The sequence below is a fragment of the Primulina tabacum genome, chromosome 1, assembly GCF_025594145.1.
Source record: "Primulina tabacum isolate GXHZ01 chromosome 1, ASM2559414v2, whole genome shotgun sequence".
NCBI lineage: Eukaryota > Viridiplantae > Streptophyta > Magnoliopsida > Lamiales > Gesneriaceae > Primulina > Primulina tabacum.
In genome coordinates this window covers 25,776,963-25,849,051 of record NC_134550.1, presented here as the reverse complement: position 1 = coordinate 25,849,051, position 72,089 = coordinate 25,776,963, and the positions used below count along the sequence as shown (strand labels likewise).

Sequence of the window (72,089 nt, the reverse complement as noted above, 5' to 3'; positions counted from 1 at the left end):
TTATTTTAAATGTTTATGACTTAAATGCATATTTTAAATGTTTATGATGTTGAAATGTTTATTTAAAAGATTTATAGATTTTTATATGTTAAAATGTTTCTTTTAAAATGTTTATGGGTTTTATGATTAAACGAAAACGTTAAAAAATATGTTGCATGCTTGGTTTAAAAGAAAAACGTTATATGGATGTCTAATTTTATAAAGTGATGAGAATATGAAGCGTTAAAGGAAGTGAAGTGATTGTGACTAATACGATGATATGTTGGAGATATCGTGAGGGTTATGGTCCCAATGAGAGCCTGACGATCGTATTTCCATTGATACGAATATGATGATATGATAATATGAATGTGGATGTCGTGAGGGGAGAAGGCCTCAGAGGGAGCCCATTTACGGGAGAAGGCCCTAGAGGGAACCCATTTATGGGAAAAGGCCCCCGAGGGAGCCCGTCTATGTGAGAAGGCTCCCGAGGGAGCCCCGACGATCGCATTTCCATATGAGAATATGATAGGCCAAGGCCCAGTTGACCAGTGAGAGTTTTGCTGTGTCTCCGCCGTCCAGTAATGTGGTTACATGTAGATGGATCTATCGCCCAACACATATACGTAGATGAACACGAAAGTCACAATTAACGATCTGAATTCAACGAAAAGAAAAAGGAATACGTATATGTTGAAGATAATATGAATATGAATATGTTGAGGATGACATGAATATGTTTATGAAAATGGATCATGCAAATGTTTTTAAAGTTTATGCATCAGGAGAATGTTTACGAAAATATTCATGTTTGAAGTTTATGCATGTCATGAAAATGATATTTTTACGTAAAAGTATTTTCACTGTTGCTTGTGATTTTATACGTATTATTTGGTATCAAGAATATGATGTGTTGAGTCTTTAGACTCACTAGGTGTGATTGATACAAGTGATTATGATATAATATTAATGGAGGTTTTGATTGTTGACTTTGCTGGACTAAAGGTGAACATAACTCGAGGATCGACGCTAGTTTTCCGCACTAGATATGATTTATAATTTTAAGTTATGTTAAAGATATTTTTACGACGATTTATTTTATGAGTGGTTTTTGAGAGGTTATAGTATGAGCTATACTTTTCAAATAATGTTTTTGGGTTGATAAAATAGTTGGTTGTTTTCTTTTAAATGGTTCCAAAATATTTTATGATTCGGGCGAATGCTATGTGAGATTTGAAAAAAAACATTTCTAGTACTTTTTAAGAAAACGAATAGCAGACGTTTCACTTATATTGTTAAATTTGAATGAAATTATTGATTGAAATGAATGTGTTATTGATGTAGATAGAGATTCTGTACTGAAATCTTCAAGCTACATCAATTGGAAACAAAGAATTGAGGTATGTTGCGACCGAGTAATATACAACAAGTATCTTTATCATATGATATATGTTTGATATATTTGATTGAGAATATGTGTCTATATGCCTTATTTGTTCAGTTGATGTGGCATACATGACATTATGATTGGATTATCAATGTATAAAATAAATATTTTGTTAACACACATTATTTTCTACATACATCGATACATGACATGCACTTTGAGCTGTGATCCTTGGATACCTTGATATAATTGGATTTGATTCTGGGGTTTATGAACACGATGCTATGTTTGGAATTATGTGGCCCTTAAAGCATAGTCATTTGTGGCACCGATGATTGAGATTTGATGGCGCTTTGTTGACGCTATCATACGAGTATCCCTTATTGAGGCCGGTGTGCCAGTTTGAGCATTGATTTGATAGCGATTCGATTGATTCCGATATATGCTCAGTGGATGGGCATTTGACCTGATATCTCCACGACATACATGCATTGCATATCATATATCATTGTGTATATATATGTTATATATATGATGATTGTTCCATACGGAGCTTTGTTCACCCCCGAGGGGGACTGTTGTTGTCTTTGTGTGTGGACAATGACAGGTACTTCAGGTTATCAGTAGACCAGAGATGATACTTCTGGATGGAGTCATGGTTGATTTGAGGTTTAGTGGTATATCCAAGTATATATGTATATGTATCTATATACCGGAGCATGTCCCGAGGATATGAGTTGTTTGTATGTAGTTGGTTTTGATTATGTGTGGGCCTATTTTATGATGTGAGATGAAATACTATTTTTAGTATTCAAATAATATATTTTTGGCTCATTCTAAATAAAATTTAAACTCGTTTTCCGCTGAAATTAATTAACCCTAATCAAATTGCATTGTAATAACAATTAGGAGTTAAGGGCCCCACAAAGATGCACTGAAAACCCCTCCATCGGACTGTCCAAGTAGTTCTCACTTTTCGAGTGTAATAGTATGCGGTTATGGTTGTACATCATTATTCATTTGACCCGGGACAATGTAGAGGCTATACGTACTAGGATGCACTTTGATCCGTTTACCGACTCCATTGATGGTCATTAGATGGCGAGGTTGGGTGTAGTTTTGAAATACGTAGGAGCAAATGCATTGTAATCGGGGATTCACCGTTTACCCATGTGTGAAGTTATCCTATGTGACATGATGAGTTAATAGTGAAAGGAGTATCTGGCCAGAGCAAGAAATGTGCTTTAGGAAAAGGTATTTTCCTAGTTACACATACCATGCCACTATTAGTACTCAAAGACAAATCGCATCTTTATCGAATTCACTTGAGACTCTCGATATACCAATGGTTGCATATTTGATCGGGACATTTTTGTTGAAGGGACCGTACTGTACGCTAATGTAATGCATGGTTACTCGTACAAATTATTAATAATGCGTTTATGTCATTAATTATGTTGTTATTTGATTCATTATGTTTCACGTGTTGATTGAGATATCGATATTAAGACTGAATATTATTTATATATTGTCCATGGTGTATTGAGAATGAATATATGTCTAAATAGTGATAGTAAGATGTGTAGGTAAAATAGTGTAATGAAAGTTTGTATGGAACTGCAGAAAATGAGATGAAAATGTGAGGCTTGGGGCCGAAGAGAGCGGGGGGTGATCGCCGGTACCATCAGTTGCACGGACAATGAGCGGCTCCTGGCAGGCTTCTAGGTGGAGGGAACATGAATGAACCGACCCACACGGGAATGAAAGGGATTCTGAGACTGTTCAATGTAATGGACTGTACAGTTGAAGAGGGCTTAAAAGATTTGATTGGTACTACTCATATCACGAAGGTGAATCTTCTTTTCGGTAGCTCATCACATAAGAACTCCAAAGTTAAGCGTGCTTGACTTGGGGCAATTTTGAGATGGGCGACCTCCTGGGAAGTTTCCCAGGGTGCGTGTGAGTGAGGACATAAGCACGCTGGAAAGACTCGTCTTGATACAGTGAGGACAGTCGTCAAATCTGGGGCGTTACAGAAAATATGACAGTTCTTACGGGTTTTAGCATAATGATTTAGATATTGATCCCAATTGTGTGAAGACACAACCATTAGAAAGCTAAGATATAAGGTTTCAACTTTCATGTTTTGAGTTTTATCCAAATCAATGTGGAAGACAAGGCAAAAGCGCCTCGAAGTGTGTCGTGTGTATCGTCATTCCTACAACGACATATTTTGGTAGATTGATCATAACGTTTTACCCATACCTCCAAATCACATGAAACCAATTGGAGATGCAAGGCAAGACATAGGGATACAAATATCATGTCTACCACTTTTTCGTATTATGAAGGGAAAAGACGTTTCTGGAGCGATCTTTGATGAAACTGTGCGCAGAGGCAGAATGTTTGGGGCCCGAGCAGCAAGATCTTACCGCCCAAGCGCCGGTGGACTAAAAATTCAGCATTTGGGCAGAAAGTTCCGCACTCGAGCTGTAATATCTTACCGCCCGAGCACCACCTTATATATGAGAAGATAAGTTTTGAAGTTCTTGGCATCAACACCAGTTCTTCCTTTCCTTTCACTGCAAGAAACTTGAGAGAAACACAAGGAAACCTCCTCCAGAAGCTCATTTCTTCTTCTTCTTCTTCCTCATTTTGAAGCTAGACTTGCATTCTCCATCACAAGATCATCCTAGGGGTATAAGTTTTCATCTCTTTTGATTGTTATACATGTAGAGGATAATAAAGGAGTGACTTTCACCTAGTATAGACATAGTGATTGGTTTATTGATGTATTTGACAGCATAGGAGCGAGAAACATCGTCTCAACCCACAATTCGTACGCTTGGACTATAAGTTGGCATTTTCTTGAAGTAATACATGAGTAATATTATGTATTTCAAATGCTTCCCATTGATTATTGCTATATGTACATTGTTAGTATGTTTATTGATGAAAACATAGCTCCATATTCCATTGTTATGTATTAAATATGAAAGACATTCATGAATATTGAAGATGGGTGCTATGTCATGAACATGAACATGAAAGAAAAGAAAAATGACTGATTTTTATATAATATATGAGCTTGTTGACATCATGGGCGGTTTTAAGTCCACCAAACCTATTGGCCAATATATGTTAATGGGGCGTGGGGTTGTCAAAGGTGCTCCCTTACGTCCAACACAGTAGTAGCTATATAATAAAACAAGCACAGTAATACATGTCAACTAATGAGGCGCATGTACAAAAATGAACATGAATATATGCTAAGGTATGACATGGTTTAAAGATTTATTGTTGATCACGATTTGATATGTACGTTCTTTCTATGCATATGGATACATATAAGTGCCAACTAATTGAGTTTTATAAACTCATGTAGCTCATGTATTACAGGATCAGGTAATGAAGATACATAGGATGCAAGTTCACCAATGGATTCTTGTGACGTGCCTTACCTCGACAAGAACCTGGACATCTTATTGTATAGCTTCCGCATATGTATTATAATGAATTGTATGACAGGGTTTGAAATAAGTTTCACGACGTTTATGACTATATGTATAATGATACAGTATATGTTGTGTATGAAAATATGATTCTACATATGCATAGATATTGTTGTTTGAGTTTTTGTCTTTTTCAGAATACAAGGACATCATGCCAAAATTTTTATAAACTGTCAAATTGATATCTCTTGTATGAATTACTTTATAATATAGGTATATTATTCAAACCCTATTTTGACTATGAGTATAAGTATCATTAATGAAGGTCGTCTTGATATGTAGAAAATGCGATGATTTCGTAAGGCAATCAACTATCACTCAAATAGCATTAAATCCCTTGACAGTTCTTGGTAATCCCACAACAAAGTCCATAGTGATATTTTTCCATTTCCACTCGGGAATAGGAAGTGGCTTAAGTTTTCTTGCTGGTCTTTGATGCTCTACTTTAACTTGTTGACATGTCAAACACTCGGTCACAAAACGCATAATGTCTCTCTTCATACCCGACCACCAATATAATAACTGCAAATCTTTGTACATCTTCGTGCTTCCCAGATGAATGGAATATGGTGTGTCATGAGCTTCCTTCATAATGAGATCTCTCAAAGAATCATCACTAGGAACCCATAAACGATCTTGATAACAAACTATACCATCCACCTCAAAATATAACTTCCGGCCCTTGGCTTCATCTCTTGCTCTCCATTTCTGCAATTGCTCGTCAATAGACTGTCCCTCACGAATTTTATCCGTCAAAGTCGACTGTACTGATAATGTGGCAATCTTAGGGTCCTCGCCCCTAGCATAAACTGTAAGATCAAACCGCTGTATCTCAGACTGCAACGATTTTTGAAGTGATAATGGAGTGATAACTGCCGCTTTTCGACAATACTGGAGCTACTCGAACTCTCAGATTCTGATTCATCACTGTCAGTCTCTACTCATTTGGATTTACTTTCCTCGGCTTGAAGAACTTTGTGTTTCTTTCTGAATGATTTCTTATCATCCTTGTCTCTTCTCATGTGGTCAAATGATTTTTTTCCCTTTTCAGATGAGCATCGACTATCTTTCTTTGGCTTAGGACAATTAGCAATAAAGTGTCTAGTTTTGCCACAGTTGTAGAAAATATTTGGTTCTTCCTTGGTGTTATTTTTCTGATATTGTCTTTGGAAAGAACCTTGATTTCTTCTCATGAATCTTCAAAATTTTTTGACAAATAATGACATTGCGTCATTACTTAGCTGATCAGCAGTTTTCTCAACTGAACCAGTCGGTTCCAGTTTGACAGCACTAAGAGCAGTTGTAGCTACTGGTATAGAAGGTTCTCCTTCTCTTATTTGCAACTCGAACTCATAGACTTTTAGATCAACAAACAAATCATGTAGTTCGACCTTATTCAGGTCCTTTGATTCTCTCATGGCCATGGTCTTAACATCCCACTCCTTGAGAAGACCTTGGACCACTTTCAGCGCGATTTCTTTGTTGGAATACACATTTCCAAGTGCATTCACTTCATTTAGGGTGCTGCCGACTCTCTCATCATATTCTCATTCTTTGGTCTTCATTTTGATATTATCGAACTTCTGAATAGCAACTGAGAGTTATTTTATTTGGTTTGCTCATTGCCTTCGCAAAGTTGAATTAACTTCTCCAAGATTTCTTTTGCAGTCTTGCACATCTTTATCTTGCTGAAATTAATTTTATCCAGTCACATTGTCCAAATTGGCTTTTCTCTTGTTTTCTGCAGTCCATTATTCTCTAGGCTTTTCAATGCGATGTGGTGCACCATTAGTTATGGCAACAATAGTGTTTGATTTCAGTATTTTCATGGGTCCGTCAGTGATAACATACCACATATCATCATCTTGTGCAGCTAGATGAGCCTGCATTCTAATATTTCAATTGTCAAATTTTTCTCTGGAGAACATTGGAATTTTGTTGAATGATAATCAGTTTTGTAGGTAGTAATATTCAGGAACAAGATTAAACTGCTCTGATACCACTTGTTAGGATCGATTGTGAGTGAAGAATTGTTTAGAAAGGGGGGGGGGTGTTAATATACAATTAACAGTTTTCATAACTTCTTCGAATAATGAATCAGTTTAGTGATAAACTGAATTAAGGAATCTTGTTTGTCAATATTAATCAATTAACTAATGAAAGTCCAGAAATAAACTGAATGATAGATAGAATAAAAACTGAAATTAGGGGACACAAGATTTGTGGATGTTCGGAGATTTCAAACACTCCTACGTCACCCCTTCTATCTCGAAGATAGGATATTTACTAAAAGACTTTGATCTATACACTGATTTGTACAAACCCATTTCAGTTTTGGACTTAACAATGCTAAACTGAAAATCTTAGTTTTAATACAATTTATCAATACTCAACTGATACGTAACTACTTAGCACAACTGATCTCTACAAAATCAAAAAATATACTAATGAATGTTTGTGCTTTTAAACTCGAAGTACAGCCTTGAATGCTATGAATATTTATATTAAGCATGAGCTTTTGAGAGATTTAGAACTCAAATAATATGCACAGAGTTTGGTGATAACTTGATTGCTCGATTTCTGGATTCTTTGATTTCTTATTACCGATTACACTTGCTCAGCTGATCTTCTCAGCTATTTATAGGCTTTGTTTCCAACAGTAACAATAAATCCATTTGAAACTTTATATCCGTTCTATAGCCACGTCAACATTCTTCTGATAATCGTACACTTTAGATTTTCTGATATGCGGAGTTCCCACTATGCGTTTCAGTCTTCTTTTGTACAATTTTCAGTTGATAGATACGTTCCTTAACTTATGACGTGTCAAACTGATTTATCAGTTGACAAAGCTGATAGGATTAACTGATTGCTCTCAACTGATTGTGGTTTAAATGATCAGTTCCAGCTGATCATCCAGTTGACTACAAGGTTCAGTTAGCTTGATTCAGTTGCCTTAGATACGCACTAATCTTCAGTTCGGGCAACTGTCAGTTTATTGTTTGTTTTAGTTCAGTTACACTCACTCTTCTTGATTAGTTGCTCATCCTTTTCACGCTCAGTTTGTCAAACTTTGAAATTAAGTTTCCAATATATTTAGTCAAGAATTTTCAAATAATTTAGTCAAGCATTTTATTTTGTATTTCATTTCGAAAGGTTATTACTTATTTAAGAAAAAAATTTATTTTTCGCAAATTTTACATAGTTTTAAAGTACGGTACATTACAGTTGGTCTCAGAGCGGTGTTCTTGTAATGAGTTATGCCTACTACCGGTTGCGAGAAGCTCACAAAGTCACGCCTCAAGTCTGTAAGTTTTAAAGTTTTAAAATTCTTTCATGTAGTAAGCATCAAGGTCACGATTTCAATATGTACATGTTTAAGTTCAATTTACATTCATCTTATGATATGGGTATTATGTTCTTTCATGTTGTTTACGTGTTGGGTAAATTTTGGAACAGTATGCCTCCTAAACGTATGATAGCACGTGGAGCAGGTGAAGATGATAGAGGGGCTCGGGATGGGGAGTGGGCCACTCCTCCTCGTTCACCGCCAGATATGCAGGCACATATGCTTGCAGGGATGACACAATTCTTTGCACAGTTTGCGGGGAACAATGATAGAGTAGATATGGGAGCGAGGCCCAGGCCAGAGGCGGTGTATGAGAGATTCAGGAGGATGGATCCAAAGGAGTTCTCGGGGACTACTGACCCGATAATAGTTGAGAGATAGATTAAGTCCATCGAAGTGATATTCACTTTTATGGAGCTGCATGATGCAGACAAAGTCAGATGTGCCACTTTTCTGCTGATAGGGGACGCTAGATTTTGGTGAGAGAGCGTGTCTGTGTCATTAAATTTGCAGACCCTGACTTGGACTAGTTTTAAGGACGTCTTCTATTCGAAGTACTTCAATGAGGAAGTACGCTCCCGCGTGACCACAGACTTTATGACTTTGAGACAGGGAGACAACATCGTAGCAGAGTTTGTAAGGAAATTTGAGAGGGGGTGTCACTTCATGCCCCTAATTGCGAATGATGTTCGGGAGAAGCTGAGGCATTTCATTGATGGATTACGTCCAATCTTACGTCGTGATGTTAGAGTTGTTGGTCCTACCACTTATGTTATTGCCACGTCGAGAGCCTTGGCGACAGAGCAGGACCAGAGGGATATCGAGAATAACAGGCAGGGCAAGAGACACTATCAGACACCCCAGCAACATCACTCACAACAACAGCAGTTTAAGAGACCTTTCCAGGGACAGCAGGGAAAGAGGTCGTTTCAAGGACCGTCGAAAGGCAAAGGTCCTATTCCGCAAAAGAAGGCTTCTCAGAAGCCTGGTGAGTATCCAGCGTGCCCGAAGTTCAACCATCATCATATGGGACAGTGTTTGTGGGGTTCAGACAAATGCTTCAAGTGTGGAGCCAGTGATCATATGCTGAAGGACTACCCGCAGTGGAGGCAGCCGACCCAGGGGCGAGTGTTCGCCATGTATGCTGAGGAGGAGAACCCAGACACAAATCTACTGACTGTTAACCTATTTAATTCAACACCGTATTATTTTTGTCATTCATGCTTCGATTTTTAATTGGATATATTAGTATATTGTTGTAGTATTTCGGAGACTTTGAATAGAGATTTCCAACTATGCATGATGTTAAGACTAGTATTTTGGGGTATAAATTTATGTGTTGTGCTAACGTCCCTAAGGAAATATCTTCATAAAGAGAGTAGCCACGAAGGCCTTGTTAGATTCTGGAACCACTCACACTTTTATCTCAGAGATGTTCCTTAATTATTTGGATGTCAAGTCAATTGGACTCGACGTGAGCTATTCCATGACGGTCCCATCCGGGGAGGATTTATCAGCTACTAGCGTGGTCAGAGATATTGATCTTGAACTACAGGGCCACTTATTTTACTCTGCTTTGATTGTATTTCCAATGCCACAGTTTGATATTATCTTGGGGATGGACTGGCTGATGAAAAACAGAGTTCTAATTGAATTTCAGATAAGATCATTGTTGGTAAGACCGTTGGGCATGGATCAATTTGTTTTTGAGCCGGACAAGTGGAGGAGTTTCCCTCACATGATCTCTTGCATGTAGGCATGGAGACTTATACATAAGGGGTGTCAGAAATTCTTGGCCAGTATTATTTCAACACCTGACGCACCTACCCCGTCGATATCTGATGTACCTGTTGTCAGAGACTTTCCTGATGTTTTCCCCGACGACATCACAGGACTTCAACCAGATAGAGATGTGGAGTTCGCCATTGACCTTGTGCCAGGCACCATGACAATATCTTAGGCACCGTACCGTTTGGCTCCAGTAGAGATGTTAGAACTCAAACAGCAAATTTAGGAGCTCCTAGACAAAGAATTCATCCGCCCTAGTTTCTCACAATGGGACGCACCAATGCTCTTCGTAAAGAAGAAAGATGGAAGCATGAGGTTGTGTATCGATTAACGAGAATTGAAAAAGGTAACGATCAAGAACAAGTACTCATTACAAAGGATCGATGACTTATTTGATCAGTTGCAAGGAGCTATAGTATTATCTAAGATAGATCTACGTTCTGGGTATCATCAACTGAACTTAAAGGATGCAGATGTTCATAAGACAGCCTTCAGAACTATATATGAGCACTACGAGTTCTTAGTGATGCTATTTGGACTGGCGAATGCTCCAGAGATTTTTATAGACCTATTGAATCGAGTATTTCAGCCCTACCTAGATCAGTTCATCATAGTATTCATTGATGACATTCTTATATACTCGAAGAGCCATGAGGAACACAGTCATCATTTGTGTATAGTGTTGTAAGTCTTGCATAGTCACAAGTTGTTTGTAAAATTCAGTAAGTGTGAATTCTGGTTGGAGAAAGTAGAATTTTCGGGACATATCATATCTAGCAGTGACATTGAGGTGGATGAAGCTAAAGTGACAGCAGTAAAAGAATGGGTTGAGCCGAAGAACGCGTCAGAGATCCGTAGTTTCCTAGGCTTGGCAGGCTACTACAGGAGATTTATTCAGGGATTTTCCTTGATTGCAGTGCCACTCACTTCATCGACTAAGAAAAATGCTAAATTTTTGTGGAGTGAAGAATTTCAGAAGAGCTTTGTTGCGTGTTTTCTTGAATGCTCTTAAGCGCACGACGTCAAGTTATAGTAAAATGTAACTTTGAGCACAAGTATCGATCCCACGAGGAATGTGTATAAAAATGTATATCAGTTCTTGTAATTAAAATAGTCTCAACTTTATTTAGAATAATCAATTAAAAGGTTGGTTTGCTTAATCGAATTAATTGAAAACAAATGATTAATCTAATCACTGAATTGAGAATTAACAATGAGAGAAAATATCTAGAAAAATGATTTCACCAAGTTTCCACGACAATTATTCCCAGTTAAATTTATATTCCTGAATTCCAATTATTTAATGACTAAGAACACTTAATTATTTTATTCCCCCTTTTTCAAGTGACGAATAACTGTATCAATCAAACTTCGATTCAATTATTGCTAATAAAATCTTAGTTTCATTGATATATGCAAACAATGTTCTGACCTAAGCATTGCTAAAGTTATACGCCTTCCGAACGCTATAAACATTCAACGATGTGTTTCTAATGATCTATAATCCTAGTCCCTCTCCCGAGTTATAGAATTAATCAAACAACACACAATTTATGGCCAATAAATTGCAGTGAAATAAACACAGATAACACAATTAAACAAGAGCGAAATTCAATCAAATAAACTAATGCGTCAAATCATCGTATCCACAAAGTTACGTCATTCTCTAGACTAGAAAATTAGTTCATAATGAATTCTAAATAAAAACAACACATATTCGAAGGTCTAGACATCAAAATACAAGAAAATATAAAAGCGAGATAATAGATGACAAATCCGAAGTGTCGTCTCCATCCCAAGATCAGTTGTTCTTCATATTCGTGATTGTTCTTCACACTCTGGATCTTCTTCTCGTGTCTGCGCCTCTCTCCCGTGTGTTTTTCTCTCTAAAATGGCGTTTCTCTCGTCTGGTTCTTTCCCAAGGCGGCCTCCTCTTTCTGACCTAACTCGCGCAATTTATAAAATTCGGGACGCACGGCGCGCGCGGTTGCGTGTGATGTCACACGGTGGCGCGCGAGCTTCTGCTTGATGGCTCGTGTTTGCACGCGCGCGGTTGCGCGGCCACGCGCGCGCCTCTGGTCTTCATGCTGTATCTATGCGCGCGTGGCTGCACGTGAAGTGGCGCGGCCGGGCGCGCCATTCCGTCCGACGGTGCATGGCTCTGTTTTCTTGCATTTCTTGGCTCCGTGTGCATTTTTCCTCTATTCCTGCAATGACAATCAAAACAAGCCAAAACGTATAATTCCGTTCGAAACTAACATAATTCAATATGGATTCTTATATAAATTAAGTGCAAATCTTGCACTTATCAAGCTTCGATACTTTGAAGCAAGATCGTATCTAAGCTCGGTTTAGGCGCAGTTTTGATGTAGCATGGACGGGTTATAGCATATGCCTCCAGACAGTTGAAATTGCATGAGAAGAACTACCCGACTCATGATCTCGAGTTAGCTGTCGTTGTCTTTGCATTGAAGATATGGAGACATTATTTATACGGTGATAAATGCCAGATATTTACTTATCACAAGACTCTCAAGTACTTCTTCACGCAGAAAGAGCTGAACATGATACAAAGATGATGGCTGGTGTTAGTAAAAGACAACGATTGTCAAATTAGCTACCATCCAAGAAAAGCTAATTTTGTGGCAGATGCTTTGAGCAGGAAAGTAGCAGTCGTAGCACAACTATCAGCACAAAGATATCTTCAGTCAGAGATTCGGAGGTTTTTCCTAGAAGTTTATCATAAGGACAGAGCTTCCAAGTTCTCTAATCTGAAAGTCCAATCTTCTTTGCTAGACCGAATCCGTAGAGGTCAGTGTTCAGATGAACAGTTACAGAAATGAAGATTGAAGGGTGAAGCCAAGGGCAGTTTACTCTACGCAGTGTCCGATGGTATTGTAAGGTACAGAGGAAGGATCTGAGTGCCTAGTGTTGAATCGATCAGAGGGGATATTTTGACAGAGGCACATACATCTCCATATTCCATCCATTCAGGGGGTACCAAGATGTACAAGGACTTACAGATGTTGTATTGGTGGTCAGGGATGAAGCGGGTCATTCGCCGATTTGTATCCGAATATCTCACTTTTCAGGAAGTTAAAGCACAGCATCAGAGGCTAGCAGGGATGCTTAAGCCGCTCCCAATTCCCGAGTGGAAATGAAAGAATATCACCATGGATTTCGTTTGTTGGACTGCCGAGGTCAGTCAGAGGATCTAATGCCATTTGAGTTATAGTGGAGTGACTTACTAAATCGGCACACTTCTTACCGATGAAAACGACTTTCTCAATGACTCAATATGCGGAGCTCTATATCTGGGAGATAGTTCGATTGCACGGGATCCTAGTTTCTATTGTGTTTGACAGGGACCCGAGATTCACATCGTCCTTTTGGAAGAGTTTACATGCAGCTATAGGGACGAAATTGCTATTTAGTACGACATTCCACTCTCAGACAGATGGCCAGTCTGAGAGAGTGGTTCAGATACTGGAAGATTTTTTGCGAGCATGTGTGATCGATTTCCATGGGAATCGGGAATCGAAACTACCCCTAGTGGAGTTTACCTACAACAACAGTTTTCAATCATCTATAGGTATGGCCCCCTACGAAGCACTATACAGAAGGAAGTGTAGATCGCCGATTCATTGGGATGGAGTCGGTGAAAGATCAGAACTTGGCCCAGAGATTGTTCAGCAGGCTGCAGACATAGTGGTCAAGATCCGAGACAGGATAAAGACCGCTCAGAGTTGCCAAAACAGTTATGCTGACAAGAGAAGAAGGGATTTCAAATTTGCCGTAAGAGATCACGTATTTGTGAAGATAGCACCTATGAAGGATGTTATGAGGTTTGGGAAGAGAGGCAACCTGAGTCCGAGATTCATAGGACCATTCGAAATTCTTGACAGATTTGGGACACTTTCTTATCGTGTAGCTCTACCGCCGAATTTGGCCGGAGTACACAATGTGTTCTATGTTTCGATGCTTAGGAAGTATATGGCAAATCCTTCGCATGTTTTGAGTTTTGAACTATTGCAGCTTGCTCAAGATTTGTCATATGAAGAAAGACCTGTCCGAATTCTAGACAGACAGGAGCGGAGACTTCGGAACAAAGTGACCAAGCTGGTCAAAGTCCAGTGGCTGAATCAATCTGTGGAGGAGGCCACTTGGGAGGCCGAAGCAGATATGTGAAGTCGCTACCCGGAGTTGTTTGGTAAGATTTAATTTCAAGGATGAAATTTATTTAAGTGGGGGAGGAATTGTAGAGCCCAAAATCAGTACACGTACATGCATTTATTAAATTGTTAAATTATTTATTTAGTTTTAAAAATGATTTTTATCGATGCATGATTTATGATTTGCATTATTTTGAATTATTACATGTTTATTTGATGCACGTTAAAAAAGTTTCTTGAGTTTTATGCTTCAGGCGAATATTCGATGCGGGATCACGAAAAGAGACTTGTGACGATTTAGGCGATTAATGAAAAATGTAGTATTTTATTTCAAGTCAATATGACATGATCGATTAGGGGGATTATCGTTGAGCTACAATAGCTCGGTTCTTCAAATATTGAAAACCGATGAATTAAATCGAGTTTTGTTTTCAAACAAAGCGGAAGACACTAGAAATAATCTTTCGTAAAAACCAATTAAACATTTTGTAAAGCATTTAAAATATATGCAAGTTGAATGAGTAAAAATATTTTGGTTGAAGCATTTTATCAAACACTTGGTATACAATATTTTGGTATTTGAAGAACACATAAAATGCTTCAACATACATCCTTAAAATCAGTGAAAATGAACAGTAGTGCAATAAACAAATAGACACGAATTTGTTTATGGATGTTCGAAGACTGCAAATGCTCATACGTCACCCCTTCTTTCCCTTGGTAATGATTCACTAGAAGAATTTGATTTATACAACTCTTTGTACAAACCCACTCTGGAAGGGCGGCACCCAACTAGAACTCCTAGCACTCAAGATTATAAGGTGCTATTATAAGAAGCACCTCACAATCAGCATATTTTTTAATGTCTCATATGCAAAGATTTAAAACACAATGTTTTACGTCTTTGTGTAAAGAATCACTCATCTAATATTTGAAGTTCAACTCTCTTGTATATGTGTGAGTGATTGTGTGTGAAGAATTTATCCTTTACAGTGTACATATCAAATGTATCCTCACACAAGGGCTTGTGCTCTCAACTGATTTTTTCATGCTAACTGCCCATGCTTTGAATCCTCTTCAAAAGATCTTGTTTGATCTTCAAGATGTTGTATTTATAAGCCCCAACAATGATATATACGTTAGACACAAGAATATGACAGTTTTGTAAAGTTTCTGTACTGTTTCTGAAATTCCAATGGTCAAACTCGTCTTTCTGGACATTTTCCAGACTGGTCAACTCTGGTCAACTCAACTCGTTGTTCAGTTCAACTGATCAGCAGCTGGTTCAGTTCAGTTCAGTTGACTTCTGAAAATTATTTGTAGATCAACGTTTTAAGTTTCCAACGCATACTGAATCACTTCATTTTGATAATCGAGCTGATAGATATGATGAAAATTCCGCAACTGTTCAAACCCAACTGATTGTTGTTTTCGTGTAATCAGTTCGGTAATTCAGCAATTCGTTAGACCTTGATAACATCCGAATTTGCCCAACTGACGTGAAATACGAGTTGTTCAAATTGAATTTTCTGATCAGTCAAGTTGGCGGATTGTCATTTGGATCATCTAGTTTAGAGACATCATCAACCGAACTTTGCAAGAAATTTAGTTTGTGCAGAATTCAGTTTCAGTTTGCTTATTGTTTTAATAACTTCACACTTGAGTAAATATGTTAGAAACACAACAACAAGTTTTGTTAACATTAAAATCAAGATTGCGAACATGAAATGTTCCAACACAATAAAATTGGTATTATAAATGATTTATAAAATTTTAAGCATTTTAAAGCCTAATTTAATTTATTAGAGGTTTTTAAGATTTTAAAATTTTAAAAATACTAATTTGAATTTGAGTATTTTAAACTTGATAATTTGGTACTTAATTATTTTATTAAATCTTTGAGTGAGATTAAAAAATTATATTAGTATTATTTTAACATTAATTATTTAACTAAGCCTTTTTTTAGCCCCTAATCAACACACACACCCATCGGCACACACACTTTGTATTTTCTTTTTTTGAGAGGAAAACTAGGGTCTAAGCTTTTCTTTCAGCAGCCACCACCCCAGACTCTTCCTTGCAAATTTCGGTAGATTCACGTTCTTTTTCTAGCAAGAAACGTGCCACAATTAATCACGAATCAGTTCTCGCATCTCCTCGCTTTGATATTCGTTGTATCGTGAGTATAAATAATCAAGGCATGTATAATCTTTCATTTTTTCGCATCGATCTTGTCATAGTAAATATTTGGATGCATATTGTGTGTAAAAATCCGTAAATGTTATGCGAAGTTTGAGCGATGATGTTTGGAATGATTTTGTAACAACTTTTAAATCTCAAAAACTGAATCTGCTGTCATTTCGAATCCTGCAAATTTTCGATTGGTTTTCTGGAAAATCTTTCGACATATAAAATGCAGTACGTTTGATATCTTCGAATTCACAGTAAATTCGTAATTTTCGGACAAGAGGCGAGTGAGTTATGATTATTCTCGAGTGACTACTCAAATTATAATGCTATAAAAAATGTGTTCTTCATGTTTTCTTGAGGTTTATTGGTTGCAGGCTTCATTGGAAACCAGGTATGTCGTGTGTTGTGATCAGACGCTAATTAGTGTTTTTTTTTGGGTCGGTAAGGGTTTGGTTACAATAGAAGTTGTAGAGAAGCGAATTATGTCGAATTTTGGGTTTGGGTCGTGCAGGGTTAGCGCCGGAGCGCTGTATTTGGAGTGCAGCAGCGCCTGTGTTTCGCACTGTTAGCGCATCAGCACTGTACTGGGAGCGCCGCAGCGCCAGTTTTTCGCACGGGTAGCACCGTTGCGGTGGGATGTAGCACCTAGGCGCTTAACTAGCACTGTAGCGCTACACTTCATGTGCCTAGACGCTGGTCCAGGATTTTGAGGAGCTTAAGTTTAAGTGTTATTGCCTCGTTTTGGTATTAATACGTCGTTCTGACCAAGCTTGGGGAGGGTTAGATTAGTTGTTACGAAGCTTGAATAGGAATCATTGAATTATGGTTTAAGCGGGGTCTGTGTTTTCCATTTGTTGGGAAATTTTCATACTTAATATCAAGATTGTTTGGGGGTTCGGTGTCATAGTTTAGTATGATGATTAAATATGGTCAAGTCCCGTGTGGTCTAGAAAGTCATAAGTTATTTAAATTACTTCGGTATTGAGTACGATTGGTAAGGTTAAGTTATAATATTTAAGTTTTATGAATAATGTGTTATTATGTGCAGCAGTAGCCCAAGCGTGATCTAACAAAGTCCTCAACTCTATGTAAGTATGTTCGACGTGCAAAAAAAAAAGTAACTGTTTTATGTTTTTTTAGATATGCGAATTGTCTTGTGACTAATTATGTTACGGGTTTGGAAGTCGGAGAACGTGTCTGAGGACCTCTCCACCCCAGTAAAGCTTGACCAAGTTTTGATCAGGATTGGGAAGCGATAAAGCATTACCAGGGACCAATCAACCCGATAAAGCATGATCGGGGATCTTATGTATGTGGGAGTGGACGTCCGGTCGAAAGGTTGTGATGATCTCTGCCAGCCCAGTACTTTGGTTTAGTCTGATCAGGTGCATTATGTTATGGGTCACTTGCTTTGAATCATATCTCAACGCAAAATTATGATGAGTATGCATGTTTACGTATGTATATTGCAAGCACATTTATGAAAAATATTATAAAATGAAGGCACATCTATGTTAACGTAAGTATGTTCAGAGTTTAAGTATGTATGTGCTACTTTAAAATGCATGTGGTTTTATTATGTATTACTTGCTATTCTCAGCTTATACATGTTGAGTCTTTAGACTCGCTAGACTTGATCGATGCAGGTGAGTACGAGTACGAAGAGACAAGAGGTGGGGACCAGTGAGTTGGCTCGGACTGTGCGGAGGCCTAACCCGAGGACCGCTTAAGTTTTCAAGAATTTTATGCATGTTAAATTCATTTACTCTGATTTTAATGAAATTACTTCATGTTGTTTAAACAAGTACTTTTGCAAGCCCGTTTTGATTGTGACATTGATGACACAGAAATGGTTTGTACTCGTTTATATTTCAAATATTTAGTCACGCATTTTCAAATATTTAGTCAAGCATTTTATTTATATTGCATTTTGAAATATTTTTACTTATTTGAGAAAAAAATTTATTTCCCGCAAATTTTACGTAGTTTTAAAGTTCGGTACGTTACATGCGCAATCTACGAAATTTGTGAATCGTTCGTGTTAACATGAGGGGAAGTTTATGTGACTGTACTCTTTTTCCCTCACTATGATTTTTATCCCAATGAGTTTTTCCTAGTGAGGGTTTTAACGGGACAGTATAAAACATGTAATGAAGATAATTATTATATTACGATCATCATCACAAGGAGGAGTGTTGAAAATAAAGAGTTGTGTTGAAAATAAAGAGTTGTGTTGAAAATAAAGAGTTGAAATTATTGAATATTGAAAATAAGAGCTGTAAATATTGAAAATTAGTGTGTGATGATGTATGTAATAATGTATTTATTTTTTTATTATTTCCAAAGAAATTCTATAATTACGTCTCTCAATTTGCGAAGAAAAACACTACTGAATAGATACAATTTTATAAAGTGTATAGTTTAATATATTTTTTGAATTTGATATTTTTACTTTTTACTGTAAATTTTTATTTTTAACAATAATTACTTATGATATTTCTTATTTTAAAACCTTTTTTGAGTAGTCTTTTTCTTCTTACTTGAATCCCCAGATTGGATAGTCGACGCCGTTCACTCTCTCGCACGCAGAGAGCTCCTTGAATCCAGTTTTGTTTCTGAATTTCGACTGGGAAGGTTGTAGTATTTCATCGATTTGAGCCCATGAATAAGCAAAACGTGCTAGGGAATAATGATATAGACGATGTCCGCTAGATTTGCTCTTTAACGGAATCTGAACTGGTAAATTCAATTGTGTTTTCTAGTTTCGTGATTTTTTTCCCTCTGTTGGTGCATAATCTTCTCTTATGAGGATTTAATGAGAGGCTATGCGGTTTGAATTTCGTTGTTTTTGTTCATCAGGATTTATTGATGGGTTTAAAGAACTTGGTCCATCTTCGTGCGAAGAAGATCAGTCATGAGGATTTAGCGGAGAAATTCGACCTAACGATGCTTAGAACACTCAGTATGGTCTCTTGTTAATCCTATGTGTTTGAATATTAAATTCATATAGAAAAATCGGACCTTTTTATTTATGTCACTTATTATTTATTTTAATTGCAGTATGCTTTTAATATCATCAATATCATTTTTCAGAAACTCTTATCATATGCAAAAACTTATAATGAAGATAAGTGGATTTTCTTCAGGATGTACTTTCAAAATTTTCATTAGCTGTTGAATATATCTTGTTTACGTAGTTATCAAAAGGCCATGAGGCTTGCGCCTGACCTCAAGACATTGCGAGGACATTGTAGGGCCAACCTTCGGGCATGGAGCACGCATCTTGGTGCGACATCTTAAGCCATATTTTAGGTTCACCTCGAATGGAAGAATTGTGTAGTTCTAGTGAAATATATCAAATGTTATATTTTGTATCGAGTAATCTATTTCAAACATCTAAATTTAAAATCTTATCGCTAGTACACATCACTTTGACAAAGCACGCGCCGCAACTGCGACTGAACCCTGGGTTGCTCTTTTGAGCTCACAAACTCAGTTTATGCCCTACTGGTCTGAGACTTTCGGTAATTTGTAATTTTAAAAGGGTGAATATTATGCACCTAAGGACTGAATGATAGCGCTTTATGCTAATTATTCATTGGGCAAAGATGAAAGATGTGATAGAACTTTTATATTCCCCGTTGTCCTGTCCGAAATCTGAACCTGGATTCTTGTGCATTACACACTTGTATGTTTTTAATGATAAATATGCTTATATTGGAATATTTACAGGTTTCTATTTCATGGAAAATTTGGAAGGGCGGCTTAAGGATTTACTGGGCCTTACAGGTTTTGGTTCTAATATATTGAATCATAATATCAGTGATGATTTTGGTAGTATGACTATCGAGGAGTTATATCCATTCATCAGTTATGATAAGAGGAAAAGAATTGCTGATATGTAAGTAATTTTTCTCAGCATAATGTCATGTTGAACAATATCGTAATACCAAGTTCACCAGTTCCTAAAAACTCGTTTTCATGTTCTAAGAAACAGCTCGAGTTATTTGTCAAGCAATGAAGATTGGGGTTACAGTTATTCATGTTAAGGCTCTATCTTGTTTTCTGGATGTTAGAAATTTTGGTTCTCTCTCATTGTAGATTCACATGCTTGTGAGCCTTGTGGTGTATAATTAAAGGTTTCGTAAATATCTTGTTCTGCACTGCTCGGTTTGTTGTTCAAGATTCATTGAACATGCACTCATGTTATATTTTATGGTTGACATTGTTGTAAACGTACACATCATTTGAACAGATTGTTGGTAAATTCATTTCAACACTTGTCCTTGAATGAAACTAGGGTTGTAAGTTAAGTTGAGACAACTCATGAGCCTACGAAGACAAGCCAATTCTCAAGCACGCAAATTTAAGCATGAGCTTATTTCTTTTGGATTCTATGAACTAGAGCTCAGCTCAGTATTTTCCGATTATCTCAAGCTAACCAGTGAAATTTCACAAGCTCAACTCGAGCTTGTGTCAAGCTGGTGTCATTCTCACCTCCTGTGTCAGGAAAATTTGGTGATTGACTGACTCTCCCTGAAAATGTTTTTAAAAGTATGACCTCCTTGTTTATATCTTTTTACCATGAGAAAAGTCATAAAATATAAAAAAAAATATTGCTTTGAGGTTTGATTTCAAGCTATATGGAACGACTTTTGGGGGATAGAGATTTAGGAATATCTAAACTTACCATAACATCGGTAAATTCTGAAATAATTAGTGTTTTCCATGAAATTGAAGTTTTCAGAATCGGCGTCGTGCACCATAGGTCCCTCTTAGGTACAGAAATTTTTTGCTCGTGATATTCTTGGTGGAAGGTGGAAAAAGCAGATTATAAATCTTTCTTAATCTCTGGAATATGAGCAAGTTTATCGTACTTTTTTATTTGATAGCATAGCCTAATGATACTCATCATATAATCACTCTTCAAATTTACCTCGTCTGTTAAATTTTATCCAATGATTTGCTTGTGTACGAATATTATTTGACATTTGACTCGTTGACATTTTACATTTCATTGATAATAATTAGAACTTTTTCTCATCCAGATGCTAATCCATTGCTTTTCTCTATAGGTTTCCTCAGGACATGTCTGCAAATCAAAAGCAGAAGACCGGCAACTGAAGGTTCACTTAGACTTCGTAGAGTTGTCACACCTAACCATCCCTTAAAACCAAGAATATCCAGTTTCCGCTCACTCTAAGAATTTAGTGCAGCAGATGCTGAAATTGTATCACTGCTCGGGCAAATTTTAATTTTTTGTTGCTTATTAAGCTTTTTGTTGATGGACAAAAGACTTGTAGTCCATAATCTATACAAAAGACGAGGAAAAAGTACTCCTGTGATTTCCTTTGTCACTGCACATTATATTATTTACTTACAGGCGTTTGTTTGCTATTTTTTCACTTATTCATATGTCCAAAATTTGATATGATAAATTGTACTTCAACCAGTTACCAAGTGTCGATAATCATATACGGAAATGAAATTGTGAAACATGCTGATACTGGTGAAGACACTGTAGTATATGGGACTTGAGGGCATATACGCGAAAACTATCTACACTGAAGGGCCTTCACCACCTATACAGCTTTGGCTCCGATAAGGTATGTCCAAGACTAACAAAGTGTGGTCTCGTAATTTTATTTATTGACTAATTAACGACTTCCACCATCTTTAAAGCTTGATGGACACTGCTCTTGGATCCTTGAACTTGTCCATATTAGTTAAAAGGAATGTGTCCCATCTTCGCCTGGTATATGTGCAATTACGTGACCCCTGATCGATGTTAAGAATATGATTCTATTCAATTTGTTACAAATGGGTCCCGATAGGCCTAGTTCCTCCTTGTTCGTGCATATACTCCAAGAAACAAGCAAGAATTGTAGTTCAAAATATATGGAAAACAGGACAGATAGCTATGTGTAAAACCAGCAAATCAGTATAGTGAATCAAAACAATAGTATAATGCTTAATTAAATCAAACCGAGGCCTGTAGCTTGTACAGTTTCCTTAAAACAGATTCGCCCCCTCTGTTATGTGCTCCGAGGATTCAGCGGACGTCTGTTTCCCAGGATTCAACGGGCAAACCAGCAGAGTTGCAGCACAAAGCACTATGCTAGCGAACTAAAGCAGTACCTGAACTTTATCAGTGAACGGAGCAGAAGCAGAACAAGCAGAACAAGCAGAAGTATTGTAGCAGAACAGCAGCAGTACTGTAGCAGAAGTACAGTAGTAGAACAGAAGTACTGTAGCAGAAGAGCAGCAGTACTGTAGCAGAAGAAGTAGAAGAACTGTAGTAGTAGGAGTAAGTGGATTTTTTGTTCTCTTTTTCTGGCCTTGGCACATCTCCTATTTATACATACCGAAACAAGCCATACGAAAGGCCAAAGGTTGTCATAAAGATGCCTTTAAGATGGTAGATGAAGCACCAACAGTTGGGGAGATGAAGCACCAACAGTCATGCCATGCGAAAGGTCTCAAGGGCATGTGAAAGGTCTCAACCGAAAAAAAAAATAATTAACAAAAGATGGCATAGACTGCTAGGCGATTTTTTGCCTTGATCGGTCCGACATTCGGTGCACCCAGGTCGCGCTCGAATGCTTGCACACAAGTCAAGCCTTTTTCCACTGCAAATCGGGCCCATGATTTGCACCTCCCTTGAGTCTGTGTGCGCGAGAGAGAGCCTCTTGACCAATCATTGTTACACCTCCATAAAGTGTAACACAATATAAACTTATCTATACCACTTCAATTTTTCAATGTGGGACAAACCCACCTTTCCAAATTTTCATTCACTCACATTAAAAGCCCATAAGCCTAAAAGCCCACCTTTAATTCAACAATCCCCCACATGAATGGGAATTTAAATTTATACGAAAGGATTCCACTGATAAAGTTCAACGGTTGAGTCTTGCATAGGATAGGTAGGTGTTACCCTTTGAACCTTCCTTTGTGAAAGCATATTAATTCACCGGTTGACAGTAGACGTGATGTCTTTGAACTGCACATCCGTTTGTGTGAATTGTGATATACTTCACACAAGACTCTCCCTGATACTATTAAGTTCTCATGATCGTGTTCTTTTTGGCCATGAACACACGCCTAGTTCTGCAAAAGGGTCTAGAATTGAGCCCTGCAATTCCTTCAAAGCGGCCCCACTTCTCTCTCACATAGGTGATTCTATATTGCTTCTTATTAGAATCATTAAAAGCCGTAAGCTTATCCTCAATATTCACTGTTTCATAATAGGAATGGACTAGGGATAACCCCCACAGTGCTTCTCCAAATTAGTGCAATTAGGTTGTCCCATTGAACCTAGTTCTTGGGATCTCTAGTCAGCGTAGGTTGGGTTTTTCTTCGCACCAATTTATTCTATAGGCTTGAGCCCCATTCCCCTTGACGATTTCGCAACTAACTCTCTGTTTAACCCCTTAGTCAGTGGATCCGATATATTATCCTTTGACTTTACATAGTCAACATAGATAACCCCAGTTGAGAGTAGTTGTCTAATGGTATCATGTCTACGACGTATATGCCTAGACTTACCATTATACATTTTATTTTGTGCCCTTCCAATCGCAGATTGGCTATCACAATGCATGCATATGGCCGGCACTGGTTTTTCCCATCCTGGAACATCTTCTAAGAAGTGACGCAGCCATTCAGCCTCTTCAGCACACTTGTCAAGAGCTATAAACTCATATTCCATTGTGGATCTGGCTATTACAGTTTGTTTAGAAGATTTCCACGCAATTGCTGCACCTCCTAAAGTGAATACAAATCCACTTGTAGATTTTGAGTTTTTCATATCAGATATCCAATTTGCATCGCTGTATCCCTCAATAACAGCAGGATATCTGCTATAGTGCAGCCCATGATCACGAGTGTACCTTAAGTATATTAGCAATCTGATAATTGCTTTCCAGTGTTCAACTCCTGGATTACTCGTGAATCTACTCAATTTGCTCACTGCATAAGCTATGTCTGATCTTGTACAACTCATTAAGTACATCAGACTTCCAATGACTCGAGAGTATTCTAATTGAGACATACTTTCACCTCGATTCTTTGATAGATGCTGACTGGTATCTATCGGAGTTTTAGCCAATGCAGAGTCATCATTATTGAATTTCTCATGTATTTTGTCAACATAGTGTGACTGACTTAGGACTAGCCCTTCTGATGTTCTATGGATTTTAATTCCAAGGATTACATCGGCTAAGCTCAAATCTTTCATGTTAAATCTTGAGTTCAATAACTCTTTGGTGGATTTGATCATCTTATCATTACTACCAATGATAAGTATGTCATCTACGTAAAGACATAAAATGACATATACATTTTCAGTGTTTTTTTATGTATATACATTTGTCACATTCACTGAATTTAAATCTACTTTCCATCATGGTTTTATCAAATTTTTTGTGCCACTGCTTTGGTGCTTGTTTTAAGCCATATAGAGACTTCACCAGTTTACAAACCTTATTTTCTTGCACAGTCGCAGAAAATCCCTCAGGTTGTTCCATGTAAATTTCCTCTTCTAAATCTCCATTTAGAAAAGATGTCTTTACATCCAATTGGTGTACTTCAAGATTCCGCAAGGCGACAATCGAAAGTATCACACGAATAGAGGTTATTCTCGATACAGAAGAATATGTGTCAAAGTAATCAAGCCCTTCTCGTTGATGGTAACCTTTAATTACCAATCTGGCTTTATACTTATCTATGGTTCCATCTGATTTCATTTCCTTTTGAAAACTCATTTACAGCCTAGTGGTTTGCTTCCCGGAGGAAGATTTACTAATTCCCACGTCTGGTTTTGTAAAATGGATTCCATTTCGGAATTGATAGCCTCTTTCCATAGAGGTCCCTCAGATGAACTGATTGCTTCCTTGAAGCTTTGAGGTTCACTTTCCATCATGAAAGTGATGAAATCCGGACAAAAGGATTTCTCAGTCCTAGCTCTCTTGCTACGTCTAGGTTCAATGTCTTGATCAAGCTCTTGTTCTTCATCAATTGTTTCATATAATCTTTTGGATGAACTTGGTTCTTCCTTAGATTTGCCTGGAAACATGTGTTCAAAGAACGAAGCATTTCTTGATTCCATTATCGTATTCTTGTGACTATCAGGTATTTGAGATTCGTGTACAAGAAAACGATAAGCGCTACTGTTTTGAGCATATCCAATGAAAATGCAATTAACAGTTTTTGGACCTATCTTTACTTTCTTTGGAGTGGGTACTGCTACCTTAGCAAGACACCCCCACACTCGCAAGTATTGGTAGGAAGGACTTCTACCTTTCCATAACTCGTATGGACTTTTATCTTGTTTCTTTCGAGGCACCTTATTTAAAAGGTAGTTTGCTGTTAGAACATTTTTCCCTTACAAGTTCTGTGGTAAACCAGAACTTAATAACAACGCATTCATCATTTCTTTCAATGTGCGATTCTTTCTCTCTGCAATGCCATTTTGCTGAGGAGAATAAGGTGCAGTTCTTTCGTGTTTGATATCGTGTTGAGCACAAAACTCAGCAAATGGTGATTTATATTCACCTCCACGATCACTTCTTAGCACCTTAATTTATTGGTAAGTTGGTTTTCAACTTCACTCTTATATTGGATAAATTTGTCAATAGCTTCATCCTTACTTTTGAGGAGATACACATAACAAAATTTTGTGCTATCGTCAACAAAAGTGATGAAGTATTTATTTCCACCACGAGTTTGCACACCTTTTAGATCACATATATCACTGTGAATTAGATCGAGTGGTTCACTATTTCTTTCAATAGTTCGAAAAGATGATCTTGTTAGTTTTGCCTCAACACAAGTTTCACATTTGTGTTGTTTATCAATTTGGAATGCAGGAATGCTTTTCATGTTAATTAGTCTACGAATTGTATCGTAATTAACGTGTCCAAGTCTACCATGCCATAAACATGAAGACTCAAGCAAGTAAGCAAAAGTATTAACTTTATTCATCACAGGTTAAACAGACATAACATTGAGTTTGAATAACACATTACAAACATAACATTTGCCAACAAACATTCCACTTTTCGACAAAACCACCTTATCTGACTCGAATATAATGCGGAAATCATGCTTGTTCAGAAGCGACCCTGACACCAAGTTCTTGCGGATGTCAGGCACATGCAGCACATTGTTCAAAGTCAGTTCTTTTCCAGATGTCATCTTTAGGACAACTTTCCCTTGACCCTTGATCTCGGAAGTGGCGGAATTTCCCATGAATAGTATTTCACCATTCGTAGATTCCTCAAGAGTAGCAAACATCTCTTTGTCGGAGCAAACATGGCGAGTGGCACCAGTGTCTATCCACCACTTCCTTGGGTTAGAACCCACCAGATTAACTTCTGATATTACAGCACTGAGATTCATGTTCGAAACCTCTTGAGATATGTTCTCCACCATATTCACCTCTCGGTTTCTCTTTGGCTTCTTACATTCAGATGCCTTTTGACCCATGCTATCACTGTTATAGCATTTTCCAGAGAACTTCTTCTTTGAAACGCCTCCTTTGGGTCTGAGGTTCAACTTTTTGTTGGAAGGAGAGAAGTTTATCTTTTTCGAGCCTTGACCATGCTCGACTACATTTGCCTTAGCGGAAACAGGAGAAAACAGTCGTCTTTCCGAACTCTTGTTGTCTTCCTCGATGCGAAGTCTAACAATGAGCTCTTCAACGTTCATCTCCTTTCGCTTGTGTTTCAAGTAGTTTTTGAAATCCTTTCAAGCTGGTGGTACCTTCTCAACTATAGCAGCCACTTGGAAAGATTCGCTCAACATCATCCCCTCGGCGTGAATATCGTGAAGAATCACTTGAATTTCTTGAACTTGACTGATAACCGGCTTAGAATCCACCATTTTAAAATCGAGAAAGCGGCCTACAAGAAACTTCTTGGCCCTGGCATCCTCGGTTTTGTAGTTTCTGTCAAGGGATTCCCATAGTTCTTTGGCTGTCTTCTTTTCGCAGTACACATTGTACAGCGAGTCTGCCAATCCATTCAGCACATAATTTCGGCATAGGAAATCAAAATGATTCCAAGCCTCCAATGCACTGACGGATTCAACATCTCCCTCGCCCTCTTTCAGGTTAGGAGCATCCTCGAATAGGAATCTAGCCAGGTTCAATGTTGTCAAATAAAACAACATTTTCTGTTGCCACCTCTTGAAATCCACACCAGTGAACTTCTCAGGCTTTTCACCATGGCTGGCAGGGACAGTAACCGAAGCAGCACGTGGGACAACTTGAGCAGGCACAGTAGGGACAACATGACCAGTTTCCCTTTGCACGCTGGATCAGTAGCCATATCTGAACTTTAACCACGTAATGAGTATATCTATTTTAAGTTTGTTGTTCAAAATATATGGAAAACAGGACAGATAGCTATGTGTAAAACCAGAAAATCAGTATAGTGAATCAAAACAGTAGTATAATGCTTAATTAAATCAAACCGAGGCCTGTAGCTTGTACAATTTCTTTAAAACAGATTCGCTCCCCTCCGGTATATGCTCCGAGGATTCAGCGGACGTCTGTTTCCCAGGATACAACGGGCAAATCAGCAGAGTTGCAGCACAAAGCACTATGCTAGCGAACTAAAGCAGTACCTGAACTTTATCAGTGAATGGAGCATAACCAGAACAAGCAGTAGTACTGTAGCAGAACAGCAGCAGTACTGTAGCAGAAGTATTGTAGCAGAACAGAAGTACTGTAGCAGAAAAAGCAGAAGAACTGTCGTAGTAGGAGAAAGTGGATTTTTCGGTCTCCTTTTCTGGCCTTGGCACATCTCCTATTTATACATATCTAAACAAGACATACGAAAGGCCAAAGGTTGTCATAAAGATGCCTTTGAGATGGTAGATGAAGCACCAACATTTGGGGAGATGAAGCATCAACAATCATGCCATGCGAAAGGTCTCAAGGGCATGTAAAAGGTCTCAACCGAAAAAAAAAAAATTAACAAAAGATGGCATAGACTGCTAGGCGATTTTTTGCCTTGATCGGTCCGACTTTGGCGCACCCAGGTCGCGCTCGAACGCTTGCACACAAGTCAAGCCTTTTTTCACTGCAAATCGAGCCCATGATTTGCACCCTCTACGTCTGTGTGCGCGAGAGAGAACCTCTTGACCAATCATTGTTACACCTCCATAAAGTGTAACACAATATAAATTTATCTATACCACTTCAATTTTTCAATGTGGGACAAACCCACATTTTCAAATTTCCATTCACTCACATGGAAAGCTCATAAGCCTAAAAGCCCACTTTTAATCCAACAAGAATTAGTCAAAAGGTAGTCGATGGAGAAATCGAGTGAAAAGAGGAAGAAAAGGGACCTTAAAGGTTCGTAAACTCGTCATTTAGAGAATTTGGAGAACCCACATCGTGCATCATCTTTGAGGCAGACTCTGGCCCATTCAAAGCTGTAATCTAATGGATGCAATGTGTCTGCTCTCTGTGGTTGATAATTTTATTGTGAAGGACCTAAAACTCCTTTCTTGAAAATTTGCGGAAAAATTAAAAATTTTCTTTTTAAAAGAACTTAAATGGCCTCATTCATAGAATCACTGGTGAATCAAGTCCAATATTTCAAAATATTGCAGCGGAAGAAAATCAAAGTTTTGCCAACAACAACGATTTAAAAATATCCAACAACTAATAAAAATTGTTTGCGAAGAAAATAACAACTGCTGCACTGAGGTCCTCGGGTGCCACTACTGCCAACCCAAGCTGGCTCACTGGTCCCCGCCCTCGGCCCTGGCCTCATCAGTACCTACAACAATCAAGTCTTGTGAGCCTAAAGACTCAGCATGCATAAATCGCATCTAACGAGTAAAAAATCTGAATTTAAAATATGCATGGGATAAAATATCATGTCATGAGGCATGCTGAAAATATTCTGTACTGAGCAATTATAATACGTGCATAACTGAACTGAAAATCACTGTAAAAATATTTGCTCCTTGGAGCCTGTACTGAAATAACTGATAAAATTTTCTGTTGAGATTATGTTTTACGCCTGTGGCCACTGCACTAAGCTGAACTGATCGGTAACTGGCTACCGGGGAGGCTGAAACTGAACTGAGCTGGCCGGTCACTGGCGACCGGGTGGTACCATACTGAACTGATCGGTCACTGGCGACCGTAAAAAATAACACTCCCACATAGTGAATGAACCACAAGCCATATCGCATAAATCTCAAAAATAATCATTTTCTATTTAATGCACGTAAAATAATTAACTGGCGTAATGAAAATTCCTGTAATTTTACCAACTGGATTGGATTGGATCGTCCCCCAGGCTCGCTGCAACCTAACTGTGCCATGAAAAATATGCAATAGTTTAAACATGACCAACTATGCAATTTACGTTCAAAAGATGCGACTATGACGCCTAATGACTTCGCATTTAATCATGACTCCGAGCCAACCTGAACCGACACTGAACTGACGTATAGTCATGATTAAAATACGCTGAAAAATCATAAAATAATGTTCCTAAAATGATAGGGTCGAAATCTAGGTGGAATGGAGGCCAAAACACGAAACGCTCTTTCGAGAGTCAATTTGGCACATTGCACCGTAAATTCTCGTACGACCTCAAAAATGATCCAAATGATGAACGGTCAAAAACATGACCTTCCTAACTCAATGAGGCACTGTCCAGTCCAAGGCCATGGGCTAAAAGCCAACCAAGAACTCAAACGACGCTTCTGAACAGCAGCATACTTGCTGTCAAAAAAATACAGCAGCTGCGCACTACAAGACTTGCATTGGTTTCGAGACTATCGGCCATTAGGGGCATGAACCACTGACCAGAGACTCTTACCAACATCCCAAGGAATGATTTGAACCATGGCTAAGGGCCCTAGGCCAGCCACAATCCGCATCACACCAAATCTTAACCGAAGGGTCCAACCGAGAGCAACGTGTATGCGTGTGTAGTGTTTATGCTATGATCGATGTCTTGCGTCGTTCCAGTGGCCATTTGATTGACCATGGCACGATCTAGACATCTAGGAGCATGATATGAACCGTGGCTAAGGGCCATAGGCCAACCAAGATCCACACCAAGCCACAAAAGAAACGAACCATATGCTGAAAAATGGAAGGGCCGAATGGGGAAAGGGGCTGTTCTTGTTGATTATTTAAAAACCGATGAGCCATGGACCAAGCCACCAAAATGGCGACTTAGTCACGTCTTAGACATGCTAGGGAAGTGATCCAACCATGGCTATAGGCCCTTGGGGCAGCCAAGATCAGATCCTTCCTCCTTGACATCCAAACTGAATTTTCGAATCACATTTCTGCACTTATGGGGAACTTGCTGTCATTTCGGTTTTCCAGCAAGCATGGGGCTGGTTTGGATGGACCAACATGGTCCTAATGCATCCTACTACATGTATACAAGCCGCCTTGGGAGCCTGGAGTCGATCCAATACCTGAAACTCACAAACCAAAAGAAATCGTGAAGCTTGCCATGAAGAGCCGAAATTCTGCATGTGTGTTCCCAAAATATTTTGACATGTATCTCGGTTTTTGCTTGCTAAAACATGATCATGTACTGAAAAATAAATGATAATATGACTTGATTGAGGTTTGAAAGAAATCTAGACATGCCTGGTTTCGTTTCGAAAGAAAACGAAAAGAAGAGACGAGACGGCGCGGAGGAGACGGAGTGGCTTGCTTCTCTACCTTTCTTGGCTCTCGATTTTTCTCCCTTTCTCCCTAGCTGTTATTCACGTTTTTTCTACTGAAAAGGGGTCTTATTTTCGGTGGAGGTGGAGGGGGAGTGATGGTTATGAAGGTGAGGAGAAGGGTGCACAAAAATAGGATCATATCAAGACCAAGTCTTCATGCATTTGAATTTTGAATTTTGAATTGCTATCAAATGATCTCTTGGGTGGTTCTAGACTATAGTGGCCGATTTTATCATGCCAAACAAGGGTTAGGATAGTGGTCTAGTATTAATTAATTAAGGTGGAAAAATAGCTAAAAGAATTAGCATGCTAATCAACCAAGAATGGGTCAAAGGTGAGTTGGCAAGTCCTAGTTTGTTCTTCTAGGGGTGTGGCCGAAAATGCATGATAAATGGTAGGGGGAAAATTGATTATCTAGTCAACTAATAATCCTTGAAAGCCTTACTAATCCTTTAATTAATTTAGTGAACTAACCCCTTAATTAAGTAACTTAAATGAGCTCATTTCTTAATCACCTCCAATAAATTAAATTAAAATCCTCAACTAACTTAAATAATTCCTTAAACTTCTTTTTAACTTAAATGAACTTACTTGCTAGCTAAATTAACTTCTGGAAATATTTCTCGAATCTTAAATTCTATCTCAAAACTCTAACTCCGGTCCGGCCTCACTGAAAATGCTGAAATGCTAAAAATCATATTACTGAACTGAAATAATAAATAATTAACTTCAAATAAATGCATTTAAAATAATCATGCAATGAAGTCAATTAAATTTAAAAAAATCTAGAATTATGCATGGCTTATACGTCTACTGATTTACGGGTTCTACAATCCTTCCCCCCTTAAAATAAATTTCGTCCTCGAAATTAGAACTCACCGAATAACTCAGGGTATCGACTTCTCATCTCCGGCTCAGACTCCCACGTAGCTTCCTCCTCTGAATGGTTGAGCCATTTGACTTTGACTCGCTTAACCAACTTGTTCCGAAGTTTCTTCTCCTGTCTGTCTAAGATCTGCACGGGTCTCTCCTCATAAGATAAGTTCGGAGTAAGCTGCAACGGCTCGAAATTCAGCACATGCGAAGGATTTGCCATATACTTCCTCAGCATGGAGACGTGAAAGACATTGTGTACTCCGGCCAGATTTGACGGAAGAGCCACACGATACGCTAGCGTCCCAACTCTGTCGAGGATCTCAAACGGTCCAATGAATCTCGGACTGAGCTTCCCTTTCTTGCCAAATCTCATGACACCCTTCATAGGTGCCACTTTCACGAAGACATGATCGCCCACTGCAAACTCTAACTCTCTCCTCCGCTGATCGGCATAACTCTTCTGTCGGCTCTGAGCAGTCCTCATCCTATCACGGATCTTGACTACTACATCTGCTGCCTGCTGAACAATCTCTGGACCCAACTCTGCTCTCTCTCCTACTTCATCCCAATGAACAGGAGATCTACACTTGCGACCATACAGCGCTTCATACGGAGCCATACCTATAGACGACTGGAAACTGTTGTTATAGGTGAACTCTACCAATGGTAAGTTCGACTCCCAACTCCCAGAGAAATCAATGACACAAGCACGGAGAAGATCCTCTAAGATCTGAATAACTCGCTCCGACTGTCCATCTGTCTGCGGATGGAAAGCTGTGCTAAACAGCAACTTCGTACCCAAAGTCGAATGCAAACTCTTCCAAAACGAGGAAGTGAATCTGGGATCTCTGTCGGATACGATAGAAACTGGAATACCATGGAGTCGGACTATCTCTCGGATATACAGCTCTGCATACTGAACCATGGTGAAAGTCGTCTTAATAGGCAAGAAGTGCGCTGATTTGATAAGACGATCTACAATCACCCAAATAGCATTCGATCCTCTGGCTGACCTCGGCAATCCGGTCACAAAGTCCATGGTAACATTCTCCCACTTCCACTCGGGAATAGGGAGAGGCTTGAGCAAACCTGCTGGTCTCTGATGCTCGGCCTTCACTAACTGGCAAGTCAGGCACTCGGATACAAAACGCCTGATGTCCTTCTTCATTCCTGGCCACCAATACAATAGCTGCAGATCTTTGTACATCTTCGTACTCCCAGGGTGAATGGAGTACGGGGACGTATGGGCCTCTGATAAGATGTCTGCTCGGATAGAATCACTGCTGGGAACCCATATCCTATCTCGGTATCTCACAATACCGTCGCTGACTGAATACAAAACACTGCCCTTAGCTTCATCTCTCTTCTTCCACTGTGCCAACTGCTCATCTGCTGCCTGACCGCTGCGAATACGGTCAATAAGAGAGGACTGGATAGTCAAGGATAGATAAACGAGGAACTCTACCTCGAGGGTAAGTCTCAAGATCAAACCTCTGCATCTCGATCTGAAGAGGTTTCTGAATCGTCAAATGAGCCATCACTGCGACTTTCCTGCTCAAAGCATCCGCAACTACATTAGCTTTACCCGGGTGGTAGCTAATGTCACAATCGTAGTCTTTCACAAGCTCCAACCAACGTCTCTGACGCATGTTCAGCTCCTTCTGCGTAAAGAAATACTTGAGGCTCTTATGGTCGGTAAAGATCTGGCACTTCTCTCCATACAGATAGTGCCTCCAAATCTTCAAAGCAAAAACTACGGCCGCTAACTCCAGATCATGGGTGGGGTAGTTCTTCTCGTGGATTTTCAGCTGTCGAGAAGCATACGCTATCACTCTCCCATGCTGCATCAAAACTGCACCTAAACCAAGCTTCGAAGCATCGGTATAAAGAACAAACTCGCCAGATCCTGACGGTACAGCCAAAACGGGTGCTGAGATAAGAGCTTGCTTCAAAGTATCGAAGCTCTTCTGACACTCCTCGCTCCACACAAACTTTACATTTTTCTTGGTCAGTGCTGTGAGTGGAACGGCTATAGAGGAGAATCCCTGGATGAATTTCCTGTAATATCCTGCTAGCCCAAGAAAACTGCGGATCTCTGATGCATTCTGAGGCACAACCCAATCTCTGACTGCTACAACTTTCGCCGGGTCTACCTCAATGCCACTGCTAGAAACAATGTGGCCCAAGAACGCCACCTTCTCTAACCAGAATTCGCACTTACTGAACTTTGCGAATAGTTTATGTTTCTGCAATGTCTGCAACACTGTGGTCAGATGCCTGCTGTGCTCCTCCCGACTCTTGGAGTAGACGAGAATGTATCTATGAACACTATCACAAACTGGTCGAGGTACGGCTGAAATACGCGATTCATGAGATCCATGAAGATCGCTGGTGCATTCGTCAGACCGAACGGCATCACTAGGAACTCGTAGTGGCCATAACGAGTCCTGAAAGCTGTCTTCGAGACATCAGCATCTCTCACCCTCAACTGGTGATAACCAGAACGCAGATCTATCTTGGAGAAAATCGAAGCTCCCTGCAACTGGTCAAACAGATCCTCAATCCTCGGCAGTGGGTATTTATTCTTCACTGTAACCCTGTTCAACTCCCTGTAGTCAATGCAAAGCCTCATCGAGCCATCCTTCTTTTTCACAAATAAGACCGGCGCGCCCCATGGAGAAAAGCTCGGGCGAATGAACTCCTTGTCGAGAAGTTCCTGAATCTGCTTCTTAAGCTCTGCCATCTCTGTCGGTGCTAGTCGGTATGGCGCTTTGGATATCGGAGTCGTACCTGGCATAAGCTCAATGGAAAACTCCACCTCTCTCTCTGGTGGCATACCAGAGACGTCTTCGGGAAAAACGTCTAAGAAATCTCTAACAATCGGAACATCTGAGGCTGACAGGCTGGGTTCCTCGGGGACAGATAAAAGGGTTGCTAGAAATGCCCGACACCCTCTATGCATGAGCTTCCTAGCCTGAACATAAGGAATAATGCGCGGTAAGGAAAAGTACCTGTCCGGCTCAAATAAGAACTGCTCCATTCCAGGCGGTCGGACAAGAACGGATCTCCTGCTGGAAGTCTATCAACACTCTGTTCCTCAATAGCCAGTCCATCCCTAGGATGATGTCGAATTCCGGCATCGGTAGCACAATCAGATCCGCATAAACAAGATTACCGTGCAGCTCAAGGTCTATATCTCGGATAACATTGGTGGCTGCCATCTCCTCGCCTGACGGCAACACTACTGAAAAGGCTGTATCTAGCCCAATGGTCTGGATCTTGAGAAAGTTTGCAAAGACCTCCGAAATAAATGAGTGAGTGGCCCCTGAATCTATCAAGGCCTTGGTAGCGGAACCAGATATAAAAATTCTCCCTGAAAGAGCGGAGCTCTAAGTTGAATCCCACTACAAGATCTAAACTTATAGACACGCAAAGGTCTAGGTTCCTCTAGCTTAATTTCCCCGAAATAAATCTGAGTAGAGCATGCAATCCTATAACAGTTCTAAGTTCAAAATCTAAATCCCGATTCCCAAAATGCGGAAATTCAAATAATAACTTAAAGTTTAAAGGTACCTGTCAACAACATAGTCTCCGGGTTGGCTTCCGCGGCATGGAGAGCAAAAACTCTGCCTTGGGTAGGCAGATTCCTCTGAGGGCACTGCAGCAACATGTGGTCTGGACTGCCACACTTAAAACACTTTCCTGAGCCAGCCATACATGCTCCAGGATGGCGACGTGAGCACCTGGGACAGACTGGGTGCTCCTGAGTCCTCGGGGCTGGGCGTCCCCGCTGCTGCTGCTGCTGCTGGCCTCTGTTCCTGGGCGGTCCATGAAAAGGCCTCTTATTCTGCTGCTGATGCTGAAGAGGAGGAGGGCGGTGCGGTGCCTGGACTGGGCGCTTGCCCTGGCGATCTCTCTCGATATCCCGCAGATCCTGCTCTGCGGCTAAGGCCTTGGAGACGGCAACCTCATAAGTAGCAGGGTCAGATACCCTAACATCCCGGCGCAAGATCGGCCGTAAACCCACCAGGAAGTGCATCAGCTTGGCTCTGGCATCATTCGCGATCAGGGGCACAAAGTGACAGCCCCTCTCGAACTTACGGATGAACTCCGTAACCGTCATATCCCCCTGTCTCAGGCTCATGAACTCGGTGGTCAGCCTGGTGCGAACCTCCTCAGCAAAATACTTGGAGTAGAAAACCTCCGTAAAGCGGGTCCAAGAAAGTGTAGCCAATGTCAGGGCTACCGAAGCTCCTTCCCACCATAAGCGGGCGTCTCCAGTGAACAAGTAGGTGGCACATCGGACTCGATCTGCATCTCCCAGCTCCATAAAATCGAAGATAACCTCGAGGGATTTGATCCATCCCTCGGCAACCATGGGGTCAGATGCCCCAGAGAATTCCTTCGGGCGCATCTTCATGAATCGCTCATACACTGCCTCGGGCCCTGTCGGCTTGGCTGCGGCTGCGGCTACGGCTGCGGCATTGCCCCCCGCAAACTGTGCGAAGAACTGTGTCATCCCAGCTAACATCTGGGCACTCATGTCCGGTGGGGGCGGTGGAGGAGGTGGTAGGTCTCCCTCCGGTCTATGCTCCTCTCTGTCCTCTCGGCGAGGCTCCACCTCTCTGTTGCGCTCTAAAATGCGTCTAGGGGGCATACTGTTCCAACATAACCCATACGTAACTAACATGCATAATTCCATACTTTATTTTAAATGAACTCTGAAATACTGAAAATCTGGAAGCATGCTGACAAAATAATTCATGCTATAACTGAAATGCTGAATAAAATGCTGAACTGAAAAACTTACAGACCAAAGGCGTGGCTTCGTGAGCTTCTCGCGGTCAGTAGTAGTGAAACCCTATACAGAACCACCGCTCTGATACCACTACATTCAAAAAATGAGAGTTGAAACTCAAGTTCAATAATTTGAAAAATAAATCACTTTAAATGGTGTAATTCAACCAAATTTTTTTTAAAAAAATTTTTATTTGTAAAATATTAATTAATTTATCTTTTAAAAAATTATTTTTTCTGTTTTTAAAAAATTATTTATTTATTTAAATATGTGCTGGTTTTGTTTTCGAAAAAAATGTTTATGTGTATCCATCAACTTATTTTTAATTTTATTATTACTAGTAATATGAGTAATAAAAAATAATAATAGATGAAATATGAAACTTTTGAATTTTCGTACGCAAAATTTTTTAATTTGTACTTTTTTTTAGCTTTTTGAACAAAATTTTTTATTTATTTAAATAAATTTTGATTTATTTTTCAAAAAAAAGTTATGTATGTATGTCGATCTACTTATTTTTTACTTTTTAAAATTTATGAATTTGAGCTCCAATTTCCATTTTTTATATATAAACTAATTTGAAAAATAAATCACTTTTTAATTTTTTTCATAAGCAAAAATTTTGAAAATGTGCAAAATTTTTGAAAGATAAATTTAAAAAAAAATTAAAAAAAAGATTTTTCTAAAAAAATCGTTGATTGTCTCAAATTCATTAATTTTAAAAAATAAAAAATAAGTAGGTCGTCATACATTCAAAACTTCCTTTATTTTTTTAAAACCAAATGAAGATATACTTAAATAAATAAAAGATTTTGTTTTATAAATAAAAAGACTACAAATTCAAAAATAATGGGTACGAAAATTCATGAATTTCATACTCAAACTATTATTATTATTATTGTTTTTATTAATCATATTATTAGTAATGATAAAATAAAAAACAAGTAGATGATTACACATATACATTTTTCCTAAAAACTAAAAAAACACATATTTAAATAAATAATTTTAAAAAAAAACAAAAAAAAATCAATTTTTTAAAGATAAATTAATTAATATTTTACAAATAAATAGCTTTTTAAACAAAAATTGATTAACTTAATCACAATTTAAAGTTATCTGTTTTTCAAATTATTGAACTTGAGTTTCAACTCTCACGCTGCTGCTTGGTATAAAATATACATATTATTAAATTTTGTTGTTATTTTATATTTTTTGTATATAAAAAAATATATGAATTTTTTTTGAACATATAAAAATTTATTTTTTATATGAATTTAAAATTTAATAAATTTATAATAATAAATTAATAATTTTTTTTATTATAATAATAAATTAATAAAATTTTTTATTATAATAATAAATTAATTAGATAAGATCGCACACATGGAGGTTATTGGTTTCCAGCCTATATACCATTTTCAACTCGTATTGAGCTAAGAAAAGGAAGAATTTAAATCTCAGAATAAAATGAATATAAGATTCATATTTGGAACTTTTACAAAACATAAAAGGATTTATAAAAGATATACCAAATAAATTAAACAACAGAGGATTTTACCGAGGTCCACCTTCAGAATCATAAATTCATAAAAAATCACCCATGAACGCCTTGAACGCCATCTCTCGGCTAAGCAGGCTAAAGGGCTACAACATGAATTTATTTTTCCTGGTTAAACTCGAACCTTGTGTTTACCATTTCCTGGTTCATCTCTTTACCTTATGTTCTAACCAAAGACTCTTATATTACATTAAATTCCAAAAATTTAAATAGGTCTTTTATTATCTCAATCTGATCTCAAGAACAAATAAATATAGATCATGTCATAGTAAGGTAATAATTTAGCACGAATACTTTAGCCTGTCATTCAGGCTAAACTTATGAAAAATAAAAATTTAAAACAGTAAATAAAAACAGAAAATAAAAACAGTAAGAACTTACAAAGTTGTTATCAGAACTTCAAACTTTTATTGATAATACTTCAGAAGGGTTTTTACAAGAGAGAATAGAGGGGAGCAAACTCAACCGTGTCCTTCTAAAGACATAGAATGAACCTATTTATAGATAGAAGAGCCGGACATCAAACCCCGGATTTCATCTTAAAATAAAAACGTAAATGCTTTATTAAAGCAAATAGTAACATGGTTACAAAATTCAAAAAGTAAAAGTGATATGCCACCCACTTTTTGTCACGATATGCCATGATGAGAGGTGATATTCCACCAACTGCAGATTCTTCTTCTGATGATCTTAATCATCTTTAATATTGTCTTTTAAAGAATTTTTCAAATTCTCAAAAATGTCATCTATCTGAGAAAATTGAGGAATATCATCCTCAGGGTCTTGAGCATCCCTGCATCTTCATTAGATGAATAAATTGATTTTCACTAGATTCGGTCGCCATAGATTTATCTGATTTGGAATCAGAACCTCCAATATTCTGGAAAAGATCTTTTTTCATTTCTTCAATATAGATCTCAATCATTTTTTCTTTTGAATATATTTCAGAATATTTCTGAGTAAGAATCTTGAAAGGACTCATAGAGGCTTTCTCCTTCTCTTGTTAATTATTAATTTCTTGCTGATATAAAGAAATTTTTTCTTCCATTTGATGAAGAGTTTCATAACCATATGGTTTTCCAGTTTCGGGATCATCTCTCAATAATTTGTACCAGAATTTTGTAGAACTGACCCTCCATATGCAAGGGATACCTTCATCAGTGTAACCGAATTCTGGCTGCCATTTCCAGATCCATGGGATACCAAATTCCATGAAAAATAGACATACAGTCTTACCATCGATCCAATGTTCAGAAAATGATTTTTTAATACTTGGAGAAACATTTAACCAAGTATTCATTGGTTTTATAAAAACCTCTGGCAAAATCTTTGAGGATGGACCAAATATCTTCCACCATATTAAAAACCAATTTGGAACTGGATAGTGAAAAACATTTTTCACAAATCTTTAAAAACCAAGTATGTTTTCTTTTTTCATTTTCATAAAACAAGGTTTTATTAAAACTTTCAATATAATCCCAAAAATTGAATTTAAAACTCATTTTATGATTTTCAGAATAAAATTTTTTTTCAACTAATGGAGATATACCTCATTCTTCAATAGATATAATCTTCTTGATGATAAACTTTGAGAAGTTATAACTTCCTTTCTGCTGAGTATTACTGAAAAAGTGAGTTATGTCAACACGTTTTGTAGATATCAGAAGATTTTCATAAAATCCTCTTTGCTTGTAGGAACCATATACATATGATGTATTGGTTAGATATCTTTCCATGATAGTCCATGGAGTTTTTTCTCATTGGGTATCTTTTTCTTCTATAAGAAGAATCAATTCTCGATGTTTTGTCTCTGTATATAGAGCTGAATCATTATCATCATCTTTTATGATATTAGCATATGATGCTGAAGATTGAGAATCTGTATTACTTCTCTTTTGTTTCAAGAATTCTTGAAATTCATTGTATAACTCATTATTTTGCTCAGTATTACTGGCTGATGAACTGGATAAGTTTTGGGCTATAAGCCTCTGTTTTCCATGCTGTGCAATGATATTAGGGGGTTTTCCCCTACCTCCTCGCCCTCTATAAGAGGACTCTCCTCTTCCTCGGGAATACATATCTGTAGATGAAAACATTAGGATAAATATTCTCGAGTTAAGAAATCTGGCAAGTGATTATCTTCACCTTTCTTATAAATGATTTCAAAATCAAAAGGAGCTAAATGAGCCTGCCATCTTGCAAACATTTGTTTAGAAACATCATGTTTAAAATCTTTATTAAACATAAATTTTGCAGATTTGCAATCAATTTTTATAATAAACTTTTGATTATATAAATCATCTTGAAATTTTAAAATACATCTGACAATAGCTAAGATTTCTTTTGCTACTGTGGAATAATTTTTCTGGGCATTATTCCATTTACCAGAATAAAATCTAATAAGATATTCTTGTTTATTTTGGGGATCTTTTTGTTTTAAGATTCCTCCAAAACCTATATCTGATGCATCTGTTTCCACAATTTTATCCCATTGGGGATTAGCAAGCATAAGACAAGGAAGGTTTTTAACCTTTTCCTTAATATTTTAAACAGCTATTGTATGTCTTTCAGACCAAGGTAAAGGATTTTTCTTTAATCTATCATATAAGATAGCAGAATCTTTAGTAAGATCTTTAATATAAGGAAAAATATAATTTAAACTTCCTAAAAATCTTTGTAACTGAGTTTTATCAGTTATAATATCAGGAAATTTTGAACCAAATTCTATACTTCTCTGTATAGGAATTATTTTTCCTTTCTCAATCATATGACCAAGAAATCTAATATTAGTTTGAAATAAAATCATTTTAGATTTTGAGATAACAAGTCCATTTTGAATAACAATATTTTTAAACATATCTAAATGTTTAAAATGTATTTCAATATCATTAGAAAATACTAAGATATCATCAATATAAACAATTATAAAATTGCTGTAATTATAAAAAAATATCATTCATAATTGGTTGAAATTCAGAAGGGGCATTTTTAAGGCCAAATGGCATTACTGTCCATTCATAATGTCTTATTGGAACATTAAAAGCAGTTTAATATCTATCAGATTCTTTTACCTGAATCTGCCAAAATCCTGATTTTAAATCAAATTTTGAAAATATGATAGCATTAACAAGTCTATATAATAAATCTTTTTTATTAGGAATAGGATGCCTAATCCATTTTAGAACCTTATTAAGTGGTTTATAATTTATGACTAATCTAGGAACTCCTCTTTCCTGTTCAGAATGTTTATTAACATAAAAAGCAGTACATGACCAAGGAGATTGAGAAGACTTTATCAAACCTTTTTCTAATAAAGAATGAATTTCATTCTTACATAATTCTAAATATTCAGAATTCATTTGACAAGGACGAGCCTTGGTTGGAATATTCTTCTCATCAAAATTCTCTTCATATGGGATAGAGATAATATGCTTCTTTCTATTCCAAAAAGCATTTGGAAGATCATTACATATTTCTAATGAGAACTTATTATAAATAAGTTTGATTTTCTCCTGTAATTTAGGATTCTGTAATTTATCATCTATAGTTAATATATTAACTTCTTCTTTTAAAGAATTAATCTGAAAAGTTTTCCTATCAATCTTTTCTTGTAATTCATTAAGAATTCTATGAACAGGTTTAGTTATGAACTTAAAGGAAATATGATTACCTTGAAAAGTTCCTATAATACATGTTTTATCAACATAAGTTAAAGGATAAATTTGATAAATGAAAGGAAGACCAAGTATAAGTTGGCTAGAAATATCTTTTGCTAATAAAAAACTGGTTTGAATACAGTTTTTATCTTTGCAAATATAAACTTTTGGTAATTTATAATTTATTTCTAATGGTTCTCCTCCTGCATGAGAGAGAGAATGAGTAGTTTTATAAAAATATTTCGTAGGAATTAATCCTTCCTGTATAACATTTAAATCTTCACCACTATCAATCATAGCAATGAAATTCTTTTTATAAGAATTTTCAATTAATATAGTTATATTGGTATACCATTTTTGAGATATAATCATGCTTAAAACAGATAAATATTTTTTATCTGGATCAGGAAAAGAAATATCTTGTAGATTATCAAAACTATCAGAATTATTAACTGAATTATTATTATTAATTTCAATGATTGAAACACGATAATTTAAACTATTATTATTGTGTTGTAAAATTTTTACTTGTTCTTTAAGATTATCAATCTCTTTAACTAAATCATGTATAGTAACTGGATTTTGTTTACTATATTTCTGTTGTAGAAGATTTTTAACTTCTTTCATAGAGTAAGCTTGTTCTTGTTTAACAAGAATATTGTTATTATTATTACTACTGGTTGATGCAGTATTCTCCATTTGATCAATAATTGTGGATTTTAATATTGGATCCTTAATCATTTTAAGGAATTCTAAAATATTATTGTTAGTTAACACATTAATGTTTAAATCATTGAATTGAGACATTAATTTATAAAATTCATCATTTTTATCTTCTATATGATTTATACAAGATTTTCCTTGTATACAATTATTATATTCATTATCAGAAATATCTGATTCACTATCTATTATTTCTTCTGAAATATAAGATTCTGAAGAATTCTTAGTTTCACTGTCAGAATTATTATTTGAATCCATTATTATTTTAAATAATGCTTCTTTTAGATTATCATCTATATCTAAATTATTAATTTTATTTTTAGCCCAACATTGATTAGCATAATGACCTGTCTTTTTACATTTTCTACAAATTATTAATTTGTTTTTGTTTTTATAATTTTCTTCTCTCCGTAAATCACGGTTTTCTTTTCTTTTCTTCTTTTTATCTCTTTGCCTATCAGACAAATGTCTTTTCTTTCTATAAAGTTTTTCATCTTTTTCTTTAATTTTCTTCTTACCTTTATTAGGTAAGTCCATACCAAATTGATCAAAAAATTTACCTAATTGTTTTTTCTCAAGTAAATTCTGTCTTTTAATTTGATTATTTAATTTTAATTCATTACAGAGAGCTAAACCCTCTTTAATGCAAGTATTAATTAAATTTTCATAAGTATAATTATCATATGGAATATTAATCTCATCTTTTCTTAATACTTTTCTAATTCTTTCAGCAAATAGAAAAGGTAAACCATCTATAAATTTAGCTTTCCAGAAACTATTATTACAATCTCGTATCTCATATATACGAGATAAAAATGTATCTTTATACCATCTAAAATCAGTAAGTGTTTTACATTTTAGATTACTTAATAAAGTACGAATCTTTTCACTAACTTATAGATCATTTTAGATTCTATCTTAGGAATAGTCCATTTATTCAATAAATCTAAATTATCAGGTAAATCATATTCTTCATTCAAACTGTTTTGAACAGTTTCTTTAAAACCGAAAATATTCATTTGAATAAAAAGTGCTAAATTATTATCCAGACTATTTCCATGGCTCTGATACCATCTGAGGCTTGGGATCAAAATGAGGAATCTGATACGTGGCGTTGTTACACCAAACTTTTCCTTAGTGGCTTTCGCACACATGGAGGTTATTGGTTTCCAGCCTATATACCATTTTCAACTCGTATTGAGCTAAGAAAAGGAAGAATTTAAATCTCAGAATAAAATGAATATAAGATTCATATTTGGAACTTTTACAAAACATAAAAGGATTTATAAAAGATATACCAAAGAAATTAAACAACAGAGGATTTTACCGAGGTCCACCTCAGAATCATAAATTCATAAAAAATCACCCATGAACGCCTTAAACGCCATCTCTCGGCTAAGCAGGCTAAAGGGCTACAACATGAATTTATTTTTCCTGGTTAAACTCGAACCTTGTGTTTACCATTTCCTGGTCCATCTCTTTACCTTATGTTCTAACCAAAGACTCTTATATTACATTAAATTCCAAAAATTTAAATAGGTCTTTTATTATCTCAATCTGATCTCAAGAACAAATAAATATAGATCATGTCATAGTAAGGTAATAATTTAGCACGAATACTTTAGCCTGTCATTCAGGCTAAACTTATGAAAAATAAAAATTTAAAACAGTAAATAAAAACAGAAAATAAAAACAGTAAGAACTTACAAAGTTGTTATCAGAACTTCAAACTTTTATTGATAATACTTCAGAAGGTATTTACAAGAGAGAATAGAGGGGAGCAAACTCAACCGTGTTCTTCTAAAGACACTAGAATGAACTTATTTATAGATAGAAGAGCCGGACATCAAACCCCGGATTCCATCTTAAAATAAAAACAGTAAATGCTTTATTAAAGCAAATAGTAACATGGTTACGAAATTAAAAAAATAAAAGTGATAATTAATTACGTAAGGTGGATTGCAGCATTTGATAATGCAAGAAAATCTTCGTAAAGTTCCATTTGATGAATGGTGTAGATGTTTTGGGAGTATTGCTAAATTATGGAATAATACGAGGGCCACATTGTAATTTTCCAAACTAAATGACGCTGGAATAGGGCAAAAGCCGTCAGCGTATATATAAAGTAAAAAACATCTCTTGCACTTGGTCCTATTCCGCTCTTCTCCATTCTTCGTTTCCGTTCCCGCATCCCCCGGCGAGCCGAGCGGAGGTAAAACCGCTTCTCCAATTGTTTTCAATTCGTTGTGATTGTTATTTCTTGAGGTTGTGATTGTTATTTTTTGAGGATCCATCGAAATTTTCGTTGTTGGGTGACTGTAATATTTTTTTTTTTGTATTTAGAATTAGAATTTTTTGATGAATTTAGTAGGCGTTTTATATTTTTCTAGTACTCGAATTTCTTTGGATCTGTGTTTGGATACTGAGAGAACTTGACGTTAATTATTGAGAAGGAAAAGCTCTGTATGCGGTTAGCTTATTTAGATCTGAATGCGTTTGTTGATGTTTATGTTGTGTAGATCTGATTTCTATGACGCATAATATTGGATGTAGATGTATGGAAATGATTGTGATATGCGGTTAGTCTTTCTTGTTGACGCTGATTTTGTTCGCTGAGATCTATCTTGTTACTTATTGGTACACAATTTATTTTGAATGCGGTATTTTATTTTTATCTGGATTATATCTTTTGCATTAGCTCCATCTCTGTTTTCTCTGCTCATGTGTAAACTTGAGTTGGGATCTTTTATCTTTTGGTTTTACCTTTTAATACATAATTTAGAAGTTAGATTTTGGGGGTTCTGTTTAATGTTTGATTTTTTGTTATTGGCTATAACTGTTTCTCGATTCAAAAGGCCTTTTATAAGTACAAGTTTGTTCATGAATGCTCAGATTCATATGTAAAGTGAACCTATGGAATGTGCTGCCAAATGTGGGCATTCAATTTTGTTAAAATAATTTTGGCTGCAATACTCTATCAAGGAAGTCTTGGTCTTGCAATGTCAACTCATGACAATATTTTAGTTGTTGGTTATTGTGATTAATCTTGTCGACTTGTTTATTTGACTCGATTTGTCCACGTTCTCCCTTCTCTAGTTTCTTTAGCATTTGACATTTTTTTTTGTTCATGTATATTAGTTACTATTTTAATCTTTACCCAATGCATAATTAGCATAAAGTGCTATCATTCAGTCCTTAGGTGCATAATATTCACCCTTTTCAAATTACAAATTACCGAAAGTCTCAAACCAGTACGGTATAAACTGAGTTTGCGAGCTCAAAAGAGCAACCCAATTCTTTTAATAACACAAATTCATTTAACACATGCATTAGCATCTAGGTATAATAAATAATATATATATATATATATATATATATAAAGTGTGAATGTTCCACAAAACCAAGGTTTCAGTCACGGTGCGTGCCTTGTCAAAGTGATGGGCATTAACGATAAGATTTTAAATTTAGATGCTTGAAATAGATTACTCTATATAAAATATAACAGTTGATCTATTTCACTAGGACTACACAATTCTTCCATTCGAGGTGAGCTTAAAATATGGCTTAAGATGTCGCACCCAGACACAATGTCTTCGCAATGTCTTGAAGTCAGGCGCAAGCCTCATGACCTTTTGATAACTACTTAATAAACAAGATATATTCGACGATAAAAAGTGTGAATGTTCCACGAAACCAAGGTTTCAGTCGCATTTGCGGCGTGTGCCTTGTCAAAGTGATGAGCACTAACAATAAGATTTTAAATTTAGATGTTAGAAATAGATTACTCTATACAAAATATAACAGTTGATCTATTTCACTTAACTACAAAATTCTTCCATTCGAGGTGAGCCTAAAATATGGCTTAAGATGTCGCACCAAGACACAATGTCCTCGCAATGTCTTGAGGTCAGGCGCAAGCCTCATGGCCTTTTGCTAACTACGTAATAAACAAGATATATTTGACTGCTCATGGGAATTCTGAAAGTATAACATCTGAAGAAAATCCACTTATCTTAATGGTAAGTTTTTGCATATAATAAGAGGTTTTGAAAAATGATATTGATGATATTAAAAGCATACAGACATTAAAATAAATAATAAGTGACAAAAAATAAAAAGGTCCGATTTTTCTATATAAATTAGAAATTCAAACACAAGGTTTAACAAGAGAGCATACTGAGGGTTCGAAGCATCTTTAGGTCGAATTTCTCCGCTAAACCATCATGATCGATCTTCTTCGCGCGAAGATGGACCAAATTCTTTAAACCCATCAATAAATCATGATGAACAAAAACAGCGAAATTCAAATCGCATAGCTTCTCATCAAATTCTCACAAGAGAAGGTTATGCACCAATAGAGGAAAAAAATTACGAAACTAGAAAACACAATCGAATTTACTATTTCAGATTCCGTTAAAGAGCAAAGCCAGCGGACATCGTCTATATCATTATTCCCTAGCACGCTTTGCTTGTCCATTGGCTCAAATCGATGAACTACTACAACCTTCCAGTCGAAATTCAGAAACAAAACTGGATTCAAGGAGCTCTCTGCTTGCGAGAGAGTGAAACGGCGCCGACTATCTCACCTGGGGATTCAAGTAGGAAGAGAAAGACTCCTCAAAAAAAGGTTTTAAAATAAGAAATACCAGACGTAAATAATTATAATCATAAATATAAATGTAAAACTAATACAACTGTAATAATTGTTCGCGGAATGTTTGTTAATAGAATAGAACTTTTGTGAGACGATTTCACGAATTTCGAATTTTTATTTGTGAGATGGATCAATCCAACCGATATTCACAATAAAAAGTAATATTCTTAGCATAAAAACTAATATTTTTTCATGGATGGCCCAAATAAGATCTTCGACCCACGAAATTGATCTGTGAGACCGTCTCACCGAAATTTTTGTGTTGTTAATAATGGATTATTTTAAGTATGGCAATATCCCCAAAAAAAATTTATAATTTTGGTTTTTTATATTTGTTTTTTCGTGATTTTTTAATATATTTTTTAATTTTTTGTAATTTAAATTATATATTATCAGAAATAATAAATATGACAATGCATATATTAACATCTTATATATAAAAATTAACTAAGATGGTAAAAGAAATCAAGATGGTTGAGCCAAGCCAAAAAAAATATTAGTTTAATCTATAGATAAATTGTTTTTAAACCCCAACTCCTGTCATGGAGAAAATATTTTTGTATTATCTTATTCACAAAAATGTACTCTCATGGCTGACATATTTTTTCAGGGATGAAATTAGGTATAAAATATTGCAACACTTACTATACATGTTTTAGTATTAATTTAAGAAATTTTAGGCACACAAATATTAAACGATGTATGATTTATATATTTATGGTATCAATTTTCTAAAATTGTGTACAAAATCATAATTAACAATTTTAGTTTAGATAAATGAAATGTGTTTTATGTAAAATATTTTGTTACAAAAAACACCCGTTTTTATATCAGTTTTAAAATAGTTGGTATATATGAATTTTCGATACCATCTATTTTAAAATTCAATTATTTGTATCTATTTTTCATATCGAAGAGCATATGTGAGCTCGAAAAGTGCGAAAAATTTTCTCGTGGATTACGGAATTCTGACATTATCCCTGATAGCGACTGACCTCAAGTAGTACTTTAACTGAAATATGAAGTTAAAACATATTTAAATAAAATATATTTTTTTACATGTAAAATAGTAATATCATATATTATCTTTACTTAAAAACACTATTATATCATGCACTATGTCTTCATATACAATTAAAAATATTATACCATATATTTTCTAATCCGATTAGGAATCAAAATCCAAGGATAACTCGTGATCATATTCAAATTATACTTTTGTGACGAGTTCAATACAACCAAGTTTCAAATTTAGAACTTGAAAATGGAAACTGTTTGAGCTAAAATAATTAATTATGGAAACCCAATTTAATTACAAGCCCAATTAAATTATATAGACCCATCAAATATAGCATATCAATTCACAAGGCGCTGAAAAAAGAGAAGATCGTGGGAGGAGAGATGGAGATCGTGGAAGGAAAAGCGGAAGAACATGGATCATGGGGGAGTGGAGGAGAACCGCATAGTTGCTAGGAAGAAAAGGAGGCAATCGGCTACCGAGAAAAAACACACAACTCTCTACACAGAATCTGCAAAATCTGCTAATTTTCAGTCTTCAAGCATTAGTTTCCAAGCTTTCCAGTAGTTGTTCTAGCATTCTAGGTTTTCTCGTTTTAGATTTCAGCAGTAATTTATTATATTTTTCATGTTTTGATGAATTCCTACAGTTTTTTAAATTCAAAATTATGTTAGGGATTTATTTCTATCAATTTCCAATAGTTTTCTTCATTTTGGCATTGCATTCGTTCTAGGAGACTAGAACTGATAGTCGAATTTAGAATTCACGTCGCTTGAATATTTAGAAGTTAGATTTTATTGTTTTTCACACAAATCGATGCAACTTCGCAACTGGCACGCCAGCAAATATCAATATTGTGCAAACAGAAAAATTCCCTAAATTTGTATCACAACATGAAATCAATTTATAATCTTATTTTAAGTTTGATCATTACATTAAATTCTTTAATGATATATTCAATCTCTTTAATTTAACTAATCTCATTGATAATTCACAATCGATGACGTGTGATCCTCAACGATGCAATTGCATCGTAGTCGCAGAATCATTAACATTCTTGATTTTTGAAATTTTTTTTTACATATTTGGTCATTGGGACATACCTTCTTATGTTTTCGTTTATAAAGTAAATAAATGAATTATAATGGTCAAATGGCCCTCATTTTGATAGAAACTATCGATCACAATCGAAACCAAAACATAAATAATATAACACCAACAAAAAATCAACTACGACTGCAATACAGTTTTTCTCCCATTACATATATATCCAGATTGACTATGGGTGTACTGATATTATTGGTGAGTCCAGACCTCTATGATCTCAACAACTATATGTTCGCAGTAGCGGTGGGGCGGCGGCGTCAATAATTATAGTTGTAGCAGTGGTGGTAGCATATCATGTGTAGTGTCCAAGAACCAGTACATGTAAATCTCATGCATGATTAAATTTGTTAACTTATCTAATTAATTTAAAATGATTTAAATGATGCATGTAAGATATGCAAATTATTTTTATGTGTATATATGCCATTGTTTATGCAAAATTAAATATTTTCTTGAGTTTGATTCTTTCATGTGAATATTTGATGCTTGGTCGGAGATAGAAGACATGAGACGATTAAGACGATAAAATTTAGATGTTATATTTTATTTTAAATTAAGAAATTATTTATTTTTAATTATTTATGAAATATAGCATTTTAAGGTCAAATTTAATTTATTAGATGAATTTAAAATATTTAAAGCATTTTACTTGTAATTTTTACTTAATTTCATCCCTGAAAAAATATGTCAGCCATGAGAGTATATTTTTGTGAATAAGATAATACAAAAATATTTTCTCCATGACATGAGACCTATAGATTAAACTAATATTTTTTTTGGCTTGGCTCAACCATCTTGATTTTTTTTACCATCTTAGTCAATTTTTATATATAAGATGTTAATATATGCATTGTCATATTTAGTATTTCTGATAATATATAATTTAAATTACAAAAAATTAAAAAATATATTAAAAAATCACGAAAAAACAAATATAAAAAACCAATATTATAAATTTTTTTGGGGGATATTGCCATACTTAAAATAATCCATTATTAACAACACAAAAACTTCTGAGAGACGGTCTTACGGATCAATTTCGTGGGTCGAATATCTTATTTGGGTCATCCATGAAAAATATTAGTTTTTATGCTAAGAGTATTACTTTTTATTTATTGTGAATATCGGTTGGATTGATCCATCTCACAAATAAAAATTCGAAATTCGTGAGATCGTCTCACAAAAGTTCTATTCTATTAACAAACATTCTGCGAACAGTTTTTACAGTTGTATTAGTTTTATATTTATATTTATGATTATAATTATTTACGTCTGATATTTCTTATTTAAAATCCTTTTTTGAGGAGTCTGTCTTCCTACTTGAATTCCCAGGTGAGATAGTTGCCGCCGTTTCATTCTCTCGAAAGCAGAGAGCTCCTTGAATCCAGTTTGTTTCTGAATTTCGACTATTAAGGTTGTAGTAGTTCATCGATTTGAGCCAATGGACAAGCAAAGTGTGCTAGGGAATAATGATATAGACGATGTTCGCTGGCTTTGCTCTTTAACGGAATCTGAACTGGTAAAAAATTCAATTGTGTTTTCTAGTTTCGTGATTTTTTCCCTCTATTGGTGCATAATCTTCTCTTGTGAGGATTTGATGAGAAGCTATGAGGTTTGAATTTCGTTGTTTTTGTTCATCAGGATTTATTGGTGGGTTTAAAGAATTTGGTCCATCTTCGCGCGAAGAAGATCGGTCATGAGGATTTAACGGAGAAATTCGACCTAAAGATGCTTCGAACCCTCAGTATGCTCTCTTGTTAAACCTTTGTGTTTGAATTTCTAATTTATATAGAAAAATCGGACTTTTTTATTTTTTATGTCACTTATTATTTATTTTAATGTCTGTATGCTTTTAATATCATCAATATCATTTTTCAGAACCTCTTATTATATTCAAAAACTTATCATTAAGATAAGTGGATTTTCTTCAGATGTTATACTTTCAGAATTCCCATGAGCAGTCGAATATATCTTGCTTATTACGTAGTTAGCAAAAGGCCATGAGGCTTGCGCCTGACCTCAAGACATTGTGAGGACATTGTGTCTTGGTGCGACATTTTAAGCCATATTTTAGGCCAAGGTTGTAAATGGCGGGAGGCGGTGGCAGGGCGGTCGGTGACCGTCTACCGCCTCGGCCACCTGGGCACTAGGCGGTTGAATTTTTTTAAATAATATTTTTTATAGATAATCATATATAATTATGAAATATAATCACAAATAGTCATCATTTTTATGTAAGATGTGTAATTAAATTAAATAATTTTAAGTACAAAAAAGCTTCATACAATATAATATCATCTACAGTATGTACAAATAAATATATACATTCAAAATAACAAGATAATTAATAAAGATTCATCATCATATTAATGATATTATACTAACAAAGTAATATAATTATTACTTTTACCAAAAAACTAAATTTAAATTTCAAAGCTTCAATCTATTATCCATCATTAGAACAAGTACTAAACATAACTAATCTTCCAAATCATCTACATATGCACCATCTACTACATCTACATATGCCATAAGTAATCTTCCAAATAATCTACATATGCACCATCTACTATATCTACATATGCGGGCGGCGGGCGACAAACAGTGTGTGGTGGGCTTAGTGGTTGAGACTTGAGAGTGAAAACCAAAAGAAAAAAAAAAGTTGGGTGTGCTAGGGTTTTGAGATTTAAAATTAGTTGGCTTTGACTAGGTTTTTGAAATTGTTGACTACAACTTAAAAATCTTGACTCCCGTCTTGGCCGTCTCGCCCGCTTGCTAACCGCCTCGACCCGCCTCCCCAACGCGGTATAGCTTTGGCCGCCTAAAACACCCGCCGCACCACCTAGGCGGCCGCCTCGACCGCCATTTAGAACACAATTTAGGCTCACCTCGAATGGAAGAATTTTGTAGTTCTAGTGAAATAGATCAACTGTTATATTTTGTATAGAGTAATCTATTTCTAACATCTAAATTTAAAATCTTCTCGTTAGTGCTCATCACTTTGATAAGGCACGCGCCGCAACTGCGACTGAAGCCTTGGTTTCGTGGAACATTCACACTTTATATATATATAAATATATATATATATATATATATATTATTTATTATGCCTAGATGCTAATGCATGTGTTATATGAATTTGTGTTATTAAAAGAATTGTGTTGCTCTTTTGAGCTCGCAAACTCAGTTTATACCCTACTGGTCTGAGACTTTCGGTAATTTGTAATTGGAAAATGGTGAATATTATGCACCTAAGGACTGAATGATAGCACTTTATGCTAATTATTCATTGGGTAAAGAACTAAAGATGAAAGATGTGATAAAACTTCTATATTCCCCGTTGTCCTGCCCAAAATCTGAACCTGGATTCTTGTGCATTACAGACTTGTATGTTTTAATAATATATATGTAACCATATTAGTAGTCTTTCTTGTCTAGAAGTACTTTCGCCCTATATATTTTGGCTACGATTTTTGTATACCTTTTTCTTTGATTGATTTATTTTATTTATTTTTCTTTTATGTCTGGTAACACTTCATTGATCGACTTCTGCTTATATTTGGAATATTTACAGGTTTCTATTTCATGGAAAATTTGGAAGGGCGGCTTAAGGATTTACTGGGCCCTACAGGTTTTGGTTCTAATATATTGAATCATAATATCAGTGATGATTTTGGTAGTATGACCATCGAGGAGTTATATCCATTCATCAGTTATGATAAGAGGAAAAGAATTGCTGATATGTAAGTTATTTTTCTGAGGAGCATTCAGCATAATGTCATGTCGAACAATGTCGTAATACCAAGGTCACCAGTTCCTAAAAACTCGTTTTCATGTTCTAAGAAACAGCTCGAGTTATTTGTCAAGCAATGAAGATTGGGGTTACAGTTATTCATGTTAAGGCTCTATCTTGTTTTCTGAATGTTAGAAATTTTGGTTCTCTCTCATTGTAGATTCACATGCTTGTGAGCCTTGTGGTGTGTAATTAAAGGTTTCGTAAATATCTTGTTCTGCATTGCTTGGTTTGTTGGTCAAGATTCATTGAACATGTACTCATGTTATATTTGATGGTTGACATTGTTGTAAACGTACACATCATTTGAACAGATTGTTGGTAATTTCATTTCAATACTTGACCTTGAATGAAACTAGGGTTGTAAGTTAAGTTGAGACAACTCATGAGCCTACGAAGACAAGCCAATTCTCAAGCACGCAAATTTAAGCATGAGCTTATTTCTTTTGGATTCTATGAACTAGAGCTCAGCTCAGTATTTTCCGATTATCTCAAGCTAACCAGTGAAATTTCACAAGCTCAACTCGAGCTTGTGTCAAGCTGGTGTCATTCTCAGCTCCTGTGTCAGGAAAATTTGGTGATTGACCGACTCTCCCTGAAAATGTTTTTAAAAGTACGACCTCCTTGTTTGTATATTTTTACCATGAGAAAAGTCATAAAATATAAAAAAATTACTGCTTTGAGGTTTGATTTCAAGCTATATCGAACGACTTTTGGGGGATAGAGATTTAGGAATATCTAAATTTACCATAACTTCGGTAAATTCTGAAATAATTAGTGTGTTCCATGAAAGTGAAAAAGTTTTTAGAATCGGCATCGTGCTCCCTGGGTCCCTCTGAGGTACAGAAATTTTTTGCTTGTGATATTCTTGGTGGAAGGTGGAAAAAGTGGATTATAAATCTTTCTTAATCTCTGGGATACGAGCAAGTTTATAGTACTTTTTTATTTGATAGCTCAGCCTAATGATACTCATCCTATAATCACTGTTCAAATTTACCTCGTCTGTTAAATTTTATCCAATGATTTGCTTGTGTACGAATATTATTTGACATTCGACTCGTTGACGTTTACATTTCATTGATAATAATCAGAACTTTTTCTCATCCTGATGCTAATCCATTGCGTTTCTGTATAGGTTTCCTCAGGACATGTCTGCAAATCAAAAGCAGAAGACCGGGAACTGAAGGTTCGCTTAGACTTCGTAGAGTTGTCACACCTAACTAGCCATTAAAACCAAGGATATCCAGTTTCTGCTCTAAGAATTTAGTGCTGCAGATGATGATATTGTATCACTGCTCGGGCAAATGTTAATTTTTTGTTGCTTGTTAAGCTTTTTGTTGATCGACAAAAGACTTGTAGAACCATATTCTATACAAAAGACAAGGAAAAAGAACTCCTGTGATTTCCTTTGTCACTGCACATTATATTATTTAGTTACAGGCATTTGTTTGTTATTTTTTCACTTATTCATATGTCCAAAATTTGATATGATAAATTGTACTTCAATCAGTTACCAAGTGTCGAGAATCGTATACGGAAATGAAATTGTGAAACATGCTGATACTGGTGAAGACACTGTAGTATATGGGACTTAAGGGCATATACGCGAAAACTATCTACACTGGAGGGCCTTCACCACCTATACAGCTTTGGCTCCAATAAGGTATGTCCAAGACTAACAAAGTGTTGATCTCATAATCTTTATTTATTGACTAAACACTGCTCTTGGATCCTTGAACTTGCCCATATTAGTTAAAAGGAATCTGTCCCATCTTCGCCAGGTATATGTGCAATTATGTGACCCCTGATCGATATTAAGAATATGATTCTATCCAATTTGTTACAAATGGGTCCCAATAGGCCTAGTTCCTCCTTGTTCATGCATATACTCCAAGAAAGAGGCAAGAATTAGTCAAAAGGTAGTCAATGGAGAGATTGAGTGAAAAGAAGAATGAAGAAAAGGGACCTTAAAGGTTCATAAACTCGTCATTTAGAGAATTTGGAGAACCCACATTGTGCATCATCTTTGAGGCAGACTCTGGCCCATTCAAAGCTGTAATTTAATGGATGCAATGTATCTGCTCAGTGGTGCTCTCTGTGGTTGATAATTTTATAGAGTAAAATGCATTATGATCCCTTTTCAATCTTTCATAGACTTAACTATCACATTAGCAAGGACTTATGAGGTATGTGGAGAACGAATATAAGCAAACCTACATAATTCAATTAAAATAATGTATATATGTAAGTATCTATTTAACTGAAATCATAAAAAGTGTTAAAAATATTACATATTTGAGTGATAAATAGAATATATACCTCAAAATACGACCTTGCAAAGTCCAATTATCATCTATGAAATGGGCAGTCAAAGCCAAAAATCCTTTCTTCTGATTAGATGCGGTCCACATGTCGGTGGTTAAAGCAATTCTGCCTTTATTAGATTCCAATAAACTCAATACTTTTGTCTTTTCATAGTCATACATTTTCAATATATCACTCTTGATGGTATTGCGACTTGGAACCTTGAACAAAGGCTGAAGACTTGCTAAAAGTTTATGAAATCTATGATGCTCCACTATTGCCGATGGATACTCATGTAAAATTATTATTTCAGCAAGAATTGACCTTGATGTTTCTTGATCAAATTGAAAGCCTTTAATAGCAAAATCCCTCTTGTTTTGCTCTTTAATCACCAGTTTCTGCCTTATATCACTAACAGTTCTTCTTGGACAAATTTTGAAATGTTCATGTAAATGTGTTGTCCCATATTTGCTTTGACCAAAAAGAGATTTTTTGCAGTAGTTGCAAATTGCCTTATCCATTCCATTAATTTTCAAAATGATTCCACACATCAGAAGTTAACTTTCTCTTTCTTGTTTCACTAGGAGAGGCATCATCAAAAGATGCTGTATTTTGTGGAACATGTGGAACCTCGTGATTTATTTCAGATAGTGGTACTTCATTTTATGTTATATGATCTGTTGAGTCCATTTAATATACCTGAAAGTGGTGAAGTAATGTATGTTAAAAAAAGACAAAATAAAATAAAATAGAGAAAATAACAATGTCTTTTTAGTTCAAACTTAAGAGGAATGAGAATAAATATTAGAAACATCTTAGCCCTTTCTCATATTTGGACGCAAGTTTTTACTAAGATCAAGAAGTTAAAAGTAAACATCATAAAAAAAAGTAAATAATGACAAATACCTTGAGGATACACTCTTTTGTCACTTGTTGAAAATTTAGATTCACCTTCTTTTCATCCAAACACAAGACAAGTAAATCAAAAGGACAAAAAAGAGACATAATAAAAATAGCTACAATTAATAATTCACCAAAAGAATTAAGGCATGGAATGCATAAAAAAATTCATAGAAAAATACCAAATTAGATTAAATTGATTACTGACAAATCCCAACATAAATTATTCACAATTATGTTGCAGCAAGAATTAGTAAACCCCTCAATCAAAGCAAATTAATCAATAAACTTGGCAAAGATACAATTATTCAAATAATCAAAATCCAAAACCTAGAAAACTATAATTTTAAATTATAGTTATATCATAATATATTTTGCTATTTTCTTCTTTCAGACATTTGAAATGACAAGTGGTTTCACATTCTACTGTAACTTTTTATGGATTGTTGGATTTCCATCTCTCAATCATATCTAACCTTAACGAAGAAATCTTGAGAAAAATAGCCCAAGTTAAAAAAAAACCAAAACCAATATAAAAAACAAAGTCACGTACATTCCAAACACCCAAAATTAATTGGTTAAAAACCCTAAAATGAATTGGGAAATATGCAAACAAAAAAGGAATACAATGAACCATAATCAAGAAATAAAGTATTTTTCAATTTTTGAACTCAAACATGGAATAAACTTACCAGTGGAGAAGATGAAAAATTGAATGAAAAATAGAAGAGTGGTAAAACATTGAAACGTAAAAGTGAAAGTGAAAGGGAAGAGAAAAGAAAAAGTACCGATTTACTTGGATGTGAGAAGATGAATATTTAATATAAATAAATATAATAAATATATATATATATATATATATATATATTAATTTAAACGGGTATATTCGGGTCGGGTGTGGTCGGATTATATCAAACACGCCTCCATACCCGAACTCGAAAATCCCCATACCCGATTACCCAATTATTTAATCGGGTCTAAAAATCCCTCCATACCCTCTTCTATTCGGGTCGGGTATTGGATCCTCCAACAGGTTCGGAGGAAATTGCCATCCCTAGGCCTCCACCAGAGAGATCGGAATGGGAGAAGGAAATTGATTCTCTCTTTGGTGATCTTGAAATGGGTCTTCGGGAATATAAAATTGGCTGATGGCATTTATGCTAAACTATTAATCATGCCCATATGGGTTGATATTCATTTATTAGTCTTCTGCTGCAACATAATTGTGAATAATATGATTTACTAATTCTTGCTGCAACATAACAGTGGAGCATCATGGATTTCATAAACTTTTAGCAAGTCTTCAGCCTTTGTTCAAGGTTCCAAGTCACAATACCATCAAGAGTGATATACTGAAAATGTATGATTATGAAAAGACAAAAGTATTGAGTTTATTGGAATCTAATAAAGGCATAATTGCTTTAACCACCGACATGTGCACTGCATCTAATCAGAGGAAAAGATTTTTGGCTTTGACTGCCCATTTCATAGATGATAATTGGACTTTGTAAGGTCGTATTTTGAGGTATATATTCTATTTATCACTCAAATATGTAATATTTTTAACACTTTTTATGATTTCAGTTAAATAGATACTTACATATATACATTATTTTAATTGAATTATGTAGGTTTGCTTATGTTCGTTCTCCACATACCTCAGAAGTCCTTGCTAATGTGATAGTTAAGTCTATGATGGATTGGAATATTGATAGGAAAATATACACCATTTCTGTTGATAATTGTTCCACTAATGATTCTTTTACGAACTATGTGATGCATAAGTTTGATCATTCTACACTTATGCTGCAAGGGTCTTTACTTCATATGCATTGTGCTGCTCATATTTTGAATTTAGTTGTCCAAGATGGTTTGGATATTATTGCACCTAGTGTTGAGAAAATTCGTGAAAGTGTCACATATTAAAGAGCATCTCCTAAAAGAGAGCAAAAGTTTGATGATGTGGCACGGATTGTAGTACGCAATATGAATGCTAAAAAATTGATGTTGGATTGTAAAACCCGTTGGAACTCAACATATGTGATGCTCATGACTGTTATATCTTTAAAAGATGTGTTTGCTCGTCTGAGATTTCATGATCCATCATATAAATTTTTCCCAACAGATGATGAGTGGTTGTTAGCGGAAGATGTTTCTAAAATGTTGCAAGTGTTTTATTCTGTGACTGAAGTATTTTCTGGAAGAAAATATCCCACAACTAATATCTTTTTTCCCAAGGTTTGTGAAATTAAAGCTTCATTGCTCAAGTGGACCACATCTCCTAACAAGGTAATTTCTTCCATGATTGAAAGGATGCTTTCCAAATTTGAGAAGTATTGGTGTGATATTCATGGAGTTATGGGAATAGCTACTATTTTAGATCCAAGATATAAGACAAAGTTGGTTGAGTATTGTTTCAAAAGAACACATGGAGAGATTGGTTTTAAAGAACCTGTTAGAAAGATTAAAAAGATGTGTTATGAGCATGCTTCATCCAAAAACCATAGAAGCATTGATGTGCACTCAAAGTTGGTTATTGAATGAGAAACAAGGTAATATAAATTGCATTTTTAGTTTTTATTGTTTTTGAACAAAAATATTATTAATTTACAATATACAGTAATGATTTTTTTCTTTGGATTTTGTATGTACAAGTTCATAAGAAACGAAAGCATATTACTCTTCAGTTGAATATGATGAGGACACTATTGGTGTTGATGTTGTAAGTTTTTAATACAATTTAGTTAAATTTGACATCGAAAATAAACTGTTGAGTCAATTATTTATGTTGTTCTTCATCATTTTGCAGGACACTACAATGTCAAGTGATGAAGACATGTACGATTAGTTCGGAGATAAATCGATCTAGTTTGATTTTGGGTTGATAAAGTTTACATATGATTAAACTAGGGGTAGCCCATAGATGATTAATCAATTGAATTATGAATTTTTGGATATGATGTAAATTCTACTATATTTTTGTTGAATTGCGTATTTTTGTTCAACTAATATAAACTATTTTTAATAATTTGTTATTTTTTTCTATAAAGTTTATTTTGTAAATTTTTATCATTAATAATTTTTCTTATTGTTCATTTAAATAAATATTTAAATTTGAAAAAATTCTAGGGTATTTGGGTAGGGTATGAGTATCCGATAATCCGATGGGTATGGGGATGAAGATGAAATTCAATACTCGATGGGTATGGGATGGATATGAGGATGAATTTAATAAATGGATATGAGGATGGATGTATGAAATTCGATCCATATCCTACCCATTGACATCTCTAATTCACACGAATGTCTCACTTCAAAAAAGATAATATGAAAGAAAATATGAGGTCCATCAGTTTTTTTTAAAAATTTGCAGTGAGATGTTTGTACGAACATCTTATACAAACATACCATAATATAATTCTCAGTGTAGCAGACTCGCTCCTTATCCCCCAATACCTACACAAATTGCACCAAGAGCTATTGTCTTTACTTTAAAAACCAGATTTTATATTTTGAAGGACCCTACTTCTCTTAATTGAAGGTCTGTTTTGGTGATTGCTATTTATCAACTGTTAATAATTGGCGAGGCCAAGAACATTAATACGTCCACTCCAGAAAAAAAAACAAAAAGAGCCGATGAAGAAACTATAATCACAGAGAAACTTTCACTGAAAATATTATCGACATTTCCAGGCAGGAATCTAATTAATAATTGGAGTGAACTTTCTATTTCTTAAAAATTTAGATTTTCTTCACTCTGTTGTATAAATTTAATGTGAAATGTGGAGTTAATGATGCAGTTTGAGTCCTTATTTTTTTATTTAAAATTTTTGGAATATGAGTGAGACTGTTTGCGAATTTGATTCGCATCATGTTATAACTATTAGAAGACAAAGACATAGTTAGCTTCTGTCTGTTGTGCAATCAACGTATATGTCACCAAACATCAAGTCTTGCTGAATAAATCCAAGTCATTACGCGTTTAATCAGACATCTGATTGCAATTAAATGCAAGACAATCCAAGAAAATAAGATGAAAAAAATTGATTATAAACTTTATTAATAACACTTTTTAATTCCACCATGTGTCAACGATGGACACAAATTACAAACGAGTATAATTCTTGACTTCTGGATTTGAGTTATACAGATTAAACTCAGAAAAAAATGGGAAAAAATCTTGTAATCTTCAACTGTTTTTATGCGGCAATTGTGGGTAAACCTCAAAATTGGGATGTGAGGGAGCAAAGTGCGCAGGGGGAAGTCCCTGGCTTGCTACATCTTGAATCTTTAGTGCTTCAAATGGTGCCTTTGCTTTCTGCAAAATATACAGTGGAAGTCCTTGCATGGCCTGCATGATATCTATGTCTGAATGGAAGTCATTTGCTGTGCTTGCTGCCGTGAGCTTCATCGACAGGGACTGAATCGCGAGATTCGAAAAAATTGTATCAAGATTTGAATCTTTTGACTAAGATGGAAAAAAAAAATTTGTTCAAAAATTGTTCATGGATCAATTCAATTACTCACCTCTACCTGATTCTGTAGAGACTGAACATAGTTGATAATCTCATCCAACATCACTGCCATTCCCATTGTCTGCTCAGTGGGTTGATTTATATTAATAAGGTTAGAAAATTATCAAAATAATTGAAGAAAATTCTCCAGAGAACTATTTAAACTGAGAGATTCATCACCTTATAACATCCTGGAACAATGTCTTGCAGACATCTTAATCTCTCGTTGATTTTTTCTCTTCTGACCTGGTACAGATTTTAAACTTAATTTGTTGTGTTCTTAAATTGTTTGGAGAGGAAAAGTTATTAAAAGAACTATAGGAAACTACTCACCCTTTCTGCTAAACTGTGGCTATCAGTAGCTAGGCCCCTTTTGGCTCTAACGCGTAACACTTCCCTTGGCTTTTCATTTTCCCCTTCATTTTCAGTGCTTTTCATTTTCTTCCCTTTTCTTGAATTCTTAAAACATAAGGAAAAATTTAATTAAATAACACACTCTAGACGTAATCAAGAATTTGAATTCATGTGGAGGTAAGAAACATAATCAAGAATTACTAGAAAGCTTACATTTTTCGCTAATTTTCCATTTGCAGACACTTGAGGGGATGAATTTGCGACTGTTGCTTTCCTTTTCTTTTCTCTACGATCGTTCTCGTTCGAGATAGTTTGATTAGCAGTAGCTGTGTTCACCACCACAGGGCTATCATCTTTCATATATAATCCTGGGAAAGTTTCCAATTTCCCGGTGCAATCTGCTAGACGTGGTAAATAATTATGATTGGGATAACCAATCAAGCTCTGAATGTTCAAGGCAAAGGATTCTTGATGGCCTGTGAAGGAAAATATAATTTTCATATTAAATTGATTTATCTAATATTATATTTTTCTTGTTGATTTGATTGAGTATAATATTTAATTATGATTTTGCCTTTCTAGATAATTATGTTAAAATTTTATTGTGATATAATATCTTCCATATTTTAATTTTATCTTGATAAGATTATGTGGAATATTGTGTTTTACTTTTCTAGATATTATGTTTATGATAAAGATTTTATAGATATAATATTTATGATAATGATTTACATGATATAATATTATTGATTTTGTTTCTAATATAATTCTTGTATATCATATCTTATAGATTTCCTTGAAGATAAATCATAGAAGAGGAGACATTTATAAATAAGAGATGGAGATTCAAAAGCTTAGGGGGAGAGAGAGAGAGACGAAGAAAAATTCAGAGAGTTTTAGTGGAAGAGATTTTTCGTGGAAGAGATTTTCGCGGAGATAGTTTTTCGTGGAGGTGATTTTCTTGGGAGCTTAAAAGAAAGAATTTTCGTGGGAAAAATTCAGAGAGTTTGTGCGTAGAATTTTCGTGGAGTCGAAGTGTTTTTTCGTGGGAAGTTTTCGTGAAGACTTTTCACGTGAGAAGATTTTCTTGGAGTTTTTAGTGAGAGTTTTTCTTGCGGCTTCTTCCTCCCGGTCAATATTCACTTCTGTGTGCATGTCCAAAAATTTAGAGAAAACCCTTATTCGAGAAACGTGCTGTGAAGAGGGTGATAGAGTGTTGCTGTGAATGTTGAGAAATCTGCGGACAACATCTGGGAAGAAGTTGACCGAAGATTGCTTCTCGTGGATCTACTGTTTGGCAACACGTTTTTGCTTTCTTGTTTTAGTTTTATTCTGGTTGTTTCTTTAGAAAGCATTTGTTTTCTCAACTTGTTGAGGAAATTGATTTTTGTCATAATCACTAGTGTTAGGTTTTTGTAAACGATTGAGTTTTCTAGTGATTAATTTTTGCCATAAGGCACCGCACAAGTATTTATACTTGTGCATATTTAATCTCGTCCATCTGTTTATTTAAAGTGAATTTGTGTTACAAAATATAATATTCCGCTGCATGTTATCCGAGATGTTGTAACATCTGGCACAACATCTAATTCTGGTAAAACACGAATTTACTATTTTAAATCATATTTTGATATTCTTATTATTTCGATCATCTGTCGGACGAAATAATCCTTACAAGTGGTATCAGAGCCTACTCTTGATATACTAAGTGCTGATTCTGGTTTTTGTTTTGTTTGACAGAAATATTTAATGGAGACATCACTTGCAAACGGAGCACTTTGACCACCAGCTCCTAAATCTCATGTCCAACAACAGTTTAGACCAAGAAATGAAGAAAAACGCTGGTTGCAAGTAAATCCTTTAGGTGTTGCCCTAGGTGTTGCCACACCTGGCCGCAACATCTGCAAAAATTCAGTATGTTTGAAATCCACAACTTCTGAAAATTTGAGTGGAGATGATGAATCAGAAGCTGATTATGAAGAACTCACTCTTGAAAGTGTGCAAAAGCTTTATGAAGAGCTGTTTGAAGATTGGACCAAAAGAAACAAGTTGAACTCAAGTCTCATGAAGGAGAACATTGAACTAAAAGCCGTAGTTGCCAAACTTGAAGTAATTTTGAGCAAAAAGGATTTGAAACTTGGTAAGACCAAAGAAGAACTTCAAAAGGCAACTGAAACCTTGTCCAAGTTTAATTCAAGCACATCCAAGCTTGAATCCATACTTTTGATGGGAAGAAATGACAAGAAAGGCTTAGGCTTCAAAGACAGTGTGTTTGAAATAGGTGAATCTTCCAAGTCTACTATTTTTGTGAAGGGAAAAGCTGATACATCTCCACAACCACAATCCAATTCACCAATCAAAAGTTCTTCATCAAAAAGACAACCTGCTGCACCAATTTCTAAGAAAAGAAAACGAAGGTACGTATGTCGTTACTGCTTTAAGTCTGGTCATATCACGCCCTACTGTTTTAAACTCAGGGATGATCGCATGAATCAAAAGTCGAGCCAGATGTTGCCCCGAATGTTGTCCAACATTTCCCGCAACACCTCCAACCACCGACCTACAGTAAGACAAATTTGGGTACCAAAGGTAAAAACTCACTGTAATGTCTATACTTCTTTGAAAACTAACACTGCAGGTCATTGGTACTTTGATAGTGGAAGCTCTCGCCATATGACAGGATTACGAGAATATCTCACTGATTATGTTGATCAAAAAGGTGGTAGAGTAACCTATGGAGTGGGAGCTAAAGGAAGGATTGTTGGAAAGGGAACATTAAATGTTGAAGGACTACCAAAGCTCCACAATGTGCTTCATGTTGAAGGATTAAATTCGAATTTGATAAGCATAAGCGAACTGTGTGATGATAATTTGCATGTCGAGTTTGATAAACATACTTGTGAAGTTTTTGATGAAACTAACATGTGTATTATGACAGGTACAAGGTCTTCGGATAACTACTACCAAATAGGTGAGGAAATTTCATCCAAACATGCACAAATCAGTGAACTCATCCTTTGGCATCAAAAACTCGGTCATGTAAATTTCAAAACCTTGAAGAATTTGAGTAAGTACGATGCTATACAAGGTATGCCTAACTTATCATCTAGTACACCATATGTTTGTGGAGACTGTCAAAAGGGTAAGCAAACTCGCGTGTCACATCACATGTTGCCCTACTTTGGGACAACACGTTGCCTCGAATTGATACACATGGATCTTATGGGTCCTGTGGAAGTGGAAAGTTTTGGAGGTAAGAAATATTCTTTTGTTTGTGTTGATGATTTCTCACGGTTTTCATGGATAAGTTTCATCAGGGAGAAATCAGATACTTTCAATGTGTTTAAAAAATTGATCACAAGGATTACAAACTTTCATAATTTGAAGGTGAGAAGGATAAGGACTGACCATGGTAAGGAATTTGAAAACTCCTCATTTTCATTTTTTTGTGACAAGAAAGGTATTTCACATGAATTTTCTGCTCCAAAGAAACTACAACAAAATGGGATAGCCGAACGTAAGAATAGAACACTTCAAGAAATGGCAAGGGTGATGTTGACTTCAAAGTGCATTTCAAAGCGTTTTTGGGCAGAAGTCCTTAACACCGCATGCCATATTTCGAATAGGGTGTATTTAAGAAGTGGTTCAACCATGACTTCTTATGAAATAATCATGGGAAAGAAGCTTAATTTGAAATACTTTCATGTTTTTGGTTGTATTTGCTATGTTTTGAATGATAGGGATCAACTTGCAAAGTTTGATTCAAAGAGTGATAAGTGTTTGTTTTTGGGATATGCCACTAATAGTCGAGCCTATCGCATGTTTAATTTAAGAACTAGGACTATTATGGAATCCATTAATGTTGTTTTTGATGAACTTGCAGATCTCAAAAAGAAAACAGCTGAAGATGATGGTGATGAGTTTCTGGAAATTCCAATATCACTGGAAAATGCAGATGTTGCCCCAGATGTTGCAACATCTGACACAACACCTGACACTGAAGTCACTGAAGCTGCGGACGAAACGAATAACGATGATGACGCAGTAGATGATGGACAGAATATTCCAAGTAAAATTCAGAAAAACCATCCATCATCTCAAATAATTGGAAGTATGCATGAAGGTGTCCAAACTCGAAAGAAAGAAAAAGTGGATTACCGAAAGATGGCTGGACTTATTTGCATGAGCTCCTTATACTCACAGATTAAGTGAATATCTACTGGAAATTGGCTTCAAACGAGGTGAGGTAGACAAAACTCTTTTTATTAAGAAATCTAAAGGTGAGAGTCTTATTTGTCAAGTTTATGTTTATGATTTCTCACAATTTTCATGGGTTAGTTTCATTAGAGAGAAATCAGATACTGTGATAATTCTAGTACAATTGATATCTCAAAAAATCCAGTAAAACACTCTCGAACAAAACACATTGACATTAGACATCACTTTATTCGAGATTTATTAGAAAAATGATTGATTCGAATTGAATTTGCTGGTACAAATAACCAAATGGCTGACATATTCAAAAAAGCATTAGTTTTTGAGAGATTCTCCAACCTTATGAAATCTCTCAGCATGTGTTCTGCCTAATCATACATAGATGTTGTCTCAGATGTTACAACATCTCGGACAACACCTAACATGCATGTGCATTTCTAGGACTTAGACATACTGCATCTGCATGCATACTGTTATATGATGTGTTATCACTATGTTGCATAAATCTTCTGGTGCACTTACAATTTCTTGTTCTATCTAAACTTAACACACTTTGATATTCTTAACAATCTGATTAAATCACAAAATAGTTGAAGGATGATCATGTACTCCATGACATTGTCTCATACGAAAAGTGACTTGAAAAGATTGAGTACAAAGAAAAATCAATTATGCATATGCTCTGTATCAGAAGAAAAGATGGGAAAAGCTACCTAAAAGAGTCCAATGAAGACTGTGCTTTTAGTGTGGGAGCTACCTCTTCTGAATTTAATACAGAAGGCAAAAATAGAAGAAAATGAAAAAAGCTACCTCGAGGAGTCCAAAAAAAGACCGTTCTTCTAGTGTGGGAGCTACCACTTCTATGGTCAGAAAAATAATAAATCTCTAAGTGTGCAGAAAAATCAAAATTATTTTCTGGAATTGGACGTGTTGTCAGAAGATGTTGCCAACATTTGCGAAAACATTTCATTTGTGAACATATCTCATATTTGTTTTCATGTTTCTATTTCTGTTACATTCTGTTATTAGACATAAATAGGTCATACATAAACATAACATTGTGAATATTGTTGTGTCAAGCGAGTATGCGTATTTCAACAGAGAAAATTCGACGAAAATCCAGATTTTGCTAGAAATCTAATATTTGTGATTTTTGATGGTTCAGTGGTGTTAAATCGATGTGAGTTTCAATTCTGGAAATTTTTTTTTTGAAATGATTTTTGACGCAATTATCTCAGTAATTTTGGATAGTGATTACGAGCTAAAGCTGATCTTGTCTCTTATGGGAACTTAGTTTCTGACTATCGTCTGGCTATGGAGGTAGATGTCCATTCTGGACAAAAAAGGGGAGAAGATGCGACTCAAACTCAAGGGACTGTGAATTGAAAGGATCCAATGATACGTTTTAATGAACTGCTAATGATTTTTGCAGGTGTTGTCTCAGGTGTTGCCAACACAACGAACAACATCCGTACTAACTTGATTTTATTCAGTGGGAGAAAAATTCTCATATTAAGGAGGAGTTAACTGGAGTTCAACTGAGAAATTGAGTTTTATTTGATTTTGTCCAGAAAGGCAAAAATTGGGAGATTGAAGGGAAATATAATTTTCATATTAAATTGATTTCCCTAATATTATATTTTTCTTGTTGATTTGATTGAGTATAATATTTAATTATGGTTTTGCCTTTCTAGATAATTATGTTAAGATTTTATTGTGATATAATATCTTCCTTATTTTAATTTCATCTTGATAAGATTATGTGGAATATTGTGTTTTACTTTTCTAGATATTATGTTTATGATAAAGATTTTACAGATATAATATTTATGATAATGATTTACAAGATATGATATTATTGATTTTGTTTCTAATATAATTCTTGTATATCATATCTTATAGATTTTCTTGAAGATAAATCATAGAAGAGGAGACATTTATAAATAAGAGATGGAGATTCAAAATCTTAGGGGAAGAGAGAGAGAGAGACGAAGAAAAATTCAGAGAGTTTTAGTGGAAGAGATTTTTCGTGGAAGAGATTTTCGTGGAGATAGTTTTTCGTGGAGGTGATTTTCTTGGGAGCTTAAAAGAAAGAATTTTCGTGGGAAAAATTCAGAGAGTTTGTGCGTAGAATTTTCGTGGAGTCGAAGTGTTTTTTCGTGGGAAGTTTTCGTGAAGAGTTTTCACGTGAGAAGATTTTCTTGGAGTTTTTAGTGAGAGTTTTTCTTGCCGCTTCTTCCTCTCGGTCAATATTCACTTCTGTGTGCACGTCCAGAAATTCAGAGAAAACCCTTATTCGAGAAACGTGCTGTGAAGAGGGTGATAGAGTGTTGCTGTGAATGTTGAGAACATCTGCGGATAACATCTGGGAAGAAGTTGACCGAAGATTGCTTCTCGTGGATCTACTGTTTGGCAACACGTTTTTGCTTTATTGTTTTTGTTTTATTCTGGTTGTTTTTTAGAAAGCATTTGTTTTCTCAACTTGTCGAGGAAATTGATTTTTGTCATAATCACTAGTGTTAGGTTTTTGTAAACGATTGAGTTTTCTAGTGATTAATTTTTGCCAAAAGGCACCGCACAAGTATTTATACTTGTGCATATTTAATCTCGTTCATCTGTTTATTTAAATTGAATTTGTGTTACAAAATATAATATTCTGCTGCATGTTATCCGAGATGTTGTAACATCTGGCACAACATTTAATTCTGGTAAAACACGAATTTACTATTTTAAATCATATTTTGATATTCTTATTATTTCGATCATCTGTCGGACAAAATAATCCTTACAACTTGGATTTAGCCCTGAAAAATGGTGCAAGAATTCAACGCTTGGATCAATGTCGGATAAAGAGAATAGTCGTCTATGGCTTTGCAAGAAGTGATCTGCCATTTCTATAATTAAGGAAAAACTGTTTAAGTTGTGTCTGCTTAGGCTGGCTGAAGCTAATGGCTGCGTCCCTGTTTAACAAGGCGTCTTGTGATTGCTACCATATATAAACAAGGCAAGATCATAATTTTGAGTAATGGGCTTTCAGTTATTTTTTCCCTTCTTTTGTTAAATTATGAAGGAAAAAAAAGATTCAATCCAGAGGCGACACGTGGCAATTTGGGCTTCTTTGGTTGTGTCGGTGCAATTGGTGATATACCCAAAATGTGTGGTCTATTATAAGCCATTGGCTTTTGATTTAAACTCACTAACATAATGTTAAAAAAAAAATATTATTCCCAAGAATTATGGTGTATGAAAAAAATAAGACAGTATGAAAACAGGTGCGGTTTGTATATGAGATATGCATCAGTTCAACCGCTCGGCTCATCAGCTGGAATATCTTCCTAACCGGCTAAAGCTCAAAGAAGTCTCAACCGCTTATTTCAGACCGCTAGCAGATTCAGCTTGGACATTAATGATCATCAGAACCGGATCATTAAAGAGAACCATTTATTGCTCAAAGACATTATCTGACCGGCTTAAATACATTCAAAGTATTACACCACCTTGAAGTCAATGTATACATACATCAGGACCAAGAATGATATGCATTTATGTCTCTATCCCAGAAAAGGTAGACCAAGTATAAACTTCAAGTTCTGATGAAAGAAGACAGTTACCGTAAAGGGAACTCCTTAGGAAAAGCATTTCAGAACTACGCTGAGCAGAAGGAACATTAAATACTTTTATGAAAGATCATTTAATGCTCATAAAGACGATAGCAACACATCTGTTCAGTGGATCAGGTTAACGTTGCTGCATCCTTTTCCGACCGTTAAGAAGATCGTGTATATTAACGAAGGAGTGTGCTAGCTAAAGACTACCTCTTGATCGACAGCTAAAAATCTCGTTGCTTGCATACACAAAGATCTCAGAGCGCTATCAAAAGCATACATGCTTCATCGCTCTCTCAGCACGCTTTAAACATCATTACATTCGATCTTCTAAGGATCAATTTCGTGCGCCTCAAAACAAACTGATTGTTCATATCAGTAACCTTTTGATTATTGGATTTATTCTCGGTATCTGGTGAACTAAGTGTTCTTAAAACCCAGAAGTTTAAAGTGATCACTAAGAGTTCCAAAACAGGTAGTGTGATAAGTCCTGATTGGAGTGGGCTGTTGCAAAAAGTTTGTAGAGCCAGAGTCTTTTAAATAGTGATTTACATTTCCAAACGTTTGAGAAGAATTGTTTCAACCGCCTAAAAATGGTCGAAACTAACATTTTACTTAAGAAAATTTGAAAGAGTTCATTCACCCCCCTCTAAACTCTTTCTCGATCCTAACAAGTGGTATCAGAGCGGGGTTTTCTCAAACACTGATATCTCTTTGAACACTTATGGCTTCTTTCAATAAAATTCCGATGTTCTCTAAAGAAGATTATGATGATTGAAAAATTCGTATGCATGCACATCTAGCAGCCCAAGATGATGATATGTGGTATATTATCACTGATGGGCCGATGAAAATCTTGAAAGTTAATACAGCTGCCGCTACAATCGAAGGTGCTCCTCAGATGGTAGAAAAGCACAGATCCGAATGGACAGCTGAAGACAAAAAGAAGGCAAATCTGGATAACGTTGAAAATTACATACTTTACAAGACTCTGGACAAAAATATGTTTGCCAAAATCAAAACTTGCACTACTGCTAAAGAGATATGGGAAAAACTCACTCAATTATGTGAAGAAAACGATCAGACAAAATAAAACAAGTTAATTGTCGCCATCCAGAAGTTTGATAATGCGAAAATGAAGCCAGGAGAAACTTTGACAGAATTTGATGAACGGTTCAGCGGTATTATCATTGAACTCATTTCATTAGGAAAAGATTATTCTAATCGTGAAATTGCCTTGAAGGTTATGCGAGCTCTTCCCAGAGAATGGGACGTAAAGACTATAGCAATGCGAGAATCAAAAGATCTAAACAAGCTCGAACTTCATGACCTCTTCGTCAACCTTAAAGCGTTTGAGTTCAAGCTTGGAATACGAACTGAAGAAGAACCATCCACCTCTCGAGTTCAGAAGTAAGAAATCATCCGAGAAATTAACCAATGAAGCCATGTCTTTATTTGTTAAAAAATTCAGAAAATTCATGCGTTAGAATCAATCACAGATGAATAAACCTCACTTCAACAAGGACCATACTGATGATGGTCAAGCTTGTTTTAACTGTGGAAAAAAAAGACACTTTATTGCAGAATGCAACAGGCCAAGAAAAGATGAAAAGAAATCAAATGACTAGAAGACGAGTTAAAGACAACAAAAGATTCATCAAAAAGAAGAGTCAGCGAGTCTTAGTTGCAGAAGAAGATAAAGGCAAATGGGCTGAATCAGAATCTAAAAAGTCCATCTCTGAAGAATCTTCAAGTGAAAGCGAAGATGAGAAAGTAGAATGTCTCATGGCCAAAGAAGATCAAGAATCTACCGATGAAATGGTATTTGACTTTAACTCTGATGAATTCACATGAGAAGATCTTGTCACCGCACTTCACGACATGGTAAATGAGTTTAAGAGGCTATCAGCAGTAGTTCAATGAAGCCAAAACAGAAAAACAAAACTTGGAAAATAAGTTAACTCTCTCTAGCTATTCACAGCAAAAAGAGGTTGATAGTTTGAGAGTAAAGTTAAGTCTGTTAACGGCTGAGAACGATGACCTGCGAAGATTGTTCCACGCTACGTTAAAAGAAAATAAACAGTTGATAAATACAATCAACACTTGGATCAAGTCCTCTGTTTCTCTTAATAGGATGCATGAAATGCAGAAACCGATCGGAGACAGAACCGGACTAGGTTATGATATTAATGAATGCAGCACCTCTGGAGGATCAACTCAACCGTTACTAGAGAAAGACAATTTAAAACCAATTAAATTTGTCAGATCTAGTACGGTATATGAACATGATAAGACTGAAGATCAAGGTACTCAGAATATAAATCTTGAAAACAACAGAAGGCAATGTGGTTTAGGATACGTCGAAATATTGAGAATGCTAAAACCAACCGATCATGGCTCAGACGCATGCCAAATACAACCGCTCACAACGGTTCGGGTTGGGCCAGCAGAAAGTCAGGATCAACAGGAAATCATTCAAAAACTAGACCTAACCATTACCACAATAGCCGACCTGTTCAAAAGAGGTACCGATTGAGTGACAATGACAGACGGTCGAAACAACCTACACCACTTGATTATGCTCACAACAGCCCTTACTTTAGGACACATCATGAAAAATCCTTCAGGATAATTCAAATGTGGATTCCTAACCAAATAGAAAAGGGAACCAATCTCTTATTTCAATAATGACAGGTAACAAAGAAAAAGAAGCTGGAAGAATCCATCTGGTTCCTGGATAGTGGTTGCTCTAGACACATGACTGGAAACAAAGATCTTCTATCATTTAATAGTCAACTACAAAGGCCCAACCATAACATTTGGTGATAATTCTAAAGGTAGAGCTGTAGAGCCCAAAATCAGTACACGTAAAACTCATGCATTTATTTAATTGTTAAATCATTTATTTAAATT

The 72,089-nt window shown here is 35.7% G+C and overlaps 3 protein-coding genes across 14 annotated transcripts; 2 read left to right on the top strand and 1 right to left on the bottom strand.

The window, feature by feature from the left end:
- The first annotated feature begins 18,917 nt into the window (after window positions 1–18,917).
- Window positions 18,918–21,778, top strand: LOC142543177 (uncharacterized). Of its 2 annotated transcripts, XM_075650282.1 has the most exons (5): window positions 18,918–19,116; window positions 19,237–19,339; window positions 19,575–19,663; window positions 20,110–20,278; window positions 21,453–21,778. In XM_075650282.1, the coding sequence occupies exons 3-5, from the start codon at window positions 19,588–19,590 to the stop codon at window positions 21,499–21,501; spliced, it is 294 nt and encodes a 97-aa protein (XP_075506397.1). In that variant the 5' UTR covers window positions 18,918–19,116; window positions 19,237–19,339; window positions 19,575–19,587; the 3' UTR covers window positions 21,502–21,778. The 2 variants fall into 2 exon arrangements, with proteins under 2 accessions (XP_075506397.1, XP_075506388.1); XM_075650273.1 differs by lacking the exon at window positions 19,575–19,663.
- Window positions 21,779–44,822: 23,044 nt separating this feature from the next.
- LOC142543141 (uncharacterized) lies at window positions 44,823–61,728 on the top strand. 10 transcript variants are annotated; one of them, XR_012819689.1, is made up of 7 exons: window positions 44,823–44,924; window positions 50,824–51,010; window positions 51,133–51,235; window positions 53,066–53,122; window positions 54,420–54,470; window positions 54,795–54,947; window positions 61,596–61,728. XR_012819689.1 is itself a non-coding variant. In XM_075650260.1 (6 exons), exons 2-6 carry the CDS (start codon window positions 50,933–50,935, stop codon window positions 61,601–61,603), a joined length of 297 nt encoding a protein of 98 aa, XP_075506375.1. In that variant the 5' UTR covers window positions 44,823–44,924; window positions 50,824–50,932; the 3' UTR covers window positions 61,604–61,618. The 10 variants fall into 10 exon arrangements, 8 of the variants coding, with proteins under 8 accessions (XP_075506375.1, XP_075506347.1, XP_075506366.1 ...); XR_012819674.1 differs by having other exon boundaries at window positions 53,066–53,234; window positions 61,596–61,716; XM_075650260.1 differs by lacking the exon at window positions 54,795–54,947 and having other exon boundaries at window positions 61,596–61,618.
- LOC142543129 (transcription factor BC1-like) lies at window positions 60,518–68,697 on the bottom strand. Of its 2 annotated transcripts, none has more exons than XM_075650191.1 (6): window positions 68,364–68,697; window positions 61,570–61,832; window positions 61,336–61,461; window positions 61,183–61,248; window positions 61,022–61,084; window positions 60,518–60,908 (listed from the first exon to the last, which is right to left on the bottom strand). In XM_075650191.1, the coding sequence occupies exons 1-6, from the start codon at window positions 68,461–68,463 to the stop codon at window positions 60,678–60,680; spliced, it is 849 nt and encodes a 282-aa protein (XP_075506306.1). In that variant the 5' UTR covers window positions 68,464–68,697; the 3' UTR covers window positions 60,518–60,677. The 2 variants fall into 2 exon arrangements, with proteins under 2 accessions (XP_075506306.1, XP_075506299.1); XM_075650184.1 differs by having other exon boundaries at window positions 61,016–61,084; window positions 68,364–68,694.
- Window positions 68,698–72,089: the final 3,392 nt, after the last annotated feature.

Excerpts from the sequence above, each read along its gene's own strand:
- LOC142543129 (XM_075650184.1), bottom strand. The coding sequence starts at position 68,463 with ATGGCAGATCACTTCTTGCAAAGCCATAGACGACTATTCTCTTTATCC. Across the intron at positions 61,833-68,363 it reads TTTTTCAGGGCTAAATCCAA|GCCATCAAGAATCCTTTGCC; the intron begins GTTGTAAGGATT and ends TTTCCTTCACAG. Across the intron at positions 60,909-61,015 it reads CTCTACAGAATCAGGTAGAG|TCCCTGTCGATGAAGCTCAC; the intron begins GTGAGTAATTGA and ends CTCGCGATTCAG.
- LOC142543141 (XM_075650232.1), top strand. The coding sequence starts at position 50,933 with ATGGACAAGCAAAGTGTGCTAGGGAATAATGATATAGACGATGTTCGC. Across the intron at positions 51,011-51,132 it reads CTTTAACGGAATCTGAACTG|GATTTATTGGTGGGTTTAAA; the intron begins GTAAAAAATTCA and ends TTTGTTCATCAG. Across the intron at positions 51,236-53,065 it reads AAAGATGCTTCGAACCCTCA|GTTTCTATTTCATGGAAAAT; the intron begins GTATGCTCTCTT and ends GAATATTTACAG.
- LOC142543177 (XM_075650273.1), top strand. The coding sequence starts at position 19,246 with ATGGGTTTAAAGAACTTGGTCCATCTTCGTGCGAAGAAGATCAGTCAT. Across the intron at positions 19,340-20,109 it reads AACGATGCTTAGAACACTCA|GTTTCTATTTCATGGAAAAT; the intron begins GTATGGTCTCTT and ends GAATATTTACAG. Across the intron at positions 20,279-21,452 it reads AGGAAAAGAATTGCTGATAT|GTTTCCTCAGGACATGTCTG; the intron begins GTAAGTAATTTT and ends TTTTCTCTATAG.